The sequence below is a fragment of the Carya illinoinensis genome, chromosome 9 (assembly GCF_018687715.1).
Source record: "Carya illinoinensis cultivar Pawnee chromosome 9, C.illinoinensisPawnee_v1, whole genome shotgun sequence".
Classification (NCBI taxonomy): domain Eukaryota; kingdom Viridiplantae; phylum Streptophyta; class Magnoliopsida; order Fagales; family Juglandaceae; genus Carya; species Carya illinoinensis.
In genome coordinates this window covers 21,021,693-21,093,781 of record NC_056760.1, presented here as the reverse complement: position 1 = coordinate 21,093,781, position 72,089 = coordinate 21,021,693, and the positions used below count along the sequence as shown (strand labels likewise).

The 72,089-nt window shown below is 35.0% G+C and overlaps 3 protein-coding genes across 3 annotated transcripts; 1 reads left to right on the top strand and 2 right to left on the bottom strand.

Annotated features, from left to right (window-relative positions):
• The first annotated feature begins 20,183 nt into the window (after positions 1-20,183).
• Positions 20,184-36,176, top strand: LOC122276313 (lysine-specific demethylase JMJ18-like). The gene is made up of 11 exons (XM_043085933.1): positions 20,184-20,655; positions 21,128-21,189; positions 22,785-22,862; positions 22,983-23,480; positions 23,580-23,804; positions 24,120-24,281; positions 24,913-25,281; positions 25,432-26,512; positions 26,631-26,734; positions 27,392-27,589; positions 35,460-36,176. The coding sequence occupies exons 2-11, from the start codon at positions 21,148-21,150 to the stop codon at positions 35,700-35,702; spliced, it is 3,000 nt and encodes a 999-aa protein (XP_042941867.1). The 5' UTR covers positions 20,184-20,655; positions 21,128-21,147; the 3' UTR covers positions 35,703-36,176.
• Positions 36,177-37,880: 1,704 nt separating this feature from the next.
• On the bottom strand, positions 37,881-39,471 carry LOC122276314 (pollen-specific leucine-rich repeat extensin-like protein 2). The gene has a single exon (XM_043085934.1). The coding sequence runs from the start codon at positions 39,084-39,086 to the stop codon at positions 38,187-38,189; it is 900 nt and encodes a 299-aa protein (XP_042941868.1). The 5' UTR covers positions 39,087-39,471; the 3' UTR covers positions 37,881-38,186.
• Positions 39,472-40,888: 1,417 nt separating this feature from the next.
• LOC122277254 (gamma-soluble NSF attachment protein) lies at positions 40,889-54,600 on the bottom strand. The gene is made up of 9 exons (XM_043087189.1): positions 54,441-54,600; positions 46,660-46,727; positions 46,438-46,522; positions 46,170-46,328; positions 45,388-45,525; positions 44,391-44,469; positions 43,459-43,538; positions 42,327-42,456; positions 40,889-41,200 (listed from the first exon to the last, which is right to left on the bottom strand). The coding sequence occupies exons 1-9, from the start codon at positions 54,485-54,487 to the stop codon at positions 41,099-41,101; spliced, it is 888 nt and encodes a 295-aa protein (XP_042943123.1). The 5' UTR covers positions 54,488-54,600; the 3' UTR covers positions 40,889-41,098.
• Between the last annotated feature and the right edge of the window lie 17,489 nt (positions 54,601-72,089).

Sequence of the window (72,089 nt, the reverse complement as noted above, 5' to 3'; positions counted from 1 at the left end):
TCAAGTATAATTGTAAATATTTTGGGCCTCCCACATTCAAGCAAATACATTTTAATTTTTTTTCCTAATGTCTCACCCTTATGGTTTTCCACTTTACAAAAACTGATAATTCTTTTGTTCATTTTTTAATCTTCATCAATAAAATGTGCGGTGAGACACATGTAGTTAAAATTTTACACAGATGTCCATGTATGCATGGTTAGACAAATGCGTTACTCCTTAAGAGCACTTTTCAACTTGTTTTTCTCTCTCAAATAAATTTAAAAATATCTTTTACAACCGTTACACGTGATGGAATCCTATTCCATCTAGGTTGCACAACAAGGATAAATTTCTTAAATCCTTACACTTCTACAAATTTAAAAGGAAGCTCATCAATAACCAACATTTTTGCTAAGGCTGCTCTATAAGATCAACGCTAAAAGCAATAGTTATAAGCCTCCCACTGCTTTCTCTATACTGAAAACTTAATACAAATTGGTTTTTATCCACTTTCCTAAGTGGAGACTTCCTACATGTTTTTTTCAAGTGCTGTAATATTGATTTTGTGACATTTATATTGGGATTATAAGCATAAGTAGTCCCGCAAAAATTACATATAGCTCTAGGTCTTGAATTATCCTTAGTTTTAATCTTTTTAAAATAATCTCAAACTACAGATCTTTTCCTACCACTCCTAGGACCAATAGATAGCTTACATACATTAGATTTGGGAGAAAGCGGATCATTAGTCGTTGTTGATTCCATAGTTTTTTGACTCTTTTTCATTGAAGGTCTCACATCACTGGGTGTTTAGCTTAGTGTTTTATTTGATTGATCTATTTATAGTAACAATAATAAAATTAATAAAAGCATTAATAACTATATAATAATATTTATTTAATTTATTTCTATTAATTGTAATTAAGTAGTAGTGGGTACCATTTATTTAAGTCCGTAGTGTGACTTGGTCAATAGGATGGACTGAGTCTTCATTATCCTTGAGTCAATTTATTATTGTCAGTTAATTAGTGGGTTGTTGAGTAATGCAAGTGGTAGTGGGTCTAGATGCGATCCTATAAATTGTAATGAGTATTGTTTTATTGTATTTAAATTCTTGTAAATCTGTGATCAATGAAATGGATAACGAAAATTCTCACAACTAATTATTAAACAACCCTAATAATACAATTACAAAAATCCTAAATTTCGAATTCAACAATCCTAATAATACAAACATTTATACCATCTACCAAATTCACAAAACCCTAATTATTCATCAAGTTTCAAAGTTATTTCAAATAACTTAAATAAGTGAAATGAAAAAAAAATAATAATTGAGACAAATTATCGTGGGTTTGTGCGTGGAACAGTAGAAGAAGAAAAGAAGAAGAAGAAAAGGCACAGCGCATGGACTCACAGAGCAAGCAGAAGAAAAGAAGGGAAGAAGTAGCGCTGATTTGCTGAAGCCTGAAATGGTCTAGGAGTCTGGATGGCATAGCAGGAGGAATAAGCGAGCAAACGAAAGGAAGAAAGCAAAAAGTAAAAGTAAAAGCTAAAGCCCTAAGAACAAAGTCCAAAACGCACCGTATCTATGAGGGAAACCAGAAAAGAGAGTGTTACTACTATTAATATATTATAAACTTGCACGCAACACGGATAATACTTAATAGAGTGTTAATTTTAAAAATAGAAATATATATATATATATATGTTAGTATTATTGTATTAGTATATATATTATATATAATAGACTATATAGGTATACATAATACATTAAAGAATATATTATATAATAGACAATTAGTATTAATACTACAAGTCTATATTAGACTATATAATAGAATTAATATTAGACTATTAATATAGCTATATATTAGTATTAGGGATGGTGATTTAGTATAACTATATTAGTATTATAAATGGACTTAAAGTATATTACTAATAGTCATATTGTATTAGACTATTAGTATCATTATAAATATTAGTATTGATTATAGTGATTATAATAACTATATATTAGTATTTGTTAATTGTTATAGTGAGTTTAGTTCATCATAACAATATTATTGATGGACTATATTGACAGTATTAGTATAGTAATTTAGTATTAGTATTACTATATCATTATTTTATATATGATTATTTAGTATAATGATTTATATACTAATTTATATATAGACTTAAAGTATAATACTAATAGTAATATAGTATTAAATTATTAGTATTTAGTATTAGGTCATAAAATTTAAATTGTATTAATATATATAATAGACTAATAGACTATATAGTTATACATAATAAATTAAAGAATATAATAAACTATTAGTATTAGTATATATATATATATATTAGTATTAGTTATAGCTATATAATATATTAGACTATATAATAGTATTAATATTAGACTATCAGTATTAGTTATAGTGATTTAGTATAACTATATTAGTATAATTATAACCATATATTAGTATACTAATATATTAGTACAGTTATATATTAGTATTAGTTATAGTGATTTGGTATAATTATATTAATATAAGTATAACTATAGTCTATATTAGAATATTAGTATTAGTATATATGTGATTATTTTATATGTAATTATTTAGTATGGTGATCTATATACTAATTTATAAATTGACTTAAAGTATATTACCAATAGTAATATTGTATTAGAGTATTAGTATCATTATAAATATTAGTAATAATTATAGTGATTATAATAACTATATATTAGTATTTGTTAATAATTAATTGTTATAGTGAGTTTAGTTTATTATAACTATATTATTGATAGACTATAGTGATTATTTTATATGTGATTATTTAGTATAGTGATTTACATACTATATAGATATTAGTATTAATTATAGTGATTAGAATGACTATATATTAATATTTGTTAATTTTTATAGTGAGTTTAGTTTATTATAACTATATTATTGATAGACGATATTAACAGTATTAGTATAGTAATTTAGTATAAGTATTACTATATCATTATTTTATATGTAATTATTTAGTATAATGATTTATATACTAATTTATACATAAACTTAAAGTATAATACTAATAGTAAATATAGTATTAGACTATTAGTATTTAGTATTAGGTCATAAAATGTAAATTGTATTAATATAAATTATATTTATCTACTATTGTCTTATGTACTTATCAAAACAAATATTGAAAGTTTTAAATTTATTAGACCGTCAAAATTTAGTAATAATATTTAAGTGATTTTCTTTCTTATTTGGTTCTCACTTATGATAAAAAATGTTATTAATAAATAATATATAGTTATAATATTATATATTTAAAGTATATGATCAATTAAATTTTCATATTTAAGATTAAACTTTTATTTTATAAATTATAATAACATTATAATTTATATTATTACATATATTATATATATAAATTATTTATAATATTAAAATATTATATATAATATTAAAAATAAATAAATAAAATATATTAAATAGTACCCAGTGGCGGAGGCAGGAATTTACTCTAGGGGCCAAATAAAATTAGAACAATATATATAACATATTTTTTGTTCTACTTTTATACAATTTTTTTTTTACGATATATAATAATCTAATATGAAGATTTACAATAAAAATAAAATACGTTTAATACAACTTATATATTAAAAAAGTATTTGATATGTCAAGAACAATATATCATTGAAATAATATGAAGACATTCATAAAAATATATTAAACAAAAAAAAAATACATAGTGTCTAAAATTGTAACTTTCATTCTTTTAAACAAACAAAATCATCAAGTATTGAATCTAAATCAAAATTCTTAGTTATTTCTCTTTCAATATAGACAACTAAATTATTTGCTAAGAATTTATCTTCAATCTTGTTGCGAAACCTTGTTTTAACAATTTTCATAGCTGAAAATGCTCGTTCACTGGTTACTGTAGACATTAGAAGAGTCAAAATTAGACAAATCAATCTATCAATAAGATAGTATATCTTTGATTTCTCTGTCTCTACCAATATTCGGCATAAATCTGCAATGAATCTCAAATCTTGAAATTTTGGATTGTTAAGCACATCAACTTCAAAACGCTTCAATTGAAACATTAAATTGATTTTCTCATTCTCAGAAAAATCAAAAGAATAATATTCTTCTGCAAGACAACATATATCATTAATATTAAAGGATTTATATCCATCATTTGGATCTAAAGCTGAACCAAGGGGTTAAAAGTTTTGTCGCTCCTTCACCAAACTTATTGTCAAGCTCTTGCATTTGAAAATCTATAGCAGTATTAAATATTTCAAAATGATAATGATGCTCTATCGTAATGTGATCTTGTTGATGACGACCACGACCTTGTATATAACGAGAATTCAATTATGGGATGTCAATATCAAATTCCTTAGAGAAAAAGACAACATTCTTAAGCAGATTTTCCCAACCTTCATTTCTCAAATTTTGAATTAGTCTTTTTGTAGTAGAAACCATATTCATGGTATTCAAAATATCTTGAGATTTTTGCTGCAAAACTTGACAAAGAATATCAGTAACACCCATGATTGCCTTCATTAAATGTAAAATAAATATAAGTTAGAATGAGATAATCATTTTATAAGCATCATTTGCATCCCCGTGTTGAGAGTAAGTGGATCAATCTTTTATTATGGTTTCAAGCACCGAGCAAGTAGCTTCAAACATTCGCAGTAGACTTCAAATAGAATAAAAATGAGAACCCTAACAAAAATCACTGACTCATTTGATAGTGCCAATTTGGTTAGTTCTTTTTCCACTTTCAAGTTCATGAATGACTATCATATGTGCAATATGTGTTGTCTAAGCAACTTGCAATTCATCATGACGTTTACATGAAGCGCCCACCACATTGATAATAAAAGTTTAAATTTGGAAAAAACTCATGAACAGAAACCACATCTCTAGATGCAGCAACTACTGTTAACTGTAATCGGTGAGCAAAACAATGAACATAATATACACATGGCAATTAAGAAATAATACTTGCAATTCGTTCCGTTCACCACGCATATTACTAGTACCATCATATCCTTACCCACGAATATTCTGAATATCAAGACAATGACGAGAAAAAACTACAGATATTTCATTCTTTAGAATCAATGTCAATGTATCTTTAAAATTTACAATATCAAAAAATCGTTCTTGTATAAAACCATCAACATCAACAAATCTCAAGATTATAGTCATTTGCTCCCTCTTAGACTTATCTCATGCCTCATCAACAATAGTGCAAAATCGAGAATCTCTAACATTTTCACGAATTTTATTTCTTACTTTCTTTTTAAGAACTTTCAAAATCTCTTTTTGAATTTGCGTTGAAGTATACTTTGAAGATTTATGAGCATTTTTCAAAACAAGTTTTCCAACCTTATCATTATAGGAAGCCAAGAGTTTAAGCATCTCTAAGAAATTACCTCGATTTTTTGAATTAAGGGTCTCATCATGACCTCTAAAGACACATCCTTGAAATGTAAGTCATCGACAACATCAATAGATGTTTTTACTTGGAATCGATTGTTCAGAATTTGTTCAGAGTTTTGTGCATTCATTACTTTATCAATATGCCGTGATTGTTTTAATAAATCCTCATAAGATTTCATAGCATTATTATGACAAGAACAAGCATCCTCCCCAATATGATTCAAAAATGCACAATATTTTTCATTATTAATTTTTTTCCAATTTCTAAATTCCATGACAGTAGTAAGTACATCCCATCCAGAATGTTGAGATGCTTTCATTGTAAAAAGTTAATAAAATAAACAATATGCAGCATCCTTTAATGGAGAATACTCTAACAAAGATCCAAATTGTACAAACCATGAAGCTTGAAAGCGATGAGCTTGCTTTTTAGAACCAGAAAATGGATATTTTGAGAGACGTATTTGATATGAGCCAATTTTTAAATAAGCTTTTCTTATTTCATCACACTGATTTGCTGGATAATCCCATATAGGAGGACGTAATCTCATATCTCGTTGTAGAGAAGATATATCAACCTCTTTAGAATTAAGTGTTGACGATGTAAAATGAATTTTTTCAGATTCCAAAATTGGAGAGTTAATAAGATCAGGATTTTCTTCAGGTTCAATCTATGGAAGTTTAGAAGAATTTCTAGAAGATTAACTTCTTTTCTTTTGAAGAATGTGTCGATAGTTTTTAATTTAGACATCTTTTATGAACCTAAATTTAAAATCAAATTGAAACATATAAAATAAAGTTAGAAACTTTGATAAATTAAAATCAAACAATCTAAAATTGAAAATCAAACAATTTATTAATACACATAATACTATAAAAAAAACAACTTAAATAAGTACATATAACTATACACAATTAATATATGTAATATATATATAATATGATTAATACTAATATAAAATTTTTATAAAAAAAAGAAAGACATACTTGCGTACGGATAAATAAGTAAGGTGTAAGGAAATGGTACTCTGTGGGACCATGCGACGAGAACTGGCAGTCTGGTAGGGGCTATCAAATATGTCTACTAATCTATTAAAAAATAAAATATTAGTTTACTATATAGAAAAAAATTATTAATCTACTAAATAAATAAAAGTATTAATCTATAAAAATATTAATCTATTAAATAAATAATATTATGAAATTTTTTACAAACGTGATTAACCAAAGAAAAATAAATAAATTAGAAAAATCAAAAAGGCATGTCGAGATAAACAAAAAGGGCCAACTTCTATTTGACTATTTAACTATCTCTCGAGATTCTTATCAATCTATTATCTAGAAGCTTCAAAAATAAAAAGGCCTAACCTTTTTAGTGTGGAAATGCAATAAAGAGAGTTTGCGAGAGCGACTGAGAGAGAGGTTGCGATTCTTGCAAACTTGCGAGAGAGAGAGAGAGAGAGAGAGAGAGAGAGAGAGAGTCTCAGAGAGATGTGATCAGCCACAGTCGCCAATCGCTAGGTCGCACCTCACAGTTGAGTAGCAGAGCAGCCAGCAGGCAAAATCTTATCTTCCTTTCTTCTTTATTTTGATGTTGAAAAATGGATAAAATAAAATGTGAATGACGAGATGTGTTGTGATGTTGGAAAATGAAGAAAACAAAAGTGAAGGATGAGGTGTGAAAATACGGTGTTGTGCCGTGTGAGAAGGAAATGTCTGTAAAAGGATGTCTGGCAAATTGCCATAAGCCGATTGAAATGTTTTAGAAAATGTAAAGGGGCTATAAATGCTACCAGTAATAATTATAATTTTTTTAAAATTTTATTTATAATAAAAATATGTATTTTATTTTATATGAGATGTGTTTTATTCATTTCATTTTTATATTAGATTAAATTTTATGGAGATGCCAAAATAATATTTAGAGAGAGGCCAACACATGATAAATTCATATTATTTTATCAAATTAAAAAAATTAACATATATATTTTTTTCAATTTTTGGGGGGCCATGCCCCCTGCCGCAACATGGCTCCGCCACTAACTTTATGTCTTGGTCCAATCCAGAATCATAGACAATAAGAAATTACACTAAACACACCATAAACTCTTACAACAGAAAACGATGAAACTCTAATAACATGGAGCTCTAATTAAAATTCTTATACATAATGAATACACTACTTGGTGCTATGATTCCATGGAGGTTGAAATTACCCATGAGTTTCCCTAAGTTAACTTAGTAAAACGAGAAATATATTTATTTTTAAACAATAAAGGACGTCATAACCATGAAAAGAGCATGGATCCAACATACCTTTGGGAAATAATTCGTTTGGTTTATCTTTGATGCATGAGAGGCAATGCTTTTTTGCTCAAATTTGGCAATACACATGCGCCACTAACAATCCAAAAAATATATGTTGTTGACCAAAAGTAAAAATTCACCATTCAATGGTATTTGTATATTTTTCAATCCTTAAACTGAAAGATCTTTCATGCTACTAGGGGTGTAAAAAAACCCCGACAAATTGAAAAACCGGACCGGTTCGGTCCGGTCCGAAACTGGTTTCCAGACATAGAAAATTGGCTAGAATTAGTCTGGTTTCGGTCATGTTGGGTCAGGATTGGACCGGTACTATCAGTGGCGGAGCCATATCATGCGCCCCCCCCCCCCCCCCCCCATAAATTTGAAAAAACAATATATGTTAATTTTTTTGATTTGATAAAATAATATGAATTTATCATGTCTTGGCCCCCCTCTAAATATTATTTTGGCCTCCATAAAATTTAATCTAATATAAAAATGAAATAAATAAAACACATCTCATATAAAATAAAATATATATTTTTATTATAAAAAAAAATTATAACTATTACTGGTAGCATTTCTAGCCCCTTTACATTTTCTAAAGCATTTCAATCGGCTTATGGCAATCTGTCAGACATCCTTTGACAGACTACATTTCCTTCTCACACGGCATAACACCATATTTTCACATCTCATCCTTTACTTTTGTTTTCTCCATTTTCCAACATCAAAACACGTCTCGTCCTTCACATTTTATTTTCTCCATTTTTCAACATCAAAATAAAGAAGAAAGGAAGATAAGATTTTACCTGCTGGCTGCTCTGCTACTTGACTGTGAGGTGCGACCTAGCAATTGGAGACTGTGGCTGATCACATCTCTCTGAGACTCTCTCTCTCTCTCTCTCTCTCTCTCTCTCTCTCTCTCTCTCTCTCTCTCTCTCAAGTTTGCAAGAATCGCAACCTCTCTCTCAGTCGCTCTCGCAAACTCTCTTTATTGCATTTCCACACTAAAAAGGTTAGACCTTTTTGTTTTTTAAACTTCCAGATAATAGATTGATGAGGATCTCGAGAGATAGTCAAATAATCAAATGGAAGCTGGCCCCTTTTGTTTGTCTTGACATGCTTTTTTTATTTTTCTAATTTATTTTTTTTCTTTTCTAATCCTTGGTTACTCACGTTTGTAAAACATTTCATAATATTATTTATTTATTTAATAGATTAATATTTTTATAGATTAATACTTTTATTTATTTAGTAGATTAATAATTTTTTTTATATAGTAAACTAACATTTTATTTTTTAATAGATTAATAGACGTATTTGATAGCCCCTGTCAGACTGCCAGTTCTCATCGCATGGTCCCACAGAGCACCATTTCCTTACACCTTACTCATTTATCTGTACGCATGTATGTCTTTTTTCTTTATAAAAATTTGATATTGGTATTAATCATATTATATATATATATATATATATATATATATTACATATATTAATTGTGTATGGTTGTATGTACTTATTTAAGTTGTTTTTTTTTTTTTTATAGTATTATGTGTATTAATAAATTGTTTGCTTTTCAATTTTAGATTGTTTGATTTTAATTTATCAAAGTTTCTAACTTTATTTTATATGCTTCAATTTGATTTTAAATTTAGGTTCATGAATGATGTCTAAATTAAAAACTATCGACTCATTTTTCAAAAGAAAAGAAGTTGATTTTCCAGAAAATTTTTCTAAACTTCCAAGGATTGAAGCTGAAGAAAATCTTGATCGTAACTCTCCAATTTTGGAATATGAAAGAATTCATTTTATATCGTCAACACTTAATTCTAAAGAGATTGATATATCTTCTCCACAACGAGATTCGAGATTATGTCCTCCTATATGGGATTATCCAGTCAATCAGTGTGATTAAATAAGAAAAGTTTATTTAAAAATGGGCCCATATCAAATACGTCTATCAAAATATCCATTTTCTGGTTTTGAAAAGCATCCTTATCGTTTTCAAGCTTCATGGTTTGTACAATTTGGATCTTGGTTAGAGTATTCTCCATCTGAGGATGCTGCATATTGTTTACCTTGTTATCTTTTTACAATGAAAGCATCTCAACGTTCTGGATGAGATGTGTTTATTGTCATGAGATTTAGAAATTGGAAGAAGATTAATAATGAAAAATATTGTGCCTTTTTTAATCATATTGAGGAGGAACCTTGTTCTTGTCATAATAATGCTATGAAATTTTGTGAGAATTTATTAAAACAATCACAGCATATTGATAAAATAATGAATGCCCAAAGCTTTGAACAAATTCTAAACAATCAACTCCGCGTAAAAACATCTATTGATGTTGTTCAATAGCTTGCATTTCAAGGATGTGTCTTTAGATGTCATGATGAGACCCTTGATTCAAAAAATCGAGGTAATTTCTTGGTGATGCTTAAACTCTTGGCTTCCTATAATGATAAGGTTAGAAAACTTATTTTGGAAAATACTCCTAAATCTTCAAAGTATACTTCACCCCAAATTTAGAAAGAGATTTTGGAAGTTCTTACAAAGAAAGTAAGAAATAAAATTCATGAAGATGTTGGGGATTCTCGATTTTGCATTATTGTTTATGAGGCACGAGATGAGTCTAAGAGGGTGTAAATTGCTATAATCTTGAGATTTGTTGATGTTGATGATTTTATACAAGAACGATTTTTTGATCTTGTATATGTTAAAGATACATCGGCATTGACTCTAAAGAATGAAATATCTGCAGTTCTTTCTCGTCATTGTCTTGATATTCAGAATATTCGTGGGCAAGGATATGATAGTGCTAGTAATATGTGTGGTGAATGGAACGGATTGCAAGTATTACTTCTTAAAAATTGCTTATATGCATACTATGTTCATTATTTTGCTCATCGATTATAGTTAGCATTAGTTGCTGCATCTAGATTGGTGGTTTCTGTTCATGAGTTTTTTCCAAATTTAAACTTTTATTATCAATATGGTGGACGCTTCATGTAAACGTCATGATAAATTGCAAGCTGCTTAGGCAACACATATTGCACATATGATAGCCATTGATGAACTTGAAAGTGAAAAATGAGCTAACTAAATTGGCACTATCAAACGAGCTGGTGATTCTCGTTGGGGTTCTCATTTTTATTCTATTTGCAGTCTACTACGAATGTTTGAAGGTACTTGTAGGGGTGTAAAAAAAACCCGGCAAACCGGAAAACCGGCCCAGCCCGAACCGGACCGAACCCGTTGTGCCAGTTTTGGACCGGTTCTGTAACAGCCCGCTAGAAATTCAATTAAGGAATTTCTATTGACTTTAGGAACCTCGTGAAAACTCTGTAAGTTTACACGAATCGACTAATCGCATAAATTTTAGCCTGTCAACATAGTTAGTGTTATCACTCACTATGGTGCTAGAAATGCGATTTTAATTATTTGAGATAGTTAAAAGTGTCAGAATACATTATAGTCTACACCACTAGGCTTAATTAAATATTTAGAATTTTTCAGTACTAAGTTTATTACGTTTATTTTTGGAGTGAATAGTAACTTCGGTAAATGTACTGAGCGCAGTGTTTTCAAAATCATAGTGTGAAATGTCTAAATTAGGATAGCGATATTTTATTTGGACACTTGGCAAGATCTTAACCACACATAATGAATAGTATTAGATACTTGGCACAAAGAGAAACCATTAGATGGAATTGTGAAGGAAATCAAGGTGTGAGATCATGACACCTAAGCAAAATACACATTTGGAAAATATCTTAAGAATAGAGATTTAAAATACACATAGAAAGATTTTAGCCACCTTACTCTTCCAAGTCTACTCCACATTTGGAAAATATATTGAGCTGATTTTTATAGATATTATTGGATAGAATATTTTGAGATAATATTTTATAGATATTTTGGGTAGGAGAAAACCACACTCAACTCTCAACTCTAGCCTTATCATCTCCCTTATCTGTTCCATAAGCATCTCCAGCCATCACCCACGAACTTATCTTCATTTACACGTTTCTTTAAAAGAATATCAAACATTCTCTCTCGGACAGCTTTTAGGAGTTCTTTGGCATGCCCATTTTGAAGCTGTTGTAAGTGTTTTATCATAAAGTCTCCTTCATATAAGTTGTTCCTTTTTGAGTCTAGTTTACATGGATATCTTATTTGCCTCATTTGAAGATCATTTGGTCAGTAAAATATTGTGTAAACTATAGAAAGGTCATTCTAGGAGATAAACTGGAGAATATGTTATAGTTTGGAGTTTTTGACCAAGCTAATGGATAGATATTGGTCCGAAATTTTTATGGATTATTGTTAACATGTATATATGACTATTGGTTGAGGATTTTTGCATGATTGAAGGTTTTGATGAAATATTTGCTTAGATTTAGAAACTTAGAAACTGGAAGAAGAAAAACAGTTTCTATTTTGAGAAAGTTTAACTCTTTGGTGGTCTAAACCTATTCTAATGACTTTGATAATTTTATTGGAGGATCCTAAGTATCTTATATACATGTTATATTATTATTTTGAAGATATTTGATGTTAGTTTCAAAGATATGAAATTTTATACAAAGAGATATTCAGATAAGCCAAAGTGTGGATGTTCTTGGCTAAATTTATGTTTTGGTTAATTTTTAACCATGCGATCTTGAATTAGAAGCTTATATATGTTTTAGGACATCTTTTTAAACCATGTGATGGTTTGGTTTGAAGATCACATATTTATAAGTCATAGATCAAAAGGTTGATCAAAACAAGTTAGAAATAAAAATCAATAGAAATAGCATATGAGAATTTCGGCCCTATGGAGTTTTAATAGTTGTGATTAGTTTTAAATTTTTCTAAATTGATATTTGAGTTGAGGATAAAATTTACATGAGGCATGTAAATTTTGGTGACTTTTGGAGTTAGTATGCAAAATCCTTAAGTTATGGGTAAAACGGTCATTTTCCTACATAAAGGAAGTAAAATGGAAATTTTACTCTTTAAGTTAGTATTTTTCCATATTTCAAATTATTAGTGATTTAGTACTAACTTTTAGAATCACTAATTACAGTTCCTCGTGATCGCGCTTGAGGTTTTATAAGAAACGCGGAGATCGAGGTAAGTTAGCTTTTAACTTACTAGCAGTCTACTGTGTATGTGTGCTAAGTAAAAGAACTATAGTGTATGTATGTGTGTTATCATATATGTCATGCCACGCCAAGTTATCACGTAATTGTTTATTATACAGAATTTATTCTGTCATCAATTTTTATCTGTTACTTAATATATTCTGTTATGTATTACTGTACATTACAAGTACGTCATGCTAAGTATGCCATCTATTACATGTATGTCAAGTCATGTAATATTCACTGTTGCAAGTATGTCATGTTAAATATGTTGTCTATTATATGTTATGCCATGTTACGAAATGTTTCTATCTCAAGTTGGTCATGTATTTCAAGTTATGTTCAAGTCACGTTTCATCTTGAGTACATTATGTTTGTGTAGAATACATGGGGCCACAACAACTGTGGAGTATGTATTTTACTACAATTGTGATGCGTAGAATACATGGGGCCACAACAACTGTGGAGTATGTATTTACACGTAGAATATATGGGGCCACAACAACTGTGGAGTATGTATTTTTCATGTTAAGTCAAGTTTGTGTAGAATACATGGGGCCACAACAACTGTGGAGTATGTATTTACACGTAGAATACATGGGGCCACAACAACTGTGGAGTATGTATTTTTCATGTTAAGTCAAGTTTGTGTAAAATACATGGGGCGACAACAACTGTGGAGTATGTATTTACACGTAGAATACATGGGGCCACAACAACTGTGGAGTATGTATTTTTCATGTTAAGTCAAGTTTATGTAGAATACATGGGGCCACAACAACTGTGGAGTATGTATTTTTAATGTTAAGTCAACTTTGTGTAGAATACATGGGGCCACAACAACTGTGGAGTATGTATTTTTCATGTTAATTCAAGTTTCAGAGCAAGTTCATGCTAAGTCAAGTTTCAGATCAAGTTCATGTCAAGTCAAGTTCAGTTCATGATTCAATTTAAACTATGTCAATTATGCTATGTTGTACGCTAAGTTATGCTTTAATTACTTATGAATTTGATTATGCATTTATGCTTTTACTGTCATACATGTATCATTAGTCTGTATGGAAGTTTTTTGTTAACTTGCTGAGATTTGTAATCAAATCTCACTTTGGTAGTCCCAACTACCATTCCCCCCGAATGGGGGGAATGGTAGATCTTGTTACAGGACCTGAAGGAGAATCAGGAGCTGATCAACTAGACACAGTTGACTAAGTGACGGTGCGACATAAATGTTGATATAGTAATTAACGTAAATTACTACTTGTACGATTGAGTTGCATCTCTACTACTTTTTGGATCATAACCATTTTGGACTAGTGTTGTGATCTTAGTTGTTCAATGGATTTTTATGTATGAAGTATGTTTTAAGCATTTGGGATATTTTCAATTTGGTGCATAGTATTGCTAAAGAAAAAATTTATCCGCTGCGAATATTGCATATTGTTAGATGCATGTTAGGAATATTGCATCTTATATGTCATGAACGGGGGCAGGTAACCTTGTGTTGCATGTCTCGACGCTTCAAATGTCCGTCCGATCCCAAACGGAATTTGGGGGCGTCACAGGTTCGATTTGGAACCGGTTTCCATAAATGAAAAACCGGCCGGAACCGATCCGGTTTTGGTTCCGATTAGTTTTGGACCGGACCGGACCGGTACTATTTATATATTAATATTATATATAATATGTTTTATATTATATATAATTTTTAATCACATAAAAAATAATCACATATATAATAATACTAATATACTAATATAGACTATAGTTATATTCATACTAATATAGTTATACTAAATCATCAAAACTAATACTAATATATAGCTATACTAATAGTCTAATATTAATACTATTATATTTTCTAATATATTATATAGCTATAATTAATACTAATATATATATACTAATACTAATCGTCTAATATAGGATTATAGCAGATTTTTTTTTTTTTTTTACATTAGATTTCTTATTTTAGTTTTTGTTTTATAGCAGTTTTTTATATAGCAGAATTTTGTTTATATAACAGTTTTTTTTTATATAAAACATATTTTTTATATCAGAATTTTTTTACATAGCAGATTTTTTTTATAAAGCAGAATTTTAATAGCAAAATTTTTTTACATAGCATATTTTTTTTGTAAAGAAGATTTTTGTAAATGGTAATAGATTTTTAATAAAACAGAATTTTTTAAATCAGTTTTTTTTTTTTAAACAGAATTTTTATGAAAAATTTGTATATTATTAAAACCGAACCAAACCGGACTAGAAACCGGTAAAACTGGAATACCGGTTTATGAGGAAAATCAGTGCGTAATCGGTTTTGAAAAATGCAAAACCGGTGCCTACCGGTTCGGTCCTAGATTTTGTCCAAAACCGGACCGGTTACATCCCTAGGTACTTGCTCGGTGCTTGAAACCATAATAAAAGAATAATCAACTTACTCTCAACGTGAAAATGCAAATGTTGCTTATAAATGATTGTCTCATTCCAATTCATATTTATTTTACATTTAATGAAGGAAATCATGGATATTACTGATGTTTTGTCAAGTTTTGCAGCAAAATCTCAAGATATTTTGAATGCCATGAATATGGTTTCTACTATAAAAAGACTCATTTAAAAGTTGAGAAATGAAGGTTGAAAAAATCTGCTTGAGAATGTTGTCTCTTTCTCCAAGAAATTTGATATTGACATCCCATAATTGAGCTCTCGTTATATACAAGGCTGTGGTCGTCATCAATAAGATCACATTACGATAGAGTATCATTATCATTTTGAAATATTTAATGCTGCTATACAACCAAACGGGAGAGCATCTCTCCAAAAGCAGCTTTGCTAGTATCCGGGTTCCGCTTCTCCTGTTAGTTAGAGAGGAGCAGAGACCACCCTATCTTGTGGGTTCTTTTTCTTTCTTAACCATGAGAGTCAGCCAATGTTGGTCCCTTTGTCAGTAAGTTTGGGAACAGTTTCATTTCGGCTTCTGGTTTGGGAGAGGAAGCTAAAGTTGGGGCAATCATAAATTTTCAAATGTAAGAACTTGACAATAGGTTTGGTGAAGGAACGACAAAACTTTTAACCCTTAACTCAGCTTTAGATCCAAAGGATAGGTATAAATTCTTTAATATTGATGATATATGTTGTCTTGCAGAAGAATATTATCCTCTTGATTTTTCTGAGAATGAGAAAATTAATTTAAGGTTTCAATTGAAGCATTTTGAAGTTGACGTGCTTAGCAATCTAAAATTTCAAGATTTGAGATTTATTATAGATTTGTCGAAGATTGGTAGAGATAGAGAAATCAAAGATATACTATCTTATTGATAGATTGATTCGTCTAATTTTGATTCTTCCAGTGTCTACAACAATTAGTGAACAGACATTTTTAGTTATGAAGATTGTTAAAATAAGGCTTTACAACAAGATTGAAAATGAATTCTTAGCAACTAATTTAGTTGTCTATATTCAAAGAGAAATAGCTAAGAATTTTGATTTATATTCAATATTTGATGATTTTATTTGTTTAAAAGAACGCAAGTTACAATTTTAGATATTGTGTATTTTTTTTGTTTAATATATTTGTATGAATGTCTTCATATTATTTCAATGATATATTGTTCTTGACATATCAAATACCTTTTTAATATATAAGTTGCATTAAACATATTTTATTTTTATTGTAAATCTTCATATCAGATTATTATATATCGTAAAAAAAAAAATTGTATAAAAGTAAAACAGAAAAATATGTTATATATATTGTTCTAATTTTATTTGGCCCCCTAGAGTAAATTTCTGGTTTCGCCACTGCATAAAGTAATGACTTCTGATAATAATGCTACTTTGGTTGCATCATGCAAATATTGTATAAATTGTGCTGATTGAGGATGAATTTCTTATATTTTCTTTGTCAAAATTTCTGGAAAACCATTGAGGATGTGTGCAATCATTGAATGAGTAATACATATCAATGTTTTGTCTTTCTCTATTATTTGTAATTTTTTTTTTCATTGATTTACTAAAATGGGGCAGTCAATATATGGAGTTTCTTTTTGTATATTATAAATTGGTTCTGTATTATATTGTAATTACATTCTATTGCTTTAAGTTAATTTTTGTGTCATTTTAACTTATCAATTATATTTTAAATTTCGTAAGCTATGTGGTACATGTTAATGTTTTTCTTAAACTAACCAATAAAAGGGTAGATGATTTTCATAATTTGGTATCAATATATAACGTAAGTTTAGTATAGTTGGATCTTTCTTCTAAAGTGCCAAAGTTTATTCAAGTTAAAATTATGAAATAATTGAATGTTATCTCCAGGTAATACTGTGTCCAATGAGTTTAAGTGTCTAACAAAGTTGAGTATATTTTTTTCTCTCAACATCATAGTTATAGAAGTCATGCAATATTGAAATAGCAATTGTCTTATGAAGAAGTTGTGCAGGACAATATTAGAAGCTTAATACTTCTAATTTTTGTCGATTTGAATGTACAACCTAGGGAAAGATATGATCCAAAGATTACAAACAAGAAGGTAAGCTCCAAGAGAGCCGCCAAAGATGAATAGAAGACTCTAGGGTTGAGAATCGACTGGTCCAGACCGGATAAACCAACTAGGGCGGCCAAAAATGGTTGGTCCGGGAGGACCAAATTCATTCGGTCCAATCCGCGGTCTAGGGATTTTTCACCCCGGACCGTACCGAATGAAAAATTAAAAAAATTATATATATTATTTCTATAAATAATTGTATAAATTATATATATATATCACAATATTGCATAAGTATTATATTCTTTAATGTATAATTATAATATATATTATTAGTATATATTAATATATTAACATATTATAAGAGTTATAGTATAAATTATAGTATATGTATAAATTTATTATAGTATTAGTATAGTTGACTTAATATATTAGTATTAAATCACTATAACTACATAGAGTATTATTTAATATAGTATTACCAATTTATCACTAACATATAGTATATTAGTAATACTACTAGTATAGTTATTAGTTATAGTATTTTTACTAAGTCTATAACTATATATATTTAGATCAATGTATTATTATATTTTTTAATGTATAACTATAATATATAGTATTAATATATATTAATAATTGTACACTTTATTATGTAATTCTCATTTAATAAGTCATCTAATTTTAATTTAGTATTTTAAATATTTTTTTATTAATCGATTTAAAAAAAAATGTTGGACTGACCGGACCGGACCGATAGCTACTAGTTTGGTCCAGTCCGAGAAAATGATGGACTGAAAATTTCAATCCATCACGTAGATCGGATCGGACGAGACCGTGCTCCTCCCTAGATGACTCTTGATGCCTTTTAATGCTATCACATCAACAACAAAACGTTTAATATGCCAATAAGAACTCCAACAGTTTCAATGTGTGCAAAATATGAAAACTTAGATAGATATTATCCATTGCTATCTCAATAAAAAGTTGATATAGTTAAAATGAATACAATTCTCATTTGAACTTTTAGCAGTTGCAACACAGTCTGAGACGACAGATGGTTCGACAGAACCTTGAATTTTGGCTTTAGAAATTTTGATGCTAGTCCACTATCAACACCAAAATCATTGAACCTTGAAGTGGAAACAAAAAATTGATTTAATGCCAAGTTTAATAATTTTGTACTAAGCATTTATATATACATTACAAGATGGAACAATATGTACACCTTGGACACCAGCTAGTAATTTATAGCTAAATACTACTGCTATCTAGTCAAGTGATTAAATCTAATATGTCATTTTCCTGAGTTTTCATCAACAAAATTCTCTCAGTTCGTTTTTGCATTTCTCATACTTTGTGTTATGGCCACCACCAACGAATTCGCTTCAGTTACCACTTTTTGGAATGAGAGAAATAGTTATTTCTAGCTCATGGGCCTGGTTCATGCTATGATTCAATTTGAAGCTCGTGCTGGTTTGAAACGTCGGTATGGTGCTCGTACGTATGTACATAACAATAAATAATAAAAAAATATAGAAAATATAAATAAAAAATGAGACATAAATTTACCTGGATTAACACAAAAACAAATTTATTATAAAAAACTATTTTACAGATTCAAAATCTCTCGTACACGGTTCACCTTTTATCTAGAGAAAATAATAATATTCTTAAAGTCTTTCGTCACAAAGTCGAAGAAGATCTTTCCTCCATTTTCCACGTCATCAGATCCCCTTTTATTGGGATTATTGAGATTGGTGAGAAATGATAGGCCTGGCGTCCCTTCCTCTGTGCCTTTCCTTATCTGTTTCTTCTTTGATGAAATTTTGTGGTGGAGTAGAGCCGGTGAAGTAAATAATAATAAATAGCATAATAATTACTCTTAAGGTCACTTTTTTTGAACACTTGGCTGAAATAGAGACGAATCTACGGACCGAAGAAGGACAATGAGGACAAACAATCAGATTCGAAAAGAACAGTCGGATTGGAAGCGTTGAACTTTTCTTTGGTTGAAACCGTCTTCTTTATAATCTCATTCCTATCGCCTTTTTTTAATTTTTTTAATTATTACCAAAAACGAAATCGCGTTGACATGACAATAATTATCATAAAAGAAAAAACGCGGCCGATCCTTTTACGTACGTTAACTTGGTGATTCAACCAACGTGATCGTAACGACATGGTATGAATGAATCATAATAATAAATAAAGATTAAGGTTGATAATCAAACTATTTTTGGATTGAAATTCTTACTATATTTTAACCTAAATGTTGTATATAATTTGAAGATAAAAATAATACTAGCTATAATCTTAAAAGTGTTTTCCACGTTTTCTCTCTTAAAAAAAGATAGGATCTCATATGAAAAAGTTGATTTTTTTTTTTTTTTTATATCGTCTCAAATATTTTATATTTTTTTAAAAATAATATTAAAAACAGTTTTAGAGTATATAAATAATATTTATTTATTTTAAAAAGAAGTGAGATTTATCATTAACGAATTAATTTTTTCATATAAATTTTATATTTATCTATTTTTTAAAATAAGTACGTAAGATTTGTATTTTTTAAAACAAAAAATATATATTTTTTTAAAAGAGTGCGAATTTATCAACTAAAATTGTATAAATAAATTTTTTTAAAAAAATATGCATTAGTTGAATAAAATATAATTAAAAATTAAAAAAATTGAATTACTGATTATATTTTATATAAAAATTTATAAAAATCAAAATAATTGTACGAATGAAATGGAAAGAATTACGATCAACTCTAGGTACCGGTACCTTACTTGCTATAATGTTTATCTCTAGATTCTAACGAGAGGAAAAAAGGACCGACCGGACGTGTAAAAGGAAAAGAATTGCGTCGTGCATGTGTGTCTGAGTTTGTGTTGAGCCCCAGCGAGAGAGTACGATGTTTGATGTAATTGTTAATGGACATATGTTAAAACGCCTATGTTTGGTTGGTTGGATTCTCAGTCACCGCTTTCCGTTAATACCGCGTGCCTTTTTCTTCTTCTGTTTTGGGTTTCTTCTTGTTGACCCTCTCTCTCCCTCCCTCTCTCTCGCTCCGGCTGCTCTTTGAATTAGATCCAACTTCCTCGTTTCAGGAGTTCTTATCCTTCTTTATTTAGTTTTTTCTTTCTTCATTTATGCTCATTTCTCTATACTAAATCCCAAATGAGAATGAGCCTTTTTTCTTTAAACTAATAAAAGGGAGGTGGAGAGGAGATCAACTATACTGTACACGCCTTTCAACCTCTAATCTTAGGCATTCTCAAGGTACCCTTTTGCCTTCTTTTCTTAATTCTTTCCTTTTGGATTCTCTGTTTTCCTGTTTTTGAAAAAAATAAAAAATAAAATAATAATAATAATAATAATTTCAACTACATGCTTGGTTTTCACATCCTTTCATTCCCATTACTGTCCACTTATTAACTTTCTTTTAAAATTTATTCTCTATTTTTTACCGAAATAAATTTTCTTATTCTTTAATTAGAAAATCAGTTTTGCCTCAATTTTCCCCCTTTTTTGGGGTACCAGAATTCGTTCTTTTCAGTTTTGCATGGGATGAAATTTGCAAGTTATTGCAGCATTTTATGAAGCCTTTTACTTCAATGTCATTTTTCGTGTGTATGCCTCCGTTGGTTCAGAAAGTGAGAACATAACTGTTTTTTGTTGATGGAGCTCTACGATTTTGTATATATTGTAGCCAACTCTCTATCTAAAGTATCGAATTTTATTGGTGTACTAGGGTTTACAATTTTGTAGCTAATGGAACAGTTCAATTTGGTAGCAGAATCTCATATAACAGAGGTTAGGTTTCTTATTCCGTCTATTAAATTTTATCCATTTATCCTACATATCTGTTTTGCATCTTTCATGATCATCAGGTTTTAATTTTTTCTTCTGTTCACACCTTTTATCATCTGTCTTATAATTAACTGTTCACACATAGGAAATCTGATCATTGTTTATATCCATAGCAAATTTGCTGAGGGTTTCATAAAGATATTGTTGTTGGATGAAATATATTTTTCGCATAATTGCATGCAGTGATCAAATTGTGGATTATGAGAACATGATATGTTATCATCCATACCTTCTCTAAAACTTTGGTTACATTTTTGGTGATAAACCGACCTGCTTGTATATTTGGTGAGTCTGAAATTTTCATATAGGAGGTAAGAAGTGAAGGTGAAGTGTTTTTTCCATGGTTATCTAAGAGTCTTGAATTGTAAAAGGCATGCGTCAAATAAATTAATCTAAAAATATGATAGATATCTTAAATTAGGTTCAATACTGAAGATAAAATATTGTTAATGAAGCCTGCGCAGTTGATCAACCTAATTCATTCACAGAATGAATCCATGAGTAGTTTCTTAGTTCCAAACAAAGTGGGAAGATGTAAAGGGAAAAAATTTATATTTAATTTAGTGGATGGAAATTAGGAAAACTTGTTAGTTTTAGGATGTAGCGATATATATGAATAGGAGATACTGGATTACAGTTCTTGAGAATCTAAGACAAGTATCAACTTACTGTTGTAAAGTTACCTAATTGGATTATAGTTCTTGATTAATTTGGACAAGGAAACTTATTAAATAAGGATAGAAAAAGGCTACTGTATCATGTGGTGATAAGTTGAAAATTGGTTCATTTTTACTCTTAGTTGTATGACTTTGGATCAATGAATTCTTTTCTACCACTTCCACCACTTTCAAATCATTTATAACTTTACTCTCACACATTTTATAATACTACTGTCCACTTTTATACGTGTTGTATCTGTTGTGCCATTTCTGACTTTTTTGTTTCTTATTCTACCACCTGGTTTTATTTATGTGCTTTAAATCCTGATGTGAATCTATAACACAGTTTTCATTGCTGAATATATCATTGTATTTTCTTGAATTTAATTGCCCATGCACTTAGGTATTCTTATAGAAGAGGTTTTGTAGGATTATAAACACACCCAAAAGAGTGAAAATTCCCTTGACAGAAGATTTGTGTTGGCTATGTAGCTCCGTCATTGTAACTTTTGTGCTATTAAACTAAAACAATAAGGAGTGTGTGGTTGTGCCATTAAATGGTATCAGTCTTTTGTTCTCCAGGGGATTCAAATAATACTATCGTTTCATGGAAGAAGCCATTTTTGGAAGCTCTCAATTTTTTTCTTTTTTTCCCTTTTAATATGGTTGATGAAATTGGAATCTTTGTTCTTGAAATATTAGATTAGCCTTATCAAGAATAAAATTGTTGAGCGGCCAATCACGTAATTCGGAAAACACATTCAATCTGAAATGCTTTCTGAAGCATCTAAACGCGCTGACAATGGGTTATTTAAATGCTTTCTTCTCTTGCTGTTTCATGATGCTTACATAAGTGAGATAATCTTTGGTATGTTTCAGATATCAGCTAGATGGGATCCAGTTGAGGCACAAAGGCCTATCATTGATGAAGCACCTGTATTTTATCCAACTATTGAGGTATTCTCCTGTCTAGAATAGAGATCTGACGTGGTACATTTTTATGCTGGAACTTCATAATTAGTTTGGCTTGGGTTGTAGCATTATCTGTTTCTTTACATGCAACTCTATGTTTGTTAGGAGTTTGAGGATACACTTGGTTACATAGCAAAAATTCGCACAAAGGCAGAATCATATGGCATATGTAGGATTGTCCCTCCATCTTCGTGGATTCCACCCTGCCCTCTTAAAGAGAAAGATATATGGGAATGTGAAAAATTTTCTACACGTATTCAGCAAGTTGACTTGCTTCAGAATAGGGAACCAATGAGAAAGAAAAGCAGAGACCGCAAGCGAAAACGAAGGAAGCACTCAAGAATGGGAAGAAGCCAGAGACATACCAATTCTGGATCAGAAGCTAATGATGAGAAGTTCGGATTTCATTCAGGATCGGACTTCACACTCGCAGATTTCAAGAGATATGCTGATTGTTTCAAGGAGTGCTACTTTGGGGTAAAGGACGCTAAAGAGGATTTACACTCTGGTGAAATTCAACAAAAAAAGAGATGGGACCACTCTGTGGAGGATATTGAAGGTGAATACTGGCGGATAGTAGAGCAACCAACAGATGAGGTTGAGGTATGGTTGGAGTGTTCTTATAGCTTTGTGTCTTTTTTATTTCATGTTTGTATGTATATTGATGCAAATGGTGTATATTTTGATTTTGTCATGTTGCAGGTATGCTATGGGGCTGACTTGGAAACTGGTGCATTTGGAAGTGGGTTTCCAAAAGCATCATCCGGATTAACCAAAAGTGACTCATATCGGTATGTGATGTCAGGTTGGAATCTGAATAACTTACCACGCCTTCCAGGTTCAGTACTATCTTTTGAAGGAAGTGATATCTCGGGAGTTCTAATGCCATGGCTTTATGTTGGGATGTGCTTTTCTTCTTTCTGTTGGGTAGGTCAATGGAACTACTTATAAAACCTCTGCATGAATAAATGAATTGAATATATAAAAGCTAATGACGATGCTGAAAAATTTTTAACATGTGTACTTGCTTACTGATGTCCTATTATGTTAAAATACTTTGGGTTGTTTAGTATATGCAAAAAACACTAAAGTGGAAGTATGCTTTCTGTATTCAGCCAAGTATCAGATGAATATGATATCATTGAATTGTCCACACGACCTATGAACTCAAATCATATTTTGTGTAATTTTTCTTCTCATCAGAATTGAACCTTGTTTCTTTCTTCATTTGATTTGGGACAGCATGTTGAGGACCATCACCTCTATTCATTAAACTATCTACACTGGGGTGATCCAAAGATATGGTATGGAGTACCTGGAAGCCATGCTTCCACCTTGGAAGATGCAATGAGAAAGCATTTACCTGATTTATTTGAAGAACAGCCAAATTTACTCAATGAACTGGTAAGATAGTATCTTTTGTGGTTTCTTAGTTGTTATTGGACCAAAAGTAGTTCTTGGATTTATTTCTGTATAAATGCATGTTTAGTTAGGAAATAATTATACATGGTGTACTTTCTAGTTGATTTTCTCTATATCTTGTTATCCATTTATATTTATAATAGATGAATGATGATAGCAATTTTGCAACTCAGCTATTGCACATAAAGTATATGGTACACATTTTAAGTTGTGAAGAAAGGTCAAGACGTTTGTAAGCGAGCAAAGTGGTCTTACAAGACAAATGCTACACTTCTTTGCTCAACCAGTATCCGGTATGCTAGAAAAGATAGGAATAAGAGCCCCTAGATTCTATCCATAGAAAATGATGTGTAGTGTAATGAAATTCTTCTACCCGTGACTTCTTTGTTGAGTTAATCTTATAGGACCTATACCTCTTTTTTTTCTCTTTCCTGGCTTATTTGTTGTCATTTGACTGTCCATCTCCAATAAATGTAAGTCAGTCTGAAGCATTCCCCTATCACACATCTAACTTGATCCCACAAGGGCATGAGGGCTTCCACATGCTATCTGTCTCTCCTTTGCTTAAGTTTTACGATTGTGCATTAAGATTATAACTTTTGTCTTGGGACAGGTCACTCAGTTATCTCCTTCAGTTCTAAAATCTGACAGTATACCGGTATATCGAGCTGTCCAGCGATCTGGTGAATTCGTTCTCACCTTTCCAAGGGCATACCACTCTGGATTTAATTGTGGGTTCAATTGTGCGGAGGCGGTGAATGTGGCCCCAGTTGATTGGTTAGTACATGGCCAGAATGCAGTGGAGATATATAGCGAGCAGTGTCGCAAGACATCAATTTCCCATGACAAATTGTTGTTAGGGTCTGCTTTGGAAGCCATACAGGCCCTTTGGGAACTACACATTTTTGGAAAGGAAACTCCAAGAAATTTGAGATGGCAAGGTCTTTGTGGGAAAAATGGGGTACTGACCAATGCAGTTAAGGTGAATTACTGCTCTCTCTCTCTCTCTCTCTCTCTCTCTCTCTCACACACACACACACACACACACACACACACACATTTATATCCAGAACTTCATGCACAATTTAGAGAATTTACCACCTTTTTTTTCAATCATTGCTTCCATTGACAGACAAGGGTACAGATGGAGAAGGAAAGACTAGATAATCTTCCCAGACGTTTGAAGCTGAAAAAAATGGAAAGAGACTTTGATGTGAAGAAAGAGAGAGAATGTTCATCTTGCTTCTATGACTTACACCTATCTGCTACCGGCTGCAGGTGCTCCCCTGACCAATTCTCCTGTCTGAAACATGCAAACAATTTTTGTTCATGTGAAATAGACAGTAGATTTGTTCTTCTGCGTTATACAATGAATGAGTTAAACACACTGGTTGACGCATTGGAAGGAGTGGTGGATTCAGTAAAAGCATGGGCATCAGACACTTCGACACTTGCCTCTGCTAATGAGGTTGTTTGTGTAGCTAAGGTAGATAATGATGGTGACACATATGGAACCAACTCTCATGATCAAAGGGAAAGCTCATCCCTTTTCCTGGAAACTGGGGAGAAGTTGAACATAAATGTGCCTTGCACTTCATCTGGTCATGTTTCTTCGGAAGTTATTCAGCCAGAGTCCCAGCATGGATCATTTAGTTATAGCACGCCTCACTTCAGTATAGATAGTCATAATGCTATCATAAATGACGAAGCTGTGGCCATGAACAGTGAGAGTAATGTAGGGCATGGTTTTTCTATTGATTTGAATCTTGATGTCATGCTTGATGTATATCAAAGTGGGTTGCTACATACATCTGATAGCTTTAATAGGAAGGCTATCACAAATGTCGAGGAGGTATCTGTGTCAAACTGTAAACAAGAAAATGCTCATAGTTCAGATACAGCAAGAGGACCAGATCTAATGCAACATGATAGTGACCGTAATTTATTGGTTTCACATGTACTTTTAAACGGAGACTATCCTTCAAGTTCGAGACATGTTGGGCATCCTTCTTCAATTATTGGAAACAAGTTGTTTGGGGTTGATCTTTTGTCTCTACATCCACATTCTAAACTGCCATCCAACAGCTCGTTGAAAATTGGAATTATGGGTTGTCATCCGATGCAAAAGTTGTACCCTTGTATTGAGCCTATTAATCTTGGGACACTTATGTTTGGAAGGCTTTGGTGCAGTAAGCAGGCCATATTTCCAAAAGGTATGCTGGAGATATTTGCTGGATCTTGTAAGAAACCTTTTATTGATCCTTTCTATTTGTTAAATTAATTGAAGGATGATTCCTTTGACTTGTTCTCACTTTTGGTTAACTTGTGCAGGATATAGATGCCGTGTTAAGTTTTTTAATGTGCTCAATCCGACAAAAAATTGTAGTTACATATCAGAAGTCCTTGATGCTGGTCTACTTGGGCCTCTGTTTAAGGTGGATATTTTATCCTTGTTATGCTGTTTACAAATTTTTTATTTCTGTTTTGGGGTTTTAGTACGATGGAGAGTCAACATGGGTGCTACCTGTTTGGGTTGATGTATTTTAAAGCTTTTTACAAAGATGTTATAGTCCGTCCTCCCTCTTAATCTCTTTTCTCTGTACATGGCACCAAATGTGGGCAGGTTCATGTGTCTTTGAAGTCAGAGCTCCCATCATAAGCTCAGAACAGTTATTTTGACCATTGTTATAGCTTACCTTGTACCTAGGTTGATATTTGAGGCAGTTCTAAGGATGACACATCTGGATGGATGTGGTACAGTTGTAGTTAGATTGGTTTGTTTCTTTCAGCATCTTTACTCCTATTGTCACAATTAGATTGACAATCCAATGACTTGAGTCTGAATGTGACAATGGACCGGCCTGTCTGCAAATGTGACCACAATTTTAGATTTGAAAGAGCCGTGCTTTTCTGTACACATTTAGATGGTGTAAGAAGAATGACTGTCTTTTCTATCACTAATCACAAAATTTACTGGAACACAATATAGTAATGAATTAAAGTCTGTTACAAAATAAATAAATGTTTGTAACTTATTGTATTTCTCTTTTATGGTTATATATTTTACCTCTCACTGTTGACTGAAATTCCAGGTTACTTTAGAAGAATTTCCAAATGAGACTTTCACAGATGTCTCAGCAGAGAAATGCTGGGATATGGTGCTCCAGAGACTAAACCAGGAAATTATTAGACAGAGCAGCCTAGGGGAACAGGGAGTAACCTCTTTGCAACCTTTGCAGAATATTAATGGGCTTGAAATGTTTGGATTTCTCTCTCCACATATAATTCAGGTAAAGTACTTTCCCGCATCCTTTATTTTTTATAAGAAGAATTTATTAACCCATGTAATTAGGCCTTACCCAGATACACAGGAAGTACACAAGAGTAGCCTGAGTAGGCCTGTGCATCCGGATCCAGATCCGGCTTTTTAAAAGCGGGCAGATATCTGCCCGGGTAAACTGGATTGAAACCCAGGCAGATATCTGGATTTGGACCCAGATATCCAGTTTCAAACCGGATATCTGGATTTTATGCTCTCTCTCTCTCTCTCTCTCTCTCTCTCTCTCTCTCATTTTAAACCAAACTAAAAAGTAGAAAGGAAAGGACAAAAAAATAAAATCCAGATCTGCTTTTTTCTGCACGATAATCTCATATACCTTTTGAGGACTTTATTTGTCAATGATGTTCCTTCATGTTCCTTCGAATCTCATCAACATCAATATCGGCCGTACAAAGCATTGATTTCCACTCCTCGTCATGGACAAAAGCTAGGATGTATTTGTCGTCTCTTTCTCCAAATCGGGGCTTCTGGAAAGGAACAGAGGCTCACCTCTGAACTTCTCGTCTCCATACATGCACTTCTTTAGTTCTCCTGTGAATAGATCAACTTTGGCAAAACCAGATACTTTCGGCCATGGCTCTGCAAGGGCTAAACACGCGAACTGGCTTTTCCTCCCGAGCATGTTCCTGTTCACCATTTCGGCCTCTAAGTTTACTTGTTCAGAATCGGATAAAATGGGACGGCGCTTGGACTTTCCAGTCTTCAATTCAAGGTGAATTTCAGAGATATGAAAGAGAGTTGTCTGTCGAAAATCTTCAGAGTCTTCCTCTTCAGCCCCAGCAGCAGTTTCCCAACCACATTCACGTGCCCGAGTCCGTAGTACTCATGGTGCTGGTGGCCGGTCTCATAAGAGTTTTTGTAGGAGAGTTGAGGGAAGAGGGCTCTGAGAGTAAAGTTTAGGTTTTAAAAGAAACCGGTTAAGGATATCTGGTTTAACAACTGGATCCATAACCAGGTCCGGGTGGGTATAAGATTCTTCTACCTGCCTGGATTGACCCGGATTTCCGGGTTTCGGACCGGACCGGAAAAAAAAATCCGGCCCGGTTCTACACCCCTACACAAGAGATGAACCTAATTACAAGCTAAGCATCGGGGAAAATAGCATAAAAGTCATTAAAACTAATCCCATTAACTACAATAGCCGAAGCCCAAAGTAGCATTATATGAAAGAAGTCCCTGAACCCTCCCATCGAACTTTCCTGCAACCTTTTTTTTTTGTGGATACAAACTTTCCCTCATCCTTTTTTTTTTTCTTTTTGATAAGTAATAATTTTATTGAAGAAGTAGGCATAAGCCCAAGTACACAGGATGTATACAAAGGATAAACCTACAACTTCCAGAGAACAAAAAAGAAAACAACCCAGAAAACTAAAACAGGTTCAGAAAATTATCCACCATTACATAAACTTTCGCCCAAAAACCCAAAGTACCCAAGAAAAAAACCCTAAGATCTTCCAAAGTGCGTTCTTTATCTTCAAAACATCTCCTATTTCTTTCTATCCATAAGCACCACATGATACAAGGAGGAATCATCTTCCAAACAGACACTGCCTTCTTACAGCCCTTCAAACCCTTCCACCCTACCATTAAATCCACCACATCTTTGGGCATCACCCAATGCAAACCTGTCCAGCTCAGAACCTCATCCCACAAGAATCTAGACACTTCACAATGAAGGAAAAGATGATTTACATATTCTCCATCCTTTTTGCACATGACACACCAATCAGAAATAAACAGTCCTCTCCTTCTAAGATTATCAGTTGTCAAAACTTTGCCCAAAGAAGCCACCCAACAGAAAAAAGCAACCTTGGGAGGAACTTTCACTTTCCAAATACTTTTCCATGGGAAAATACAACTACCATGATTTGACATAACTCTATAGTAAGAAGAAACTGAAAACTTAGCATTTCCAGCAGAAGACCATGCAATACTATCCTCCCTTTCAGTCACCAACTTTATGCTGTAAAGTTTAACCAACAAAGGCTGAACTTCATCCACTTCCCAATCATTAATATCCCTTTTGAAAATAACATTCCAAACATCCTTATTATTGCTGCAGCAGTAAGAATCAAAAACAGCAGCATTTTGATCCCTTGCAATTCTGTACAGGGCAGGAAATTCCAGCTTAAGAGCGGCATCCCCACAACACAAATCATGCCAAAAGAGGATTCTTTTTCCATTTCCCACCTTCAATCTAAAATTATTAGAGAAAAAATCCCATCCTTTTCTAATAAATTTCCACAAACTCACCCCATATGCTCCACTAGAGGCTTTTGAACACCAACCTCCCCTCAAACTTCCATACCTTACATCTATCACATTTTTCCATAGGGCTTCACTTTCCAAATGATATCTCCAAAGCCATTTGCCTGGTAAAGCTTTATTAAAGACCTTCAAATCTTTAATCCCCAAACCACCACCATCCAATGGTTGACAAACTTTCTTCCAACTAACCAAGTGAAACTTCTTTTCCTCACCAACACCACCCCATAAGAAATTCCGAAATAAACTCCCAATTCTCTTTCAACCCTTGCAGGAAGAGGAAAAAGAGAGAGGAAATATGTAGGCAGGTTAGACAAAGAACTTTTAATAAGAGTTAATCTTCCCCCCTTAGACAAATAAATCCTCTTCCAACCCGCTAACCTCCTTTCAATTTTCTCAATCACCCCATCCCAAATGTCCACTGCTTTAAAAGAAGTCCCCAAAGGAAGCCCGAGATATCTCAAAGGCAATGAAGAGATCCTACACCCCAATAAATTTGCCAAATCTGATAAGTTCTGAACAACACCCACAGGAACAATTTCAGATTTTGATAAATTAACTTTTAACCCCGAAAAAGCTTCAAAACACAGTAACAGATCTCTTAAAGCACGTAAATTATCAGAATCAGGCTCACTAAAAATCAGGGTATCATCAGCAAATAATAAATGAGAAATCTTCAGATTATTCCTATTCTCATTACCCACCACAAAACTAGACAGAAAATTACCCTCCACGGCCTTGTCAATCATTCTACTAAAAGCGTCCATGATCATAACGAAGAGAAAGGGGGAAATGGGATCGCCTTGCCTCAAACCACGAGAACTACAAAAGAAACCAGCCAGTTCTCCATTCACCAAAATAGAAAATTTAGGAGTCGAAACACAGAACTTTATCCACGAACACCATTTAACTCCAAAACCATATCTCCTCAACAAATATTCAAGAAAATCCCAGCTTACATGATCATAAGCCTTTTCCATATCCAGCTTGACAAGAATACCAGCCTTCTCCATTTTAAGTCTGCTTTCCAAACACTCATTAGCAATTAAAACAGAATCTAAAATCTGTCTTCCTCTCACAAAAGCATTTTGAGATTGTAAAATTATCCTCTCCATCACCCTACTTAAACGATTAGCCAACACCTTAGAAACAATTTTATAAACACCATTCACCAAACTGATAGGTCTAAAATCTCTTATCTCCACAGCCCCAGCCTTTTTCGGAATTAGAGCAATGAAAGTCGCATTTAAACTCTTCTCAAACCTCATAAAGGAGTGAAACTCCGCAAACACCTTCATGACATCATCTCTAACAACATCCCAGCACTCTTGAAAAAAAGCCAAAGAGAACCCATCTGAACCCGGAGCCTTATCTTTTTCCATACCTTTTACCACATCCAGGACTTCATCTTCTTCAAACTCTCTTTCCAGCCACACAGCATCAGCCTGCTCTATAGAATTAAAAACAAGGCTATCCAGTTTTGGTCTCCACAAAAAATTTTCTGAAAACAACTTCTCATAATAATTCACAATATGGACCTTAATATCTTCTTGATCCAAAAACAACCTGTCGCCTTCACGAAGAACCTCAATTGCATTATATCTTCTATGAGAATTCGCCAATTGATGAAAAAACTTGATACACCTGTCGACTTCCTTCAGCCATAACGCCCTTGATTTTTGCCTCGATGATATCTCATCCATTAAAGCTAAATTTTCCAGATCTGAAACCACCCCTAGTTTTCTGGATCTATCCTCTTCCGAAGACAACCCTTGCACCTCCTTCTCTTCCAAAATACACAATTCCTCCATTAGCCGCTTCCTTTTTGTATCCAACAACCCAAATTCCTCCTTATTCCATTTCTTTAAATCATTCTTTAAAGATTTTAACTTACTAGCCAAAACAAAACTAGGAGTGCCTGAAAAAAGTAGGAATTCCACCAACATCTAACTTTATCCTCAAAACCTTCAACCTTTAACCACATGTTAAACTTGAAATAACTTCTTCTACTCACAGATCCGCCACAATTCAACAAAATGGGCAAATGATCTGAACAAAGTCTCTGCAAAACTTTCTGCTTCAAACCAGAAAAATGGGCCTCCCAAGAAGGCGAAACCAGAAACCTGTCCAACCTTGAAAAAGATCTGCCATTAGACCAAGAAAAGTCACCTTCCACCAGAGGTAAATCAATCAGATTTAAATCAAAAATTAAGTCTGAGAAGGAAGCCATAGCACTTGAAAAATGTGAAACCCCCGACCTCTCACTAGGAAACCTAGTAAGATTAAAATCCCCTCCAAAACACCAAGGTAAATTCCACCAACTGTAAACACCCGACATTTCATCCCATAATTGGTATCTTCTACAATCCACATTAGGGCCATATATTCGGGCAAAAGCCCACTCAAACCCATCCTCAATGTTCTTAAAATGACACGCCACCAAGAATTCTCCCACAAAGTGATCCAACATCTCCACCACCCTCCTATTCCACAAAATAATGATACCACCCGAAGCCCCATTAGAAACCAGCTCTACCCAACCCACACTACTACAATTCCACAAACTCTGAACTATGGCTTGATTCACAAATTTCAACTTGGTTTCTTGGAGACAAATAACATCAGCCTTCCACTGATGCAACCAATTTTTCACCCTAAGCCGTTTCCTATAATCATTTAAACCCCTAACATTCCAAGAAATAATAATAGGCTTCATTACAAACCATGACAGCCCTTTCCTTACCTTTATCCCTCCATCCACTCCCATCCCTGGACTTATAATTAATAGAGCACTCCAAACTTTTAAGCTCCCTCTCTTTCTTTGCAGCAGACTTGGCCAAAGCAGGTTGACCCGCTTCTATAGCAATCAAAAGAGCTCTGAATTGTTCTTCAAATCCTTCACAAGAAATACCCACACAATCTAATCTCTTCCACCTTTCTCAAAACCAGAAGAATTACAAGGCCATTCTAATTCTGGATTAAAAAAACTCAACAGAACAGGATTTAATTCCTCATCAGATTCTACAAGCTCCCCTGACTCACAAGAAGCAGAGTCATAACCTCTCCCCACCACCATTAGTAAACCAGAAATATTAAAATAAGTATTGGGAACCTCTTCCACATCAGTATCACTTCCTTCAATCCCTATACCATTCTCCTCAATAACCTTAGCCCATGCAACACAATTCAAAGAGTCCGCAGGCTCAACAACCAACTCAGAACTCAACCCCAAAAGCTTCACCGAAGACACACCCACCTCCTTTCCATCCTTCTCAAGCATACACAACGTCGGAGTACTACTAGCAGGCCCCCCCACCTCCTTCAACCCCTTATGAGAAGACAGACTGAAACAAAGTCATCTCCAAACCAGGTTGGACCTTCAAAAGCTCCAAATCAGAATGGAACCCCTCTGTACTGTTCATATCTGAAAAACGCGTCTCCTGAATATTTCCCATTGAATCACCCTCCACCAGCGACCTTATCTGTGAAGATGGGCCAGTACTTTGCACAGTACACTCCACCGAAACCGAAGGAAGACACCCAGAGCCATTCGGGCAATAACCATCTATAGATCCCCCTCCTTTATCACAACTCCCGGCCTCAGAACTTATCACCTGAACAGTCCCCGACAGTTCACACCTCGCCGGCGATCTTGTGCGTAAAGCTGAGCCATGCCTCTGAATAGGGGAAGCCACCGAAGTTAAGGGAAGAGACCCAGAAACCATCGGACACTCGCAACCTTTAGGATCTCCTTCATTAACACTGTTCACTGCCACATAACTTGACGCCTGAACATTCCTCAACTGACCGCACCCCTCCGGCGACCTTCTCTGTGAAGGTGGGCTAGGCCCTTGACCCGCAATGTCCGAGAAGTGAAACCCAGAAGCTACCGGGCGAATCGCAAGGCTCAACTGATTTGGGCCTCTTAACGGTCCAACTACACTACAACCACCAAACTTAGCAGGCAAAAGCCCACCCGGCCCATTACCCCTTTTTAACAATATACCCAAACCTTCATCAACAGCTAAAAGCAAACTTCCAATTTTATCCTTCCAATTCATTAATTCGGCATGAATATGCCAGAGAGACCCCTCGACTTCCCCAACTTTCTTTCTCATCTCGGAACTCCAACCATCACCCTCGTCTGCAAGAAGTCAACGACTGTTCTTCTCCTTCAAGCCACCTCTTCCAGTCGAATCTACCATAGCACTCCTTTTTTTATTTTTATCACCTGTTGCAAGATTCTTAACAGCAGCTAAATAAGGAGCTTCTCTAGGACGATAGACCTTCACGTCTCCAAGAGGACCTCTGTTTTGTTGAACAGAAACAGAGGATCTGGAGCCAACAATCTCACGCGACTTCTTCACAAAACTAGACCAGCCATAACCATTTCTCCCTTCAGGAATGACAATAATACCATTCCCCTTACCTTCTCCCACTTCTAACAACTTAATGAATCTTCCATAAGAATTACGAGAAAGTTGGATTACAAATACTCTACTACCCTCCCTTCTGGTCTGACTCCATTTCCTGAAAAGCCCAGACAATCCGCAATCACCTTCGCAGTCCAGACCACCGCATCTCCACTAAGGTTAAGAACCTTAGTGAATTTCCTACACTTTTCCACTATACTATAAAGATTTCCCCGCTTCCTTCTAAACTCAAAACATTTTGCTTCAACCCCATAACTACACTCCATCGACACCACCACCTAACTCCCAACAAAGAACCAAAGAACACAGGAGCAAAAGAAAAGAAAAGATAACAGACAGAGAATAAAAAAGATTACCGAAAATTCCCGGCGAGAAGCGCCGGAAATATGCACAAAGAGGTCATGAGAGATAGAGAGGAGTCACGAGAGAGAGAGAAACAAAGGGTTTTCAGTTAACATCTTTCCCTCATCCTTAATTGCATTCATATCTTATTTTGTTTATAATCTCTAATCCCTACACCAATTGGGTTGACAACAGGACAAATATATTTCCTTTTATTTTTTATTTTTTTCACAAAGGCTAGATAAAGAGAATTTATTTTGCGAATTAATTGGACTAGGTATTCTTATCCATCCCACAAGCTTGCCTTTTCACTCCATTTATTTCTAAACTCAAATCATATGCAACTTCAGTCAAGCAGTTGAATCAAGTCCAATACTCTTCCATTGTCCCAAAGATTCCTGAAGTTAGTAATGATGACCTAACACAACAATGCCTTTATTGTATTTGTATTTCCTCCCAAATTAGGTTTTGGTAAAAGGTCAACGTTTTCTGCTTCCTCCTTTTCTGGTTATTACTTTCTGTATTACATATGATAATTGTTTTTTGGCTTGTTTAAGACCGACTCTTGCAAACATGAATATCTTTCTATGACACATTTGCAAATGTATGCACCATGTGATTATATATAGATAAATATATATTTATTTATTTATTTGCCCACATGTGCATGTGCCTGCAGTCGCATATACTATTTCCTCTTGATGTGCCATGCATCTGATGTAGTTAAACATTAACTTATGAATTCTGTGTTCTGGTTCTGACTAAATTGCCCGCCCTCAGGCTATAGAGGCTCTTGATCCCAATCATCAATGCGTGGAGTACTGGAATCACAGATGCATGGTGCCTGTGCCTTTGGGCAGCAATGGTACTGATGCTTATAAGTACTCATTGGCATCGAGTTGCTTTCTAGCAGACACAAAGGAAAAGGATTTTAGTATCAATTTGACCAAACAGGACCAGAATAATCCATCTGAAGGACATGGCCATCGTCTAATTGATGATGAGTTACAGTTAGGACTATGAAGACTTTTTAAAGAATGCGAGCTCGCAAGAGTAGTGCAGAATTGTGCGTAGGGAATTCTGCAGTGAGTCCATGGATTGCCGAATGGAGTGGCATTCACACCATTGATAGAGGAGATCCAGAAATTCTGTAGATAAAATAAAGAAGAGAAATAGGCCCCATCATTCTTTTTGGCTCAAGGTAGCTTCTTACTCCATTTAACCATTTTCTTTCAATGATCCATAAAAGGGAAGTGAAAACCCCGGGCGTGAGTTGTGCACAAATATATGCATGTGTTCTTCATTCATGACCTTGATTTAGATGATTCAGAAGTTGTCAAAGGATCAGTCATTCAATTTAGAAAATTTTACCAAGCTTTGTAAAATACATATCCATTTTACAGTTGATGCAGATCTTGATACGGTTTAGGTTTAAGTATCTTATTGTATAGGGATTGTTATACAGTAAAATTGCATTTTAGAAGGCCATGTTTGGTACGTGAGATGAGTATTATCAAAACTTCTTATAATTTTCTTTCCAAACATTAATCAAACACAAAACATTTTTCAATTTTAATTTTTCAGTCCTTTTATCTAATCGTTACCAAATTATTACCATTTTCTCAAATTTTCAAACAAAACACAAAAAACAATACCAACTTTTTCAAATTTTAAAATAAAAATAATATTAAAAATTTATATTCGAACAATTTTTTAACTTTATAATATTTTTATTAATTTTTTCTTTCTATTTTCTCAAAAGCTAATAAAATATCATAATTTAAACTATTATCATCAAATTTTATTACCCATGCATGGCAATGAGGTGAAATGGCAACACATTTAATTTCGTTGTGGAAGTATAAAACGATTAACGAGTCTTTTATGTGCCCAGAAACTCTCTGCGGTAGGGGGATTGAAAGATATTTCGATGAAGGGTTAGACCTCTACAAGAGATATCATAAAACTGAAAACAAAATGTTATTTTGGATTGACAAATCACCCGTGTATGATATATTTATATTCTTGATATTCCTTTCAATAAGACTATTTCTTTTCTTCTTTTTTTTCCTTGTTTTTTTTTTTTTTTTGATAAGTGAATTCTTATAATTCCAAATAGCACGATAGCCTCCGAAGGGAAGTCCATAATCTTTCCCTTTCTTGTTGTAGTCCACTGTTTTGTTTTCTCTTACACGAGTGTGTGAATAGTGCTAGGGTTTCATTTACAACTCTCTCTCTCTCTCTCTCTCTCTCTCTCTCTCTCTCTCTCTATATATATATATATATATTATATCAATGGCCGAGAGTTGACATGTCAAAATTTCTTTGAATTTTGATAGTTATTAGTCTTTAGGACCAACCACAATCTTAGGCTGTGTTTGGTAAGTTTTAGATTACTTCATCACTATTTACAAACAGTTTATTTCTTTTTCACTACAATTCACAAATAATTTGAGATCATCTCACTATCTAAATATAGCCTTAATCTAAATTTAGGCAGACAAGAAGTGTATAAATGACAAAAAAAGAGAGAAGGGTTATGTTCACAAACAAATCTCAAATAAATAAAAAAGTAAAAATAAATTGAAGCGGCTTCTTTTATTATATTAAATTGGAAAACTATTTCTACCATGAAGTAGATCAGTAGTGTCAAAATAAGATACATCAATTTGTTCAAAATAAGCTACATCAGTGTAACCCAAACATTTCTTACAAATAAATAAATAAAAATAAAAAATAAAAAATAAAAAAAAGACATACCTGCAAATTATTATTAGAAAAGAACCCAGAACTTCTCAATGTTTTTTGCAAAGTATTGATTTTTCTGTAGTTTTTGTTTCTTATAAACTACCTAGCTTAACTTATTGTTATCGCAAACAGCTTAAAGTCTGGTCTACTGAAAATGAGCATGAGGATTGGATTAGTTCTTCAGATTTTGGCAACACAGCACGATCTTTGTTAACCCATTTGTAAAATTGAGGGAATGAAACAAAGCCGGGAACTAAATACTATCATTGGCAATGATAAAAGAAATAAACAATTATGGAAACAAACTCAAAAGGAAACGGGGAAAAGGAAACGACAGAGAGTGTTATTTCATTCGAAATGAATATGGCTGTACGATTAACCTCGTGACGTGAATCCTAAAGAGTGAGAAGTGTAAGAGACAAAAGAAACACCTATTTTCTAGCATAATGGAACTATGACCCGCATTCGCGAGAAAGAATACAGTCATGTACAAGATCAGAGCAAAAACCTCGTGGAAATATATGAAAATTAAAAAGGATTCTGATCAACTTCCGTGATAACGGTCTTTTGGCTAAGATGAAGGTTCCTAAGATTAAAATAAACCCATCAAAGAACGAGACCTGCAGAGATGATTGGCAATTGCCACCCCATGAATTACCCCAAGAAAGAAATACTCATCTTGGACTTGGACTTTATCCCTGCCTTTGTGCTGCGCAACAGCAATCTGTTCTCCAATTCTTGGAAAAACTCGGGAACCCATCAACGAGCAAGAGGGTTCCCGTGAATCTTGAAAGCCAGAACTGCAGAAACAATAAAGAAAACAATCGGAGACTCGCTGCAAAGGCACGCAGCATCTGACATTGAGTCAGTGACTGGTCCGCCTGGCGCAAAGCGTGGTGCGGGAATAATAGCCTCCGGCTGCAGTGCTGGAGGTTTGGAAGATTTGGGCAACCCATCACCGTAAGTAGCGTAGTCAAGAACCGCGGAAATTCCGTGCACTGCGACTGCGTTGTTGCTGTAGACGTCTGGTTGGGTGATACGAGAGTCGTCGAGGGTGAAGTTGGAGGCAGAGCTGTTGGTGATGAGGATAGACTTGTGCGGTAGGAGGGTTGGGAGGCGAGTGTTGGTTTTGAGGAGTTGGAGGTCAGAGAAAGAGAGACGCTGAGGGACAATGTGGTAGGGAAAAGTGAAGGGGTCCATATAAAAGGGCGTGACGTTGAGGGGATCTTCTTGTGGGATGAAGATGGTGGCGCTCAGTGGGAGACTCAATGGATTGATCGCCGAGATAATGTTCTCCAAATTCATGAAGTCGCCAGCGCCCATCAGTGCGTCGATTATGTTGTTTAGTTGTTGAGGTCGTGGTGATCGTCGTGCTGGTGCTCGCCGGGAAGGAGGAGGAGGTGGTGGAAAAGGATGGGGAGATGGTGCGAGTGGCATGAGTGATGGAGCGGGAGGTGTTGATAGATATGGAGGTGGTGGTGACGGTGTTAGCAATGGAGGGAGAAGTGGCGACAGAGATGGAGGAGGTGTTGGCAATGGAACAGAAGGTGGTGGAGGTGGAAAAGGGGTGGTGGTGGTGGTTGGGAGTTGTGCAGAGGTTGAGTTTATGATGGTGAATATGGCAAGGAGAAGGGGGAGATACAGGCAGTTGGCGGCCATGAAGAGTGGAGTTATCTTGCTTTCTTGCTACTACTTTGTTTTCTTGAAGTTTTCTTTCTGGGTGAGTTGGGAATACAGAGCAAAAAATTAAAGAAGAAAAAAGGATCTTTCTGAGAATGGGATTTCTAAGTGTGCGTGTGTGACACGATCTAACAACATGGAGAGGACTGGAGGGAGAGTGAGCTCTTGTTTTTTTTTTTTTTTTTCCTTCGAAAGGAATCATCCCGCCAAATTACGTATAGAGGGAGGAAGGCTACTAATTTCCTGATCGTGGATCTCAAAGGAGAATGAGTTTTGCTATATAACAATGGAAAATTTTATGTGCAGTCATTTTTACGGACTTCTTTGTGCACTCTAGTGATATGATTGGTTGTATATTAAAAAAAAATCAATCCAGCCAATCATATCAGTGGAGTGCGCAGGGAGTGCGCAAAAATGACTGTATGTAGCATTACTCTACAACTAAAGTCGCACGCTAATCTACGTACCAATACTGATTGCTTTATATTTAAAATTTAAATTTATATTATTTTTAATAAAATCTACTTTTGACCAATCTTATTAAATTGGTGTGCAGATTAATACACAATTATACTTATAACTAAATTTTTCCAAAGAGAATAGTCTTGTGGGCTGAGTGACTCTGATACTTGAATTAGTTTAGCTCAATTGCTTGAGCCTAAACTCAGCAACCTTTTACAAAGACAATATTGGCTCTAAATCTTGAAAAAACATTAAAAATGTTACCGGTTTGACACCCATATAGGCATTTAATTTATTCTATTATTACTCAACATTTAAGACTTTCAATTCAATTATGTTATCTGGGTGCCATACGCATGAAATTTGCCCAAGAGGGAAAAAAAAAAATCCCTTAGGATTTTTATTTTTATATATGACCATGGCTTTAGCTTCAATTGCAGCAAACAGTCCATCTCTAAGAGGGAAACCAATTTTAGAACTTTTCAGGCTGAATAATGCTACAAATAGTTATGAAGTACGCAAGCGTCATACAGTCATTTTAAAAAAGAATATAATCTACTAATAAAAAAATACTTTCTTTTTATATAAATCTCCTATTTATTCACTTTTTTTAAAATAATTATGTGGTATTTATATACTCATAACTGTAACTATTATTTCTCTTTCACGACCACCCAATTAGATTTGTTTTGTTTGGAGTAGCATCAACGACAATCAGCTATCCATCTCCAAGTTCACAACGAAACCAAAATTGACACGAAGATCAATATTTGCGGAGAAATAAGTGCAAGTGTAACAAACTTTCAATTAAGTCCGGAAGCTGAAGGACATTTAAGGAAATAGATTTCTAATGAGATAGTATCTTAGAAGCCAACTAGTTTTAAGGTATAACCAAACTTGAGAAAATAAGAAGGCGTTAATTGACAGAAAGTGCAAGAGACAACAAATGAAGTTTATGGGAAGCGCAAAAGTGGAAAGTGCAAGAGATAATGAAGTTGTAATATATATTGGTAGAAGTTGATAAAGTACAAAAGACGAGAAATGCAAAAGGTGAATAATAAAGTGGTAATAAACTATAGAAGTGTAAGAGAAGTGTTTTAGACACAAAAATATATATATATATATATATAAAAATTCATAAACTGATGTAACTTCATCCGATCTATAAAATCTGCTTTACAATAAAGTAATTTTACAATCTGACATATTGCATGAAATTACATCAGTTTGTAAATTTACTTTTATGTAATCTCTTTGTGCCTAAAATATTTTTTGAAGTATAAATGTATCTGTATTATAATTCAAGAATAATAGAATAATTAAAAATAAAAATAAAACAGATAGATGTCAAGCTGACAATATTTTACAGAGACGATAATTCAGCTTTTATATATTGGAATAGGTTTTGAAAAATGCTCCATGCCACTGCACATAGAAAAAAAAAAGGGAAAACAAATAAACACTGCACAATGTAAAGAGTGGCATCGAAATGCATACACAAACTAAATCCACCCGCGATCTTTGAGAGGTCAAGTGAGATCATTTTCGTCCAGTGGCTCTTGCTCTTCTACATCATCAGTCTTCAGTGCACTCACTTCTCCCGTAGGCAGTTTCCTTGCAAGCCTGATGATCTGAGACATTCCACCTCAGTGTTAAATGCATGCAAACTAAAGCATATTTGTCAAAATCTCATTATTACCATGATAATACTAGTAATTGATTGGAATTGAAATCTCCTACAGTTCTCTGCCCAAACTCCATGGTAGAGTTTGCAGAGACATAAACAAAATGTATGGGCGTCGCAACTTTTAATACTAAAGACTCACACGGACAATATTAAATTATGTGAGGCCAGCAAACTGTCTCTATCTCTCTCTAATTCTCCTGTCAAATGTCTTTACAGCAGGAATGTTGGGAGATCTTTAAGGAAAAAAAATCAGCTAAAGAAAAGTTGTCCTGAATTTTTAACTGGGCAATTTAATTTTAGTGAACTTCATTTGCTAATCTCAGCTAGTAAACAACAGCAAAGCCAATTTTAAATAACAGCATTAATAAACAGAAATCCTATCTTATCAGGGTTGTGACTTGTGAGTTGTGACAAGCTTGAAACAGAGAAAAGCTGTCTCGTTTCACTTAATCCTAGCCAAACCTTAACCTTTGTTTCTCTTGAATTTTGTAATTTTCATGGCCCCACTAATGTTTTAGATGCTGTTGGGGAGAAGGGGCAGGGGGATCAGGGGTGGTGTTAGATGAAGGTATGCAAACTCTTGTGACTTAATGGATCTACCTAAAGGAAATGGTGTGTTTTCAGGTTGAGGCACATTAAAGCACGAGTTCTATGTATCGAGGGAAGCTAAGTGAAGTACATATCAACTCATGAGAGAGAGAGAGAGAGAGAGAGAGAGAGAGAGAGAGATTTGCATAACATTTCAGCTTTGCAATAAGCAATGATGCAATTAACCAAATTTTAAAGTAAGATAACTAGGAACCAAGTCAAGGTACTGAAAAATTCAATTTGCAAGTTTGTTTATTGACATACAAACACACCACTGATGTGGAAGCTTGCGACATCAGCTAGCATAACAAAATATATTTATTGACATGGTTCTACACTAAATGTGTATTTACACACCAGCTTGTAAATAGTAGAACCCTAAGGTACCTCACATTACCGGTTAAATATCTTTCATTCACGTAGCTGGATGGTCAAGGAAAAGTTGAACAAATAACAGGCAACCGAAGAATTGAAATTCTTACCACATGGTCAAGATTAGAAATAGTGCTTGACTGAGCCAGCCGTTTGATTTCTTCAATGTCACCTTCTGAATAAGCAGACAGAAGCTTACTAGCACAACGTCCCTGGTCACTTCTCAAAAACACATCGATCCTATGGAGAGACAAAAGCTGAAAGTCAGATCAGAAGAATCCTTTGTGGTGGAAACTCATATAGTAGAAAAAGAGTGGATTTGTTATATCTCTAGTTGGGGGTTGTGGTTCAAGGTTGATTGAGGAGACGTGGAGCATACATACCACCAGAGAAGGCCATTTTCTTTATCAATTGTTCATCAATCTCAGAAGTTTGGAGCAAGTTGTTTGTTAATTTGATTTTGATTTAAACAAAGCCTATGCACAGCGGGTTGAAGAACAATCTAAAGGTAAAACGTTAAAACAACAATATTTGGGTCCATATATCCCCCGTGGTTTTTCCTTTCCCAATCCTTCAAATAAAATAAAGGGAATCTATAACTGGATTTTTTGACAGTAACTACAGATGATCAGAGCCGGTGATCATTTTAGAATCAACCTAGAATGTAGCGAGGAAATACAAATATTTGAACTGGAAGTAGAAGTTAGAACAATAAGTAAAGTGATGAATCTGAATGTAACAAAAATTACCCCAAGCCAGCACTCCTTTTGCAGAGAAATGTGTGAATGTAACAAAAATGTGTTTTAACTTTACCCCCTAAAATTACCACTCCTTTTGCAATATGGCCATCAAACTACATAAGTTTTCACTTCACCCCAAGCTACCATTCATTTTGCAATTTGCCTCCTCTGAGAACCAAACATTAAGATTGTGTCACATCACCTATTTTTCATCATCATAATGGCCAAATCTTAACAAAGGGATAAATATTTTATTTATGTTCAAATTAGAGGGCTATATGACAACTTTGTTAGTTTGGATGTGCAAACAGAGTGGCAGCTTGAGAAGTCAAATGTGTTATTGCCTCAAAAAATATTCAACTATGTTTTGAGTGCCATTAAGTATTTTGATCCCTAGTCAGTAAGTTTGAAAGCTAATTAGAGTATTTCAATAAGCTACTGATGCCAAAAAATACAACATTCTACCAATGCCAGAAGTTGCTGCAAGAAAATTTATACTCACTGAGAACAGTCATTATAGGACTTCTCTGCTTGCTTGAAGTCATGTGCATAAAGGTAAACAATAATTGCGCTAAGGTATGCCTGAAACCAACAAAGAGTGTCAGAGATTATTTCTACCAAAAGACTTTTTGAACATGACAAAATATAACTAGAAACATAGAGGCTAACTCTGGACGAAAGAGAATATAATTTTCCAACTATTAATTTGTAATTGAAAAACAACTACAGATTTCTTTGAAAATACTGTCTGAACATGACAAAGTAAACACAGTGTCAGGTATTATTTCTGCCAAAAGACTTTTTGAACATGACAAAATATAACTAGAAACATAGAGGCCAACTCTGGACGAAAGAGAATATAATTTTCCTACTTTTAATTTGTAATTGAAAAACAACTACAGATTTCTTCTAAAATACTGTTTTGAACACGACAAAGTAAACACATAGAGGCTAACTCTGGAAGAAATAGATTATCATTTTCCTAGTTTTAATTTGTAATTGAGAATTAACTACAAAGTTCAACATTCAAGACTGGTTGAAGTAAAGGATAATTGCACAAGAACAAAGATGCAGCCTAATCATTCTTTGGGAGATCAAAACACATGGCATAACAGAATTTGCTAGGAGAGAGAGGATAATCTTCGGACGCATAGAAGGGGTGCAGAGCAGAAATTGCTCAAATGGAGCACTATGGCATATGCATGCCCAACATTTCTTAGGACATGCATGTTCTATAGAAGCAAACTTGCAACACAATCCTTAGTATCCAAGGAGCTAGATTAAAAGCAAATTTAAAAGGCAGGAATAAACCAAACGAAATTATTGAGGAAAGAAAGAGTTGTTCTTTCTCATAGTCAAGGGAAACAGCAGAAAGAAATCTTTAGGCACATAGTATTTGGATATAAAGAATATGACTCAAGTATTCTTTTTCACCTTGCATTGGCTATTGGTAGCATTGCATTTATCAGCTGCAACGCCCCATCTCAATAGGAAAGCTGCAGCATCTGTGTATCTGAACACAATGAAAGTAGTAATTAATACTAACCTCTAAAGTAGCACGTGAGTCGACAGGCAACTCTTAGAGAAATTGATTTGAATCCTATAAGGCTATAAGACTCTCAGTAACAATGCCCATTCAGGCAAACAGTAATACCAATACAGCCAGGTAATATCTAAGTCACGGTAATACTTTTTTATTATTCATGCAAGAACCCCCTAGCGGTTGGCTAAGGGCCTTGTTCTTGGTGGTATGCTCCTTCCAGGTTTAAGGTTCAAATCCTTGGGTGCAAACCATTTCTAGGGGGCATGTCCCATTAGTGAAAAGTCCATGGCTTAGCTAATCCATGTGATGGGGATGCGCTACATAGGTCCAGAATTTAACCTGGTAAAAGACGTTGCGTTCGCAGTCTTGGGATTCCAGTAATGTAAATTCAAGTTATAAATAAATGTCAGAATATGACAAGAATGCAAAGTATCAGACACCTCAACTTCAAAGATAGGCTTTGAGAACTGATATTGATATCTGAAAAATGAACCTGTTTCATTTCATGTGCACATACAACATATGTTGCCAATTCCTACCCCTATAATAAAGAATAAATATAAATGTAACATCTAAAATAAGTGCACATTCAAGTTTTGTTCTCTTTCCTGGTCTTCTAGTTTCCAAGAACTCAAATCTCAAGAGTGAAATGTCCGCCCTAAATAATTAAATTTTAGCACTGTATCTACACGACTTATCAAGATTCACAATCGGCGACAGTTTTGTCAGTGTATCATAAGGAACACGTGTTAAACAGAAATTGGTGAGCCATCAACATTACAGTTTTTGACTTGTGAACATGGCACAACTTTCTACAAAACCCAAAAAGAAATTTTATCATGGTTCGAGTGTGTACATTAAAATTGTGTAAAGAGTACCAAAACTTACTTCTCAAGTTTTACATAAACACTTGTTGCAGCACGATACAGATCAAAGGTCATTTGTTCCTTCCCATCCTCTTCAAGAATAGAACAAGCATCAGTGTAAAGCTGAATAGCTTCATCAGGCACAGCATCTTCAAGAACACTGAAATAGAAAGTAATACTTCACTGGTTCCCAAGCCTAAGTGAATGAAAAGATATAGAAAGAAACGGTGGAAAATGGAGACAAAGACTACAAGTCTATGTTTTTACATCATCTTGAGAAAGGAAGTAGAAACAAAAGACAAAATGAAAAAACAACAAGACACATGCAAATAAGAAATTCGTACAAGACATACAAATGGAAAAGAAATTCAAATCCAGAAATTACGATTCAAGTCAGTGTCCATCAGCATAAGAGCTTTCAATATATTGGCAATGAATATTACAAGGTTTTAGTCAACCTTCTTCCTCTATACGCACTATGTAAGTGAATATCAACAGAATTTTGGAAGACAAAATGACCAATTTAATATTTGAAAGAAAAGATCAGGTATTTTAAAAGAGGTTGACTTTGACATGTGAGGATAACTGCTAATTCTAAAAACGGCCCCTCCAATTCACAATCTTGGATTTTTTAACAGAAAGATATAAAAGAAAAATGCACAAATCTTTTTCACGGGACTTCTAGAAATTGGGACAAGTTTTCAGTATCTAAGTAAAGAGATGTGGACTGGTGCCTCCATGAAATATGCTAAAATTAATAAGAAAATGCAATTCAAAAACCAAGAGAATGAAAAATAAATTTACCGGGCACCCTTTGCAAGAGCATCAGATGCAGGTTGTGATCTCCCACAGACAATGTATAGTTCTGATGCCCTTCTATAGAAATCAGCAACTTCATTCCAATTTCCTAGTTCCTTTGCAAGATAAGCGGCAGACTCCATATGCTTAGCAGCATCCCAGTGTCTTATTCACTTGTAAAGGACAAAAACAAGATAGAAATAAAGTGCATCCATAATATAAGATCAAATGACACCAAAGGATGGGCTATGATAGTCAACAAAAATGAGGATACGAAGAAAGCATTTCTTGTCCTTTTGAAGCTTTCTCATACGCTGTTTTTGCTTTCTCAGGGTCCTTGCCAATCCTAAAAGCACTAGCTACAGCAGAAAAAGTGTTTTTGTATCACTCCCAAACAAGCATGGTAACACAGATTATGTTTTGCACTTCAAATAACCCATTGCACAATAAAACTTGTATATAATTTTAAAAATAAAATGCACAACGAATGACCTACCAGCCTGCTCATACAATTGAGTAGCAGTTCTCCAATCAGCACTCCACCTTGTAAGGCTGAGTTTTGTTCTGAGAAATGGAAAGTAAAGGCAATTATCGATAATATAGCAGCCAATTAAAATGGTTTTGCTTCATTACATGTAGCTCACAATTCAAAATAAGAACTTAAGAGCAGCAACAATTTTTATTATCCAAAGAGGAATATAATCTATGCACAATCAAAAGGGTATGCCATTAGGAGACAACTATTTCATGGACAACTTGGCCAAGTAGAACACAATAGTATTAGTTGTTTCCTTATTCTGATAGCTCATATGAACTTTATGTTGTTCAGCCAACTAGCTGTTAAAATGAGCAAGACCAGATACTTAACAAAAAAAGGGGGGCAAGGTAGTGTTTTAGTGTCAAGTGCAGACCATAACTCGTCCGTCACATGATAAGTAAAGAATCTCAGCAAGTACCGGTCAAGTATCCAAACTACAAACAAACAAGTAAGTTCTGGTACTTCGAGGGTCCAGGCCTCCGTAATGCACTCAAGGCAATTTTGATAATTTTCACTAACATATGTGGAATATTTAAAATAAATGGACTCCAACTAATCTGATAAATAACTGAAAACTTCTAACCCACTTCAAATTATAACAAACTTATCTCTTTGGGCCACTACGCCCATTACTTCTAAAGACCAGAACCAATCCATACAAACCCACATAAATTCTCAGTGGGGGAAGCCACTACAGGCACTCTCATCATGTCCCATCTATTATTCGCCGATGGCACTCTAATTTTTTGTGGGACTTGACATGATGAAATTGGAGCCTTGTGGGCTCTTCTTTTATGCTTTGAAGCTGTAGCAGGGTTGAAAGTGAACTTGGCCAAATCAAAAGTAGTGTCGGTGGGGGATATTCTTAATGTGGAGTGTATGCCTTACATTTTGGGATGCAAGATATCTCAGCTGCCAATGAAATAGCTTGGCCTTCTGTTGGGTTCTCTGTTCAAATCAATATCTATTTGGGATGATGTTCTAGAAAAAAAGGAGAGGAAATTGGCTAGTTGGAAAAGGATGTATTTATCCAAAGGTGGGAGGGTCACCCTAATCAAAAGCACTCATTCTCATCACATGGAGAAACTTCAACGTGACTTCTTATGGTTTTTTTTTTTTTTTTTTTTTTTTTTTTTTTTTTTTTTTTTGAGGAGAAGGGCGAGGGGGGGAGGATCAATGATGAGTTCAAATTTCACTTGGTGAAATGGGCCAAAATCTGCTCTCCTATTCAAGAAGAAGGTTTGGGTATTTGGAACTTGCAGGTTTTTCAGCAAAGCTTTGCTTGGTAAGTGGCTATGGAGATATCACAATGAGATGGGGGCTTTGTGGACAAGCGTCATTGAATTGACGCATGGGGAACCATAGGGAGGATGGTGTACCAAGGAGGTGAGTGGGCCTCATGGGGTGGGGCTATGGAAGCACATAAGAAGAGGTTGGGACACATCTGCTTTAAAGTGGGTGATGGATCCAAAATTAAATTTTGGCACGACATATGATGTGGTGATATGGCACTCGAGGAAACTTTTCCACAAGTTTATGGCTTAGGAAGCATGAAAGAGGCCTTGATTGCGGACCTCTTCATACTCTCTAATGGCACTCCACAATGGAATGTCACATTTCTTAGAGATGCACAAGATTGGGATATTGACGCTTTTTCGGCATTTTATAACCTAGTTTACTCCACCTAGTTGTTGGCGGGAGCTGAAGATAAGATCTTTTAGGACCCTTCTAAGATAGGGAAGTTCTTAGTCCACCGCTCCTTCTACAAAGCCATGAAAATACAAGGTGAAAATTCATTCACAAGGAAGAGTATTTGGAAGACAAAAGCGCCCCCTAAAGGCAAAGATTTTTGTATGGACAGCTTTCTTGGGGAAGATCCTCACTCTAGACAATCTAAGGAAATGTTGAATCATAGACTTGGATTGGTGTTGTGAGTGAAAAAAGAGTGGAGAGTCAGTTTACCATCTACTACTTCATTGTGAGATTGCCAGGACATTGTGGAATGAAGTTTTTGCTCGGGTGGGATTAGCCTGGGTGATGTTGAGACGGGTAGTGGACCTCCTAGCTTCTTGGATAGCCATCCAAGGTAACTCTCAAATTGCCTCTATTTGGAAGTTCCAATATGTTTATAGTGGTGCATTTGGAGGGAGAGGAACGAAAGAAATTTTGAAGATCAAGCGCAGTCAACGGAGGAGCTTAGAAGTCTATTTTTCAATACTTTACTCTATTGGTCGATTGTAATTGATTTTCATGGCTCGTCATTTCATGAATTCCTTGTATCTCTAAATTAAGCACGCATAGGCTTTGCTCTTGTATATGTCCCGTATGCTTGGGCTTTTGCAAGTAGGGGCAAAAAACATTGTTCATAAGGTTTTGGAAAGTTGAGGGGGCATTAGTGAGGCCAAAAGGCATCACTAAAAATTCATGGTGGCCTTGGTGAGTTTGGAAGCTTGTTTTGGGCACATCTTTGGGATATACCTGAATTTGGTGATATCCCGATCTTAGATCTAGTTTAGAAAATATAGAAGCCCCACCCAACTCATCTAGGAGTTCATCAATGATAAGAATAGGATATCTTCAATGGTCACTTGGTTGAATGCTCAATAGTCGACACACATGCTTCAACTGCCGTCGGCCTTGCGTTCTAAAACCACCAAGGATGAGTGAAGATTTTGACTGGGGCGAATGACCCCATTTTCCAGCAGCTCTTTCACCATCTGCTCAATATCTTCCTTTTGATAGTAGGGATAACAATAATGCCGGATACTACCCGGTTTGGTGCCATCCATTAGGGGAATGCAGTGATCTTGGCTATGGTGTGGGGGAAAGTCCCCTAGGCTCCTTAAAAACCGAACTAGACTTCTCTGCTGGTGGTTGTAATTCTGTAGGAATGGTAGTGAAGAACTACCATGAGAGGCCTCCATTAGTTGTAAAACCAGCCCCTTGTGAGTCCCTTTAGATAGTAAATAAAACTTCTCAGCATCTTCCATGGTGAGATTCAAAAGGCTAAGTCCTTGTAACTGAATAGCTTTTCTGTGCCACGTAAACTTCATAGTTAGTTTAGTAAAATCCCAAAGAATCGGTCCCAACAAATAGAGCCAATCCACACCTAAGACAAGGTCACATTTTGCCAAGGGTAATGAATATAGGTGGACATAAAAAGATTGACCTTGTAATTGAAAAGAGACTGCCTCACAATAGCCCAAACATGGTACCTGCTCTCCATTTGCCGCCTTTACCGTTAGATTGTGACTCCCGTTAGTGTAAAGATTTGCCCTTTTCGCCACATTCGGGTTGATAAAGCTATGTGTGCATCTTGTATCAATTAGGACAACCACTGATTGATTTTCTAAAACAACCCACAACCGCATAGTTTGAGGAGAGGGTGTGCCCGAAATAGCATGGAGAGAGATGCCTAGCAATTCTCCTTCTTCAGTGGCTTCTTACAATTCTCCCATCTCGGGTTCATTGGAAACCTCCTTAAAAACTTCTTCTTCCCCATCCTGCTCCAGCCCCTCCAATAAAAATAATTTGGTTGCTCGGCATCTATGTCCCGAGGCCCATTTGTCATCACAATAATAACAAAGGCCACAATCATGCATTTCCGTCATTTGGGCAAAAGTGATAAGCTGATAGGGACGTTTGATTTGGTATTGGCATTTGGGTTTGGTCATGGTGGGTGGTTCTGGGTTGGTTGCCCCAGTAGGCGAGGGGAAGTAGTTTGGTTAGGTGTTGGAAGTCTAGGGAAACTATTTCTAGGAGGAACTTGAGTAATGGGTGTTGGTTGGGGTAATTTGGGTGGTTTTTGGTTCTTGAATCTACACCACACCTCTTCCTCATATAATTGGACTATCCCAAAATCCATAGGTAGTGTTGTGGGATAGAACATCGTAACCATGATTCGAATGTCGTCCCTCAATCCATTAAGAAAGGTGCTAATTCGGAAATCCTCTAGAAGGTTTGGGATGCGGTTTGATAGGATTTCAAAATTGGTTTGATATTCTTCCACCGTTGATATTTGCCTCAACTTAGGTTGTGTTTGGGTAGTGAAGTGATCTCAAATACTCTGTGAATAGTAATGAAAAAATATTGAATAGTAATACAAAATAGTAAAAAGTAGGTAAAAAGTAATAATAAAATAATGAATAGTAGAAAATACTTCACCACCCAAACCAGCCCTTAGTAAAATTAGCCACCAGATCATCAAAGGATGTGGGTGAAAAACATATTTGCAAAAGCTGGAACAAACTCGAGCCAAGTGGAAATAGGATGAGAATCCAATAACCATTGGTACCAAGTTAAAGCCTTGCCCTCCATGTGGAATAAGGCTAATTGTATCTTTTGATGGTATGGGGTGTTGTATAGCTCTAATGCACTTCTAAAGGGACTCACAAGGGGCTGGTTTTACAACAAATGGAAACCTATCATGGTAGTTCTTCAACTACCATTCCCACAGAATTACAGCCACTAGTGGAGAAGTTCAGTTCAGTATTTAAGGAGCCTAGGGGACCTCCCCCACGCCATAGCCAAGATCACTGCATTCCCCTAATGGATGGCGCCAAGCTGGTTAGCATCCGGCTTTACCGTTATCCCTACTATCAAATGGAAGAAACCACCCCAAAACTAACACCAAAATAACCATCAAAAGATAATACTGGACGGTGACAAACAACCCATGACTCCATTCAGTCAACATGGTCCACCAAACCCAAAACCACCCACCACGGCCAAATCCAAACACTAACCCCAGAACCAACCTCACTGTCCAGCATATCACTTCTACTCAGATGAAAAGAAAGGCATGATCGTGGCCTTTGCTATTATTGTGACAATAAATGGGCCCGAGGCATAGGTATCAAGTACCTTAATCATTTTTGTTGGAAGGAATAGAACCGAAAGGAGAAGCGGAAGTTTTTGAGGATGTTTCCAATGAACATGAGATGGGAAACGTCCAAGAGCCAAGAGGCCACCAAGGAAGGAGAGTTGCTGGGAATCTCCCTTCATGCTATTTTGGGCACACCATCCCCTCAAGCTATGTGATTGTGAGGCGTAATGGGAAACCAATCAGTGGTTGTTCTAATCGATAAGGGAAGCACACACAGCTTTGTCAATCCGAATGTGGCAAAAAGGGTAAATCTTTACACTAATGGAAGTCACAAACTAACAGTAATGGTGGCAAATGGGGAGTGGGTACCACATTTGGGCTGTTGTGTGGTAGTCACCTTTCAATTACAAGGTCAGTCTTTTTATGCACAGTTATACTCACTGCCCTCAGCAGAATTTGACCTTGTCTTGGGTATGAATTGGCTCTATTTGTTGGGACTAATTTTTTGGGATTTTACTAAACTCACTATGAAGTCTACTTGGCACAGGAAGGCAATTCAATTCCAAGGACTTGGTCTTTCAGATCTCACAATGAAAGATGTTGAGAATTTTTACTTCCAATTTAAAGGGACTCACAAGGGGTTAGTTCTACAAACAATGGAGATAACAGCAGCACCTTCCTCCTTGGAAGTTCCCCAAGAGTTGCAGCCCCTAATTTCTAAATCCAGCAGCCTTTTTCAAGAGCCTCAAGGGTGACCTCCCCATCAGATCCAAGATCATAAGATACCACTTAAGGAAGGTGCAGACCCGTTAGTGCCCGACCTTACCGGTATCCTCATTACCAAAAGGGGGAGATCGAGAGACTTGTGAAGGACATGCTGGACAAAGGGTCATCCATCCAATCGTTAGGGACGAACAGCCACAACAGAGCTACTGAGCTACTCATCAAATGGTGTGGCGAAGAAGAAGCTAGTTGGGAGGAGATTAGGGATTTCAGATCATGACTTTGGTACCTTGCAAACAAGGTCCTCGAAGAGGGGGGGTCTGTCACGTCCCCAGGCCACGCATCACACGTCCTCATCATCCAATAATTAGAAGAAGCACATGGGGTGCACATATTCTTGTTATTTTTTCCTTAGGATATTTCCTTGTGTTCTGTTATGTTTCTCTAAGTCGTGGGCCATGTTGGCTGAATGGAGTCATGGGTTGTAGTTACTGAGTTGTGGTGGGCTCTATTGCCTGAGTCTTTAGGAGAAAATAGTAGTATTCTTAGTTGCTGGTTTGTAGGGTCGTGTTTAACAAAAAGTCAGTTAAGAGTCCTCTATTTTTATGTAGCCGAATTATCTTATTGGATATCTGGAAAATTTGAATCCAATTGACCGGTGGAGGCTTGGTCCCTCACAGCTTTGTTCTCATGTGGATATCACCCCCTCAACTTTCCAAAGCCTTATGAACGATATTTTTTGCCCCTACTTGTGAAAATTTGTCCTAGTCTTTTTTTGATGATATCATAATTTATAGCAAATGCATGAGTAATCATCTCTTACATTTAAAGATTGTGCTTAAACTACTCCACCAGCACCAATTATATGCCAAAATGACTAAGTGCAAATTCGGGTGCTATGAGATAAGAGTATTTGGGACATTTTATTTCTTCATTGGGAGTTCAACTCAATCCTACCAAGATTTCCAGCAGGCTACAGTTGCCAATTCCTACCTCTATCAAAACTCTAAGGGGACCCACAGGATACTACCATAAATTTATAAAAAATTACGGAAGCATCACCGCACTTCTCACTACATTGCTATGCACGGATGGTTTTCATTGGGATCATATAGCTATTCAAGCATTCAATAAACTCAAGCAAGCTATGGCTACAAAACACGTTCTAAGACTTCCAGATTTTTCAAAGACATTTGTCATTGAATGTGATGCCTCAGGGGAAGGCACTGAGGCTGTATTTATGCAGGAGAGACTGCGATCTTGGGATCTGTGGGTTATGGGCCCACCATGCTTACGCTGCACACCCATAACCCATAGGTCCAAGGATCAAAACCCGACTCTAATACCAACTATCACGTATCCAAACTAACAAACAAACAAGTAAGTTTTGGTACGTTGAGGGTCCAGGCCTCTGTAATGCACTCAAGGACTCCAGCTAATAACTTTCATTAACATATGCTGAATATTTCAAATACATGGACTTCAACTAATCTGATAAATAACTGACAACTTCTAACCCACTTCAAATAATAACAATTCTCTCTTTGGGCCACCAAGCCCATTACTCATAAAGACCAGGATCAACCCATAACAAACCCACGTTTATTTAACTACTAGATAAGGATAAGATGGATAACATAGCAGCTGGATTTCCTTCAGCAACGTGCTTCCTTTGAACACATGATGGTATAACTGATGCTTCTCCCAACCGTTGGATTTATTGGACCAATGCAATTGGACCCACGTGTGATTGGATCATGACAGTACCATGGCAGATAAATACATAATATAGGAACAAAACCCTAAGCGATCGTTATTATCAAAATCACCGAATTACAAAAGCATTTCCATTTAAAGCGGTAAGCATCAAAGCCACCCAAACAAAACGTCGAAACCAATGAAATACAAATAAATTGTGGTGCACTTTTCCAATAGAACTTCGCAAGTTGCATATATGTGTGATAAATCAATGATTACATGGATTTTCTCCTTCAATCTACTCGCCGAAGGATTATTAAAAACAACGGAGAAATAATTTTCCAGCTGAATCAAAATCATAAAATCATCGAAATGCATTTCGGTTTCTAATAGGAATTTATAGTTCCGTTAATGCTTCTGAACTAAAATCCGATCAAGTGCAGACATATTCACAAGGTGTTGTGTAGCCAAGCAGAGAGGGAGAGAGACTCACAGTTTATCGGCTTTGGTGATTAACTTCTCGGGATCGGAAGCGGACATGGCTGATTGCGGAGATTCTTCTACCCCGGGTCTCTCTGAGTCGCTGGGTCTTTCTCCCCTTCTCAAGGATCACAGAAGAGCACGCAACAGCGCAGCAAACAACCTTTTTGCTATATATTAGTAGTTATTTATTCTCCTCCAATTACAAAATTTCATTTAATTTACAATTAGTATTCATATTAAAATTCTAATGACAAGCGAAAATGATTTACTTCGGGTACCCACGGTATTTATAAAAAGCCAAAATTTGATATTTTTATGTATTTTATTAATATGATTAGTTGTATAATTTTTTAATATAAAATAATTAATTTAATCAATTATATCAATAATTAACGAAATATATATGTAAAAGTGACTGTATATAACAGAATTCGAATAGAATAATTTAAATAAGTGGATGGATCATATAATTTATGTCATTTAAATGATAAGATTTAATTAATAAGATTCACATTTTAAAGTTTAGTTTTTAAAAAAAATTATATAATTTAAGTATTTTAAGTGTGCTCTACACATTGATTTGAAAATATAATTTTATTACTTTTACAAAATATTTTATAAAATATTATTTATTTTAAATATAGTTACATAAGGAGTTGCGTGTCTATTATTTTTTCTAAAATAAAGTGAAATCTATAGAAAAAAGAAATGTATATTTTTATATAAAGTCTACTCTTAAAAAAATTTGCATCAAATTTATATATCTTAAAATATGTATATATCATTATTTATTACATGTTTAAAATCTATAAATTTTATACAGGTTTTTTATAAAAAGATGGATCCCGTTATGAAAAAAAATATAAAAAAAAATCATTTTTTTAATTGATTTTTTAAAAAAAATCATTTTTACTTCCTTTTACTTACCATCCAGTTTTAACTCACCACACCCATCCCTTTCTTTCACAACTACTTTCTCAATGGACATGGACAATCTGATCAATCAAACTGAAGCTCTATCTTGGGAAGATCTGTGTTTCTCGCCTGAGCAAGAACCTGCAAGTGAAAACAAAAATTTAGCTCTTATTGGAAGAATCGTCGCTACTAGACCTCTAAACAAGATTGATCTTCATGCTTCTTTTAAGGCAGCCTGAAATTTTGTGGGTAAGTTTCATATTGAAGATTTAGATGCAAATCTCTTCCTTTTCACATTCCAAAAGGCTAGTGATATTCAAAGGATTATGAACCAGATCCTGTGAAATTTTAAAGGACACCTTCTTATTCTTAAGAGCTGTCCTGAAGGCTTGTCTTGGCAAGATATTAGCCTTTGTTCTTCACCTTTTTTTGTCCAAATTCATGGTCTTATTAAAAAACATATGCCAGAAAATTTGGCCTCAAAAATTGGTAGGGCCCTTGGGAATTATATTGGAGTTGATGTGGACCCTCTTTTTGGTTTGGCTAGTAAAAAATTTCTACGTATCAAAGTGGAGATAGATATCAACAAACCCTTAAAACAAGATATATGGGAACCTCGAGATTCTAGTGCAAATTGGGTTTCTTTTAAATATGAGTGTCTTTCAGACTTTTGTTATGCATGTGGAAGAATCGGTCACTCTCATATCTTTTGTACCTTTCTCAACATCATCCCAGAATCCCTGCCATATGGGCCCTGGTTACGTGCATATTCTAATATGGTCAAACATATTCAAGCTCAGAGCAGTTATTCAAATGTTTTCAGACTAGCCTTAGTCAACTTTACGGAAAACGAAGATTTTGGAAATTCTCAACCAAATTTAGAGCATGAAGGAAGTAATGCTTATGGTGCATCCTTTTCACTGGATAAAGGGAAACGGGTTGCAATCCCTTTTTCAGAAAAATCCTCAGCTGTTGAAAGTTTCGAAAATCCATGGCTTCTCAGTCAAGCCGATCACTCAAAACATTCGGATGCAAGGTTTGCAAAGCAACAACCAACTAAAGTTTGGTCTCCCTAAGAACTCATCTCTTTTGACCCACTTGGGAAAAATCCAAAATTTCATCTAGATGGCAAAATTGGAAACGAGAAGCTTGAAGCTCAAACTCCTACTCACGCATGCACCGAATCGGATGTCCCAACATGCACTGACGCAGAATAGCTGAACCTGGATTTCCAGCTAGCACCAGCGAGCTCACGGGCTTTCCTTCATGCAGCAGCAAACCATAGCAGGCCATCTTTCCATCCGACGGCTGAGCATTCTCCAGGTACTATAGCATACAGTAAAAATGTTGCTTTAAATTACTCACCCACTTTCAGCTACAACAACATTAATAAGGACATTAAATTCCCAACTGCCTTCCAACAAGTCAATAGTCAAATATCAAAGAAGGAAAATTATGATCTTTACGGCAACCAAAGGGATACAACTCAGCAGTAGCCGCATGAAATATCCTCTTACTCAGTTTTAAATCCGGACTCGTGGCCTTATAGGTGGACCCAACTACAAGATGTGGGTTTGGGTTTAAGCCCTTCTTGGACATTACCAAAAGAAGCTTCTCTTCAAAGTCCAAGGACTGAATCTAGTCAGACCTCATTATCTCAGAAGCGGGAAAGCAAATGGAAAATGGGACCACCTTTCAATGCCTTGAATCCCACGTTGCAAAAACCAAAACCAATCACTTACACTCCATCTATTAGCTATCAGCCTGTTCAACTCATTCCAGAAAGTCAAACCTTAAATCCTCCACCAGGTTTTCCTCCAAAGAAGCAAATGGGACCAACCATCAGAACCAAGGCCATTTTCATCGAAGGGCAACCAGTATGTGAAAAAGATTCTCATCCATCAAAGAGCACAGTCACTATAGTTCCTCTTCTAGAAACTAAATCTCAGGCCAAAAGAATGATCCCAGAGACTGAAGATATACAAACCCCAAAACAAAAATTTCAAAAAATTTCTGAGGATAAAGGAGTAGCAAGAAGCAGTGCTGCAAGTTGCAATGAAGAGAAAGAAGCAGCTTTTATGCTCTTATCCATCAATAAATCAAAAATGGGGAAAGCAAAAAAATCAAAAGGAACAGCAAGGGCAACTCCGTATACTAGATCCACTCAGAACATTTTTTCAACTGGGATAGCACCAAAAGCTGACGAGGCGAGCTCAACCATGCCTCCAACACCTCCATGAAGACACTGATCTGGAATTGCAGGGGTTTAGCCCGCCCTAAAGCAATCAGAAATATAAGGGCGTATATATCTAAATATAATCCTGATATAATATTTTTGTCGGAAACAATGGTGTCTAGTGAAAACACCATTACTATTGTAAATAGGCTAGGTTTCCAACTTTTTGTTAATGTCCCCACCTCAAGGAAAAATGGAGGCCTTTTGTTACTATGGCGACCTGGGCTGGATATAGAACCAGTGCATGTTAATACAAATGCTATCTCTATTTTGGTCTACTCTGATCCTCCTAATCATCCTTGGTTGTCTACTTTTATTTATGCTCCAGCTCAATGGTAAAACAAGACACAATTCTGGACTCATCTAGAATCTACACATCAATCTTTTCCTGGTCCTTGGCTTTGTATTGGTGATTTCAATGACTTACTTAGTCAAACAGATAAAGTGGGGGGGCTACCGGTTACATCTACTTCCAATGGAGGACTAAAAAGCCTTATGGATTCTCATGGCTTAATTGCATAGGCTTTTCGGGACCAATCTTCACATGGACCAATAATCGTCAAGGACAAGTAATGATTAGAGAAAGGTTAGATCGTGGAATAGCAAATACACGTTGGAGGATATTATTCCCAGATGCCACCATTCAGCATCTAGTATCTTCAACCTCAGATCACAAGCCTCTATTGCTCAATACAATGAAGATAAGGAAAAATGATTCTCAGTTTAAATTTGAAGAATTCTGGACTCGAGAACCTCTTAGCAATATAATCATTCAAGAGGCATGGAGCCAACAATTTAGTGGAAACCCCGCTTTCATATTATGTAGCAAGCTCAAGGAAACAAAAAAAGCACTCAAACTTTGGAATCAAAATCATTTTGGGAGAATTCATTCGAATATCCAACAAATTGAGATGGAGATCAGTCAACTACAAAGCAACACGCCAGACCAAATGACTTTTCAGAGAGAAAATTATCTACTCCATCAACTTCAAGATCAACAAAAAAATGAAGAAATTCTTTGGAGGCAAAAGTCGAGAATCAACTGGCTCACAACAACAGACTTAAATACAAAATTCAATCATATGTCAACAACAATACGCAGAAGAAGGAATGGGATCGACTCAGTCAAGCTAAATCCAGGTATTTGGACTATGGACCAAAATGTGATAGAATCTACTTTTATTGATTATTTCAAAGCCATATACACGTCCATGGAACCAACTTTCCCAGAAAATCTTGAGAATATATTCCAAAATCATATTTCTAGGGAGGAAAACGATCTTTTAACTGCAGTGCCCAAGAAATAGAGATTTATGAAGCTCTCAAACAAATCCCAAATCACAAAACTCCAGGTCTGGATGGAATGACTAGCCTTTTTTATAAACATTACTGGTATATTATCAAGAGAGATGTAATTGCCACAGTGCAAAATTTCTTTAGAAGTGGAAAACTCCTGAAACAAATAAACCATACCCACATCGCTCTTATACCAAAAAATGTCAATCCAAGTTCCCCACAACATTACCGTTTTATCAGTTTGACGAATGTCATCTACAAAATCATCACTAAGATTCTGGAAAATCGCTTAAAGAAGACTCTTCCAAGCATCATCTCTCCATTTCAAACAGCTTTTGTGCCAGGAAGAAACATCAAAGAAAATTCCATTATTGCCCATGAAATGTTCCACCATCTAAAGAATCATAAGGAGAAGAAGGGTCAGATGGCCATAAAGATCGACATGGAAAAAGCTTTCGACTTCATAGAATGGAACTTCCTTTTTACAGTTATGAAAGTATTGGGTTTCAATTCTACATGGATCAACCTCATCAAGGAATGTATTACAATAGCCTCGTTCTCTATTCTCATAAATGGGTCCCCACGAGATTTTTTCAAAGCCCAAAGGGGTCTGAGACAAGGTGACCCCATCTCACCTTTCCTATTCATTCTATGCACAGAAGTCCTCTCAAGGCTATTGGCAAGATCAGAAAATACTAGAAATTTGAAAGGGATAAAAATCAGTAGAGAAAGCCCCCTATCTCTCACCTTCTTTTTGCAGATGATCTCATAATCTTTGGGCAAGCAAAAGAAAAATCAACAAAGACTATCAAAAATGCCTTAGCCAAATATCAAGACTGGTCAGGCCAACGAATCAACCAGAGCAAATCTTCACTCTATATAACTCAAAATATCAGCACTGCAGCAAGGAGGAAAATATTGGAGAATTTGCCATACAAAGAATCTACCTCAAAGATGACATACTTGGGCATTCATACAACGTTCAGCCGATCCAAAAAAGCAGACTACAAAGAGATGTTGGAGAAAATAAATAAAAGATTAGAAGGCTGGAAATCAAAGCTATTATCTCCAGCAGGTAGATCTATGCTCATCAGAACAGTAGCTAGCACCATACTTACTTATCAAATGTCAACTCACATACTTCCGAAGTCTATCTGTAAGTCCTCGAATACAAGTTTCAAAAATTTTTGGTGGGGAACTACAAAACATCAAACGCACAAGCTATGCTTAAAATCTTGGAAGTCAATCTGTCAACCAAAAAAAGAAGGAGGATTGGGACTACGAAAGATGGAAAACATGAATGTTGCGTTATTAGCAAAGACAGGCTGGGAAATGAGTCAACCAAATGTTGGTATATGGCACAAGCTCCTTACAAAGAAATATCTGAAATCCACCACCTTCACAAATGTTGCTTCAAAGAATACTGATTCAAGTCTATGGAAAGGAATACTGAAAACAAGACCACTGCTAGAAAAAGGTATGTGTTTTAATGTCACAAATGGTTTAACAGTGAAAGTCTGGTATGACCCGTGGATCCTATTTATGGAAAATTTCAAATCTCTTCCTTTAAACCCCCAAATTGATCTTTCCCAAGGCTTACATGTCTCCAATCTGATCAATCAGATAAATAGATCATGGGATCTTCAAAAATTACAATCCTTTTTCCAACCCACCAGTGTCTTAGAAATTCAGAAAATCCCTTTATCTAGAACAACATAAAGACCAGATCGCTTCATTTGGACAAAAACTCAAAATGGTAGATTCTCTGTCAAATCAGCCCATCATATAGTTTCCAACATGACAGGCCCCATCAATACAGACATCCTGAACATCTGTCAGAAAAAGATATGGAAGTTCAAAATCCATGATCGCCATAAATTTCTCTTGTGGAAAATCCTATGGAATATTCTACCAACCAGAGAAAGATTAAAACGGTTTATCTCCAATATCCCCTCAACAAATTGTCCTATCTGCGAGGGTAGCGAAGAAACTCTTCTTCACCTCTTCATAAAATGTCCCCTCTCTAGAATTTTGTGGAGTCAGAGTAATTAGCCTTTAAACCTTTGCTCATTGCCTATCAATTCTATGCAGGATTGGTTCCTTTTCATCTTAAATCCAAAGAAAAAACTGGGCCTCAATTCCTAAGATGAACAACCATTCCGCTTATTTGCAATCTTGATTATAGATTTCATATGGAGACTTCAGAATGACTTAGTTCACAACAACAAAAGCCTCTCTCCACATATAGCCTCACAACAACTAAACCACTCATATCAAGAAAATCTACATGCCTGGCAAGACAAACATATTTCTTCAGCTCAGAAGTCATGGCAGAAACCTCTCCAAAACCACATTTGTATATTCTTTGATGCAACTGTTAGAAATAACTTCTCTGTAGTCTCAACAGTAAGCAGAAATGCAAAAGGAGAGCCTATAGAAATATGGACAGAGGAGAATCTCACCACGATTCCAATAATAGCAGAAGCTTTGGCAGCAAGACTAGCAATCCAAATGGCGGAACACATCAACCACCAACGAATTCTTATGGTAGGAGACTCTCAGTTAGTCATTTCCTCTATCTATAAGGAAGCAGCCATTTGGCAAATAGAGCAAATCTCGGAAGACATAGAAAAATCTCTGAAAACTCACAAAGATTGGAGCTTTAAAAAATCGATAGAATTCAAAATCGATTTGCGCATTCAATGGCGCAGTGGGCAGCTACAAACTTGAAGTTTGGTAGCATTCCTATAGCTTGTATTCCAACTTGTATTTTGTATATTGACAGCGTGACAGACCCTCCTTATGGTTTGTAATTTCTTTTCCTATATATATAAATACAAGCTTGCTTAGAAAAAAAAAAAAAAAAACTTGTCAATTGTATTAATCTTATTAATAGTAGGAGAATATCATAAAATCGCAACTTGTCTCCTTAAATAATTGTTATGACTTTCACCGTCATAATTAACTATTAGATAAACTTTCTTGAAGCTTCTAGCTAGTTAACTGATTTAATATGTGATTAAAAACATCTCAAAGGTTGTAAAAGGAATATTATATACAAGTGCTAGGCAAAAGACTCAATGAAGTTGAGAATCACCTAGATGAGAAAAAAAAAAAAAAAAATCATGTAACTATGTAAGCTTAGAAAGACAATAAAACCTTATATAATATCATTGATATGAAACTAAACAAACCGCACAATGCACACCAAAGGCAAATAAAGAGAGATAAAGATCAAATATTTTACCGTTTCTGCTTTTTGTGTCTATAGTGTTGGAGTAGACTTCCGAGTTTTGTGTATTCTTTTCTTGCTTTACTTCCTCTCAATCTAAAATATGAAAAAAGAATAGTTTCTACTCTCTTAAATTCATTTGGTCTGACAAAAGCAATGGCATTTGGTTAGGTACATGGCATAGAGGTAGTCATGTAGGCTTTAGCATGTTGCGTCAATGTTATTCTCTTAAGTTGTGTCAGTTCTACTCTTAAACTTGTTTGGCTATGTCAATGCTATCATTTCATACTCAAATGGTGAAAGCTGAAAGAAGAAAGCATATCATGTCATGTATGAGTTAGATTTTTTAGTATGTCAAATCAATACTATTATGTTAATGGACTTAAGGATATTTGAGTGATACACTGTGTGTTTGAGTATTGGAGGGCAATATTAAATATTTTAAAAATATTTACACTTAAAATTATAATTATACAATATATAAGATTATATTTTGATACCACCCCCAACCTACAACATAGTTCCACTCCTGCCAGGAAGAGTACTTGTTGAGTACTAGGAAGACCTTCAAACCATTTGGAGATAGGGTCATGTCGACCATGAGTACAGATTAGAATAATTCAGTAACACCAGCATAAAGTTCTATCAATGGGCCTAAACTATTTGTACCACAGAAGAAAGTTACATTATTACAAATGGATGAAAAAAGAAAGAAGGGGTTGTGTTACCACTGTCATGAGAAGTGGAACCTAGCCCATGTTTGCAAATTTTCCGAAGTTTACTTGCTGCAAGGAGAAGAATTGTTAGAGGAAAAGTAAGAAGAAGTATTTTATGATTCTGTTGAACTTGAAGAAAATCATGAAGGCCCTGAAATTTCTATCAATGCAATGCTAGGTACTCCTAAACCAAATACAATGTGCTTATTGGGACAGATTAAGGTATTCTGTGGTAATTCTGATGGACTCATGCAGCATGCTTAATTTTCTTAACCCTTCGATAGCTACTAACTATCAACTGCCAGTTGACCCCTCTAGCAAATTGGATGTCAAGATAGCTAATGGATAGATCATAAAGAGTGGAGGCTACTGTAGACAAGTACCTTTGCACATCCAAGGTAACCAATTCTCTACTTCAGTTTTTATCCTAGCGCTTGGCAGTTATGATGTTGTGCTGGGTGTACAATGGCCTAAAACTTTAGGCCCAATTGTATGAGATTTTAATAAATTGCTCATGGAGTTTAAGCATGGGGGAAATTTGTTGCTTTAAAGGGTCTAAGTCTCGAGGACTTATCCTTTGAAGGGGCTGATAAATATGTGTTATCATTAGTAAGCAATGGGAGAGGACTCTTCTTCCAAGTGGAGGTGGTATAGCAAGGGGATTTATTGGAAATTCCCCAATAGGATATTTATAAATTATTGAATTCATTTAAGGGTATTTTTATGAACCTAAAGGTCTGCACCCTTAGAAATCATGACCACAATATTGTTTTAAAAGAAGGAACCTCTTCAATCTCTACTAGACCACATAGATACCTTTTTTATAAAAAAAAATTGAGATTGAGATTGAGAAAATAGTGAGGGAGTTGTTGATTTCATGGGTTATTAGACCCAGCTCTAGCCTTTTTCAGCTTCGGTGTTGTTGGTAAGAAAGGCAGATGGGGATTGGCACATTTATGTTGATTATAGGGCTCTTAATAAGGAGACAATTAAAGACAAGTTCCCCATCCCTATAATCACGAGTTACTTGATGAATTACATGGGGTTGAGATGTTCTCAAAGCTGGACTTACACTCTGGATACCACCAAATTTGGGTCGTCCTTGAAGATATTGCCAAAACAGCTTTTTGTATCCATGAAAGGCATTACGAATTCCTAGTAATATCCTTTGGCCTAATCAATGCCTCTTCCACCTTCTAAGGACTTATGAATGACATGTTTAGACAACTTTTAAGGATATTTGTCCTTTTATTTTTTAATGATATACTTGTCTACAGTTGTAGTTGGAATGAACACTTATCTCACCTCCAGCAAGTTTTACAAGTGCTGCAGCATCACATGTTGTATGCTAAAATGAGTAAATGTAGGTTTGGGGTAAGACAAGTGGATTACTTGGGACATGTTATATTTGCTAAAGGTGTCTAGGCAAATGCTAAACTGAAGGCCATGTTGGACTGGCTAGTACCTTCTAACATAAAGGTTTTGAGAGGTTTCCTAGGCCTTATAGGTTATTATAGGAAATTTATACGTACTTATGTGATAGCAGCTCCCTTGATAGCATTATGAAAGAAAAATTCTTCTAAGTGGAATGAGGCAGCAACAGTGGCTTTTCAAGCACTTATAAGGGCAGTCACCAATCCCCCAATTAAGTTACATGATTTCCCTCTTCCATTCACCATTGAATGTGATGCAAGTGGCACAGGCGTGGGGGCAGTCCTAATGCAACAAGGTTAGCCCATCTAAGCAAAGCTTTGAAAGGGAAGCAATTACTCCTTTCCACTTATAAAAAAGAGTTTTTAGCCTTGGTGATAGATGTCCAAAGGTGGAGGCCTTATTTGTTAGGGTAGGATTTCGCTGTGAAAACTAACCAATAGGAACTTAAGTTCTTACTAGAACAAAAGATTGGCACAAAAGTTCAACAAAAAAGGATAGCTAAACTTGTGATGTACAATTTTTCTATAGCCTACAAGAAAGGCAAAAAAAAAAAAAAAAAAAAAAAAAAACAAAGTGGCCAATGCCTTGTCTAGAAAGGAAGAAGTGACTGAAGTAGCCGACTCTATGATATCCTTTCCCTCACCATAATGGGTTAATGAGCTCAAGCACAGTTACTACTTCTATAGAGGTCCAACAACTATTGTCCAAGTTCCAAAATTCTCAAGAAGTTCCCAAAGGGTATACCGTCTTTAATAACTTGATCCTAAAGAAGCGAAGACTAATGATAGTGGCAGATTCACCCTTTAAGGACAAGATCTTATAGTACATCCATAGCGACCCTCAAGTAGGCTACGCTGGGTAATTGAAAACCTATCACAAAGTGAAGAAGAATTTTTTTATTTTTTTTTTCTTGAGTGGCCATGAAATGGGACATCAAAAAGCTGGTTAAAGAGTGTGAACTGTGCCAAGTCAATAAAACTAAAACATTATTACTAGCAGGGTTACTACAACATAGGGTTGTGCAAATCTCTGATTTTTCCAATTCCGTTCGACTTCTGCTTCGATTCCGATTTCGACGGAGTCAGAGTCGTTGAAATGCGGAGTTGGAATCAAAGTATCTCCGAAAATATTATAGGAGTTAGGAGTTGGAGTCAGAGTTCGGAGTGACTCTGAACTCTAAACTCCAAACTTTGAATTAAAAAAAAAAACACACATGTCGTTTTGTTTCTGTGTTTTTTTTTAGTACTAACTTAAACGACGCCATTCCATTTAATAGGAACGACGTCGTTTTCTCAATGATGCGTGATGGCCCTCAGTGCCTAGCAGTTCAGCCCCTTGCGAATTTCTTCTTTATTTTATTGTTCTTCTTTTTGCTCGTAGCATGACAATTGTCTCTCTTAGTCTCATTGCTCACATCAAATTTTGGGCATCTCTGATTCTCTCTAATCTCGTGCTACTCATGTTGACTTTGCTGCAGTGTAGTCATCTTGCCGTCTTCACGCCACTATCGTAGCATCAATTGTGCAGAAGGTAATTTCAGGTTTTAAATTTAGGAATTTTAGTTACAAGTAATTATATAATGTTATTGACTTAGGTTATTGATTTTGGATTGTGTAGATTGTAAACAATTGTATTGAGGAAATGGTTGTGATGAGTTTTATCATAGTTCTTAATTTTGGATAGTGAACGAAAGGTGTATGTGGAAATGTCACTGAGAACTACCCTTGTTGTTTTATGCTATGTTTACACAAAAAATTATGTTATTTTTAAGTTTTATTCAACACTAGTATCCTTTGTTTATGTAGTTGGGATTTTGGTTAAATTAAGGGAGTTTAAAGCAAGAATACAACAAAGTTGTTGGCTGTCCAAGTTAATGCAGAAATTTTATGCTATACACTCTTTTTTGGGTTCAAACCAGTTCATTTTCATCTCTATTGTTCATTTCATCATTCACTCAACCAAAGTTATTTATTTGTATGATAAACTACTAAGAAACAAGGTTACCAACTTTAGTTAACTGCTTGAGTTGTTTAATGTATTAATAACAACAGTTAGGAAAACACCTTGAAATGCCACTGAGAAATTTATCAGACTTTGTTAATGTAATCAACTTGTTAATTAACCTATATATCTAGCTAGCTATGTAATTAACCTATATATCTAACTTACCTTAGTATTTGTTGTTTAATTTATTGACATATTAAGAGAAAAATCCAAATTGGTCAATGTTTTGGATATGATTTTGAAGTGCTTGTAAAATCATGCATGTTTGAGTTTCTTTTTTTCCTTTTTTCGATCGAGTATCAAATGAAGGATAGCTAATAATTATCATGCATGTCTGAGTTTAGTGATGATCATGACATATTTTGCACATGTTGCCTATGATGGCTTGCCTACTCCATGATTTTTACCATAACTTTTATTTTGGTGCTTGAGAGTATGCGATGTCTTCATTACACATGCTACCTATGCCTTCAAGGCTACACCTATACATCTAATTTTCATCCCCATTGCAATCGAATAGAAAGCTAGATATATAGGAGTAGAATTATAATAGACCTATGGATTTACCATCTAATATCTACTTCCATCAAATCCGACATCACCAGTAAATTATACATGTGATATCTAGCAATACATATATAAGGAGTATTTGGACTTGGGCATTTAATGGATAGAGGTGCCATCATGCCAAAGCTAGGACCATTAATGCCCTAACCATTCAACTATAGGTATTCCCTTTCTTGCAAAGACAATCTTTGCACATGCATTCTTTGACACCTTAATTCATTGACTAAATGCCTTTCAATATGACTTTCTTTATTAGTTTGGTCTGCTATATTTCTAGTTATATCATAACCTTTTTTTCAATCTTTTATAGTTTGTGTATATGGGTTCCTTTCAAAATATGTTTCGGTTTATATGTTTATTTGGAGTTAGTATCTTCAAGAAACTATTTTGAACTACTTCATTTTTACAAAAATTTTTGCTTCTATTTCATTTTTTCAGTACAAAGAGGTTGATAGATATGGATACTTCACCTAGTGGGACTTCACAAGGGAATTCAGATGCCACAATTCCTACACTGACACTGAGATCTAGACCCACTTTTAGAGCAGTTACTTCTTGTGCAAGTAGTCAATTCCCACTCCAAGTAAACATAGAAGATGACGATGAGTTTAATGAAGAGAAGGAGATGGGTATTGGGAATGATCTGGATCTACCACCTCCATTTGCAATGCCACCTCAGTCGCGAATACAAAAAAAAAAAAAAAACAAAAAAACAAAAAAAAAACAAAAAAAAAAAAACAAGGATCTTGGACATAGAAACATTTCACCAAAATTCTTGGTAATCATGAGAGCCCACAGGCGAGATGCCACCACTGTGGACAGCTTTGTGGATGTCGTTCAAAGAAGCAAGGCCCTTTGTCTTGATAGCACATCTTAATGGTCACTAGTGGTATAAGATAGTGAAGGGATTGGTGACCACTGATTAGACCAAACTCAGTTACAAAACTTCTGCGGCCACTGATGGTACACAGGTTAAGAAAATGGTTATCTCTCAATACAGTGAGAAGATGTTGAGGGATGTTCTTGCAAAGATGATAATTGAATATGAGATTCCTTTTTACCACAATAGACAAAAGAGGTTTTCAAAAGTTTTTTAAGACTATTGAGCCACGATTTCCATTGCCATTACGATATACAATGATGTGAGATTGTATGAAGAGGCATGCAAAAGACAAGACAGAGATAAAGAAGATGTTTATTATCATTGGCCAAAGAGTGTCATTTACGACTGACACATAGAAATCCATACAAACATTTCCTACATATGTATCACAGCACACTATATCGACAGTGAGTGAAATTTGAAAAAATGGATTATTGGGTTCAAAGAAATTGATGATCGTAAGGGTGCATCCATTGGGGCGAAGATGGATGATTGTTTAAATGATTGTGAATTAAAAAAACTCTATGTATTATTGTTGACAATGTTAGTGTTAATGACATTACAATTGAATGGTTCAAGCGGAATACGAGTGTGAAAGATGATGTTATTCGCAACTACGAGTTTATTCATATTCAATGTTGTGTTCATATAATCAACCTGATTATTGTTGAGGGGTTAAAAAAGGTTGACGATTCTATTACCAGAGCAGCATTGTGTGGTATGTGAGGACTTCCCCTTAAAAGCTATCCAAGTTCAGGGCAATAGCAGAATAGCTTTGGATTTAATGTTCTAGGACATTGTGTTTGGATATTTCAACTAAATGGAACTCGATATATATGATGTTGGATGTAGCACAGAAGTATCAAAAAGTATTCGAGCGGATAAAAGTCATGGATGAGAACCTTAAGTATGCTTTGCTGGAACTTGCAGGAAAGAGGCTCTGTGCACCGAACACACATGATTGGACTAGAGTGGGGTATTTTGTCACAGTATTGCTGATTTTTTGTGACATCACTATGCGGATATCTGCATCTGCATGTACGACTGCAAACTTATAGTTCAACGAGGTCTCAGCACTACACCACCACTTGCAAGAAGGTTGTGATGACCCTAGTAGGCTATTCTCTGGTATGGATGAGAGAATGTAAACCAAATATCATAAATATTGGGAGCAAGTTGAGAAGATAAATAAATTACTCTTTTTGGATGTGATCCTTGACCCCTGAATCAAGTTGGCTGTGATAGAATTTTGGACAAATTTCGTCCTCAGGGCAGTGAAGGCTGGGTCGTTTATTACAGTACTTAAAAGTGATCTCGATGACTTATACAACCACTACAACAATAGTGGCTAGCCTTTATATGTAGCGGGAACCTCACATTCAATTCCAACACCTCCCTTTGATGACCTTAGCCCATATGGAGCATTGCATCCATGTCGTGGAGGTTATAACATTATGATGGAGTATCATCAACTCATTGTATTGAGGAATATTATGCACTATATTTCTGAGGTTGAACGGTATATTATGGAAGAGATCGAGGCACCTAATGCTATATTTCAAATATTAACTTGGTGAACGACTAATTCTACCAAATATCCAATCCTTTCCCGTATTGCTTGAGATGTGCTGGACATTCATATCACTACGATTGCATCTGAGATCGAGTGTTGGATGCTTACCAAGGTTTATTGTCACTATCAACTGTGGAGGCCCTCGTTTGCATATAGAACTGGAGAAGCGATACGCCCCTTGGAGTAGATACCATTGGCATTGATGCTGAGAGCTATAGGTTTGAATCAGGTAACCTTATTTTACTTGTTTTCTTATTATTAAAGTTTATTGAAATAATTATTTAAGTATTTCAATCTCTTTATTTATTTCTTTTTATGATTTCGTAAATCTATTTAACTTATACTTTTTATGATTTTATAGATATAATTTGTGAACTTTCATACAAAAAAAAAAAAAAAAGAAGAAGAAGATATAATTGTAAACCCTAGCATACTTGCCCACGACTAATAGTTTGAGTCTAAGCTGGACAATCATTAGGAGTTGGGATGTAGTTGATGGAGTATGGATAAGTTGATAAACCCCTTTAAATTTTATGATTTCTGAATCAATTTTTTTTCCTTTTATTGATTGTGATTTTTTATCTTAATTTCAAGTATCACCAACGACCAGACACGGTGCTGGAGATGATGTTTTTACTTCAATATGTTTTTCCTTATGGACTGTTTGAAATAAATTGTTTTTACTATTGTCAATGTTTTAAACTATTGTATAGGAGTTTTTGAATGATGTATTACATTAAATTTATTTATTATTTAATCTCACTTAATTTTAGGGTTCAAAATTGGCCCAATGGACCAATTGGGCCCATTACAACATTGGAATTCCGATTGAAGCTTTGAACTTCGACTTCCGATTAGAGTCAGAGTTGGAGCAAAATTTTGGCTCCGACTGTTGGAGTTGGAGGTAAAAAAGCACTCTTCCAACTCCATTGGAGTCAGAGTCTAGGCTTACTACAACCCTTGCCTATTCCTTCTCAAGCTTCAATGGATATATCTTTAGACTTCATGGAAGATTTACCTCCTTCCAAGGGTATAACAGTTATTCTAGTGGTGGTTAATCGTTATATAAAGCATCATCATTTTTTTGCACTCTCCCATCCTTTTACAACACAGAATGTAGCCCAAATTTTCCTGGATGGAGTTTTTAGAGTCCATGGGTTAGCTAAACCTATTGTTTCTGACAGGATCCAACATTTCTTAGTACATTTTGGCAGTGTCTATTTTCTCTAGGGATCTAGTCTTAATTTTAGTAAAGCCTACCATCTCCAATCTGATGGTCAAACTAAAGCTCTCAATCGATGTCTAGAGATGTATCTATGTTACTATGCTAGCACTAAACAAAGAGGATGGAGTCAGTGGCTTACCATGGCCGAGTGGTCCTACAATAACTCTTTCCACACCACAGCTAAAGTGTCCCCTTTTTAGGCCTTATACGGCTATCCACCTCTACAGTTGCTGGATTATGTAAAGGGCATCTCACCCAACTCAGTAGTTGACCAATTCTTAAGGACTAGAGAGCAGATCAAGGGGTTACTCAAAGACAATCTACAAGTAGCTCAATAGAGGATGAAGACAAATGCTAACAAGCGAAGAACCGAGTGCCATTTTAATGTCAGAGATTGGGTGTATCTACGGTTACACCCATATCGGCAAAACTTGAAGGCTCTTTGTTGGAATCTAAAACAGTCCCCTCGTTTTTATTGACCCTTCCAAGTCCTTCAGAAACTTGGATCTATCACCTACATGCTTGATTTATATTTATCGGTGAGGATTCATCTGGTCTTTCACATCTTTTGTCTTAAGAGAAAGTTATGTCACCAAATTCAACCCATCCCTACATTGCCACCATTGAATAAGAATGGGGATATACAACCAGACCCAGAGATCATTGTGGATAGACACATTGCTCGCCAGGGAAATTGACCTATAATGGAGGTGTTGGTGAAGTGGACATGGACAACGCCAAATGACAACACTTGGGAAACACTTTGGAAGATGAAAGAGCTTTACCCACAACTTTAAGGGGAGGGGGTTGTTATGTTCCTATCTGAAGACCATGTTATTTGGTGAAGAGACCAAGGCTACTTAACCCACGACGCACCATTTGAAAACAGGCATAGGAATAAGTGGCCATTACTAGGAATTTGAAGCACAATTGTTTTGGAAGATCTAAAGCATAGTTGTTTTGGAAGTTTATTCTAGAAGCCTCAGTTTGTTATACCGGAATGCACCTACGTGGTCTAACAGCTGTAGGATTTTATTTAATTTATGTTATTTTCTTTCTCATTAGATTTATCTTTATTTGGATTGGAGGGAATTGTTTTGTTCCCAAAAAATATAAATTCTGGAAAAGAGAAGGAAATTTTCATGGAAAATTTATTGTAGAACTCTAAATCAAAGGAGGCTAGATTACCTCAAATCAATCCACAATTGTATGACAGTACCATTTCCAATTCATCATCTTCATCTGATTTATTTGAATTTCGTGAATCCTTGATTACTAGATTAAATGTGGCCAGTTATCGAAAAAATGATAAATGTTTTAGCAAAATGAATTCATTTTCGTATCAAATAATCATTTTCATTACAAATAATTCGTTACAAATAATGGTTTTTCTTGTAGTAAAGCAGGTCTTATAGCACTCAAAAAAAGAAAGTAAAGCTTATAGTATTTATAATTATCCCAATAAGTTATTTGAGCATCATTAGCTCAATAAATATTACGAACTTACTTTATATGTGTCTTACTCTCCTATTTTAGACTCTAGAATTAATCGCAAGAGATGCGCACATATATTTGATT

Excerpts from the sequence above, each read along its gene's own strand:
- LOC122276314 (XM_043085934.1), bottom strand. The coding sequence starts at position 39,086 with ATGGCCGCCAACTGCCTGTATCTCCCCCTTCTCCTTGCCATATTCACC.
- LOC122276313 (XM_043085933.1), top strand. The coding sequence starts at position 21,148 with ATGGAACAGTTCAATTTGGTAGCAGAATCTCATATAACAGAG. Across the intron at positions 25,282-25,431 it reads TACTGACCAATGCAGTTAAG|ACAAGGGTACAGATGGAGAA; the intron begins GTGAATTACTGC and ends TTCCATTGACAG. Across the intron at positions 26,513-26,630 it reads GCAGGCCATATTTCCAAAAG|GATATAGATGCCGTGTTAAG; the intron begins GTATGCTGGAGA and ends TAACTTGTGCAG.
- LOC122277254 (XM_043087189.1), bottom strand. The coding sequence starts at position 54,487 with ATGTCCGCTTCCGATCCCGAGAAGTTAATCACCAAAGCCGATAAACT. Across the intron at positions 46,329-46,437 it reads GGACAAGAAATGCTTTCTTC|ACACTGGGATGCTGCTAAGC; the intron begins GTATCCTCATTT and ends CAAGTGAATAAG. Across the intron at positions 41,201-42,326 it reads TTTCTAATCTTGACCATGTG|ATCATCAGGCTTGCAAGGAA; the intron begins GTAAGAATTTCA and ends GGAATGTCTCAG.